This window comes from Pomacea canaliculata, linkage group LG1 (assembly GCF_003073045.1).
Source record: "Pomacea canaliculata isolate SZHN2017 linkage group LG1, ASM307304v1, whole genome shotgun sequence".
NCBI classification, from domain to species: Eukaryota; Metazoa; Mollusca; class Gastropoda; order Architaenioglossa; family Ampullariidae; genus Pomacea; species Pomacea canaliculata.
This window is the reverse complement of record NC_037590.1, coordinates 14988256-15060344: the sequence shown is the minus strand read 5'-3', so window position 1 is coordinate 15060344 and position 72089 is coordinate 14988256. Positions and strand designations below refer to the sequence as shown.

At 41.3% G+C, this 72089-nt stretch overlaps 2 protein-coding genes across 2 annotated transcripts in view; both read left to right on the top strand.

Moving 5' to 3' along the window:
* Window positions 1–19566: 19566 nt before the first annotated feature.
* Window positions 19567–60248, top strand: LOC112576853 (annetocin receptor-like). Its single transcript, XM_025259653.1, is given in 7 exon segments — window positions 19567–19744; window positions 53010–53559; window positions 55705–55896; window positions 57199–57428; window positions 57968–58239; window positions 58927–58953; window positions 58956–60248. Coding segments are annotated over 6 exon segments (1392 nt in total). The 5' UTR covers window positions 19567–19744; window positions 53010–53121; the 3' UTR covers window positions 59189–60248.
* Window positions 60249–68846: 8598 nt separating this feature from the next.
* The window catches only part of LOC112572694 (solute carrier family 46 member 3-like), a 4235-nt gene continuing 992 nt past the window's right edge, over window positions 68847–72089 (top strand). Inside the window, exons 1-4 of the mRNA XM_025252508.1 lie at window positions 68847–69467; window positions 70032–70142; window positions 70531–71520; window positions 71893–71976. Of these exons, the coding sequence (XP_025108293.1) occupies window positions 70821–71520; window positions 71893–71976 (784 nt within the window). The 5' untranslated portion in view covers window positions 68847–69467; window positions 70032–70142; window positions 70531–70820. The remainder of the gene's footprint in view (window positions 69468–70031; window positions 70143–70530; window positions 71521–71892; window positions 71977–72089) is intronic.

Sequence of the window (72089 nt, the reverse complement as noted above, 5' to 3'; positions counted from 1 at the left end):
CTAAAGACACTAAATAATATGCTGGGAAAAGGCCTCTCATACGAGACACACACAAGGTTGTCTAGGGGAAAAAACCTCAATGAAATATATTTTAGATAATTTTTCTCCCAAAGAATACCTGAGCTTAAAAGTATCACTAGATCATTCCACCAAGTTTATTTTGAAGGGAAAGTTGTGCCTCTTTCATGTCACTACGGTAGCACCAAACTCACAGAACCCTTAATACCAGACTGGCCAAGCGAAGTTTGATAAATACATGAAGACGAGGTTGTAGGTTGTAATAATATTTAAAGATAAAATCGACAATTACGATGAGGATGGTGATAAACCGTATCAGTCACAAGATTTACTTCCAACCAAAAAATCTGGTACAAACCCACATCTCCACGCTGTAAATATTTTTTTAATATTTGCAGATTGTGTTTAAGAATCTATATATTATCACAAAATGTTGAATTGAAGCAGGATGCAAACTATTTATAATAATACATGAGTATTTAAAAAAAAAACAGTTCTGAGAATGACGGAAGAACGAACATTAAACCCTGAACACTTTCCCACCGCGGAAGAGAGTTTGTTTTGTTTTAAGATTGTCTTCATGTCAGTTCTACATGCACGGGAACTGCGTGTGAAGTGGTCTGAGAGCTGTCAATCATCGTGAAGATCCATTCCAGCATTGCCACGAAGTGTCTTCTGCTACAAATGAATTCTGTTGAAAGCCAGACATTCTGAAGAAACGGTCCGCGTGACTGCAAATTGTTAAGTGTCACACGTGTCATATTTGGGAAATGGAAAATGTTTTTTTTTTCTCCTAACTACCATTAAAGTGAACCCGACGAGTTTTTTTCATTTGCTGCGTGATATTCCTTCATTGTGGAGTGTGACATGATTATAACCTGGTAGGGACAGTTTCTCCAGCTCTCTAGGACAATTTTATAAATCACAGGTGGTCACAGGTGACCAAAATGCAAAGCTTTTGATTTAATATTGATTAATATTGGAAAGTAATTATTGGTACAACATTGAATGATTTTATATATAAATATCTATATATTTTACTAAATGTATCATATCAATATCCAGTCAAATTCTTTAACTGCGAATAATTACAAATGATAGAAAAATCAAAATACAAAAATTAAAATATGTTATGGGAGTAGAAAGATGAAACAATTTGTCTACTTTAATTTTTTTATTTCTCAGTGTTCCCAGATTATAACCTTGACGTGCATGGGTCATGTCTGGTGTTGTCTCAGGATCCAAACTTAGGAAGAAAAGTAGAGGAAATAGAAATGTTCTGTGTGCCAGACTTTATAGCATCCACCCAGTAACAAAGGTTATTTTGGGCGTTGACCGAAAACTGTGCCCTTCCGACCAAGAAGGAGCTCTGGGTTTCATGTCCAAGCCCATCATCGTTGATGGATTTAGTGATAAAAGCTTTGTTGTTGAGTGTCAAAATCAGAAAGCTTTCTCCTCGACACTTGCTTGCATTACGCATGACCAAAACATTAAAGTATCTTTCATTTTTCTTAGATCCGTTTCTAACTTGAGGATAGTTTTGAAAACTCAAGACATAACACTCAGAATCGAAGAGATAGAAGGAGGTTTTCAATATCATCACAATTCATTCGCGGATGTCAAGGAAGACGAAGTGGTCAAAGAAAAGGGATTTGATTGTTTTGTTCTCAAACATGTCAGGTGAAAAACTTTTATCCCGCAGAGCCCTTGTTTCTTGAATAATAACTAGCTTTGGTGAGTGAGGCATTACTCAGTGAAGGTCTTTATGACAGGCATTTTAACAATTTTGGATTTGTAATCCGACAATTCACATTTCATTAAATAACATCTGAACAAACTGTCTTCCGAGGTTAACAGATGGAACGGTTTTTTTCCTCAATGAAATCGAACTAAACACGAAATCATCTTGTTGGCATGTTTATTGGACGTTAAATGAACCAGGAGGCAAATAGTTCTAACTTGGGATGAAGGGTATCCGCGACCGACCTCTATCATTCTGTCTCGAAAATAAAACAAATTCTATAAAGCTTATCGAGCTAATTTCACGGGCGGACGAGGACTCCTTCATGGATGTTGTACACGACACTCGACTCTCGTCTGCTGGGGAAGGTCGCGTAGAAAGTTCAACTGTCATCGGGATCGTGCGTGGAGGATTCGACAAACACATTCGGCGAGGCGGTGTTTACATCACAAGGATTGCTGGATGTACGACACGAGCGAGAGTTCTCTCAAACATGTCGATCTGTATGATGTGCTGGGCTCGGTTTTTTGCAGCCTCCCTGCTTGTCTCCGAGGATGAGCGCTGGCTGTCGGAAAACCATTGGCGTTGATGTCGCTGTCGCTGTGTCCATCTGAAACGCAAACGATGTTCGATTTTGAAAGGCGGGCCAACGTTAGCCGCCGGAGTGACGGGGAGGCTGACAATGAAGAGACTGGCAAACACGGATGGGAAAGTAAAATAAAAAGCGACAACGCCTGCCAACGAGAACTGTGTTTACCCGGGCTGACAAGGGGAGACCAGCAACCTTCGGTAGGCGCCCTTGGTGGAGTGTGACTTATCAGCAGGCCATCTCCAACCAGACAGAAACTTTGTAGGTAGATGAACTTTTCGCATGATGTGTGTTCCCCTCCTAGATGTTTTTCATTATTGAACATGTTCATGAAAGAAGAACCGGAAGTTGGCGTTGGGAGCGAGATAAATAAACACGAAGCACATCTGGAGACAATGTGTGTCACGTGACAATGTGGGTGTGTGGACCTTCTTAACGAGAGGATAATTCCTCGGTGATGATGGGGAAGGGAATACACAGCAGCCAGGTGCACAGAGGCTACTCGTAATTTAGACATATTCAATATAAGCGACTTTCATAGAAAAGATTTTAGATTTTCTTTCTTGTTTTTTTTTATTTTCTTTTCGTCTTGCACAAACACTGTATCTATTGATACTTCCATACCACAGTAGGCGTAAGTCAAGGGTGTACCTTATCACCGGTGATGTTTAATATCTTCTTGGAGAACATCATGCTCGAAGCTCTTCACGACCATCATACCATCATTCCATCATTTCAATTGCTGGCAATATGCAGCCTACGCTTTGTAGACGACATAGACCTGTTAGCAGGTACCAACATCAACAATAGGCAAGAATGGCGGTCTGTCAGCTGCTGCTTCTGTCCATGTGATCCTCCCAACGACAAGTTCTGGTCAATGGCCGACTGACTGAATGACAAACTGACACTGGCAGCTTGCATTTTCTACATTCTCATTTGCCAACAACACACACACACACGTGATCTTTGCTATTAGCATTGACAATAGTAAGAGACGAAAGTGGTTGCATTTGCATCAGCAAGCTGATGTTTATATTTGCATCATTAGATTGTTATTCATATTCAAGAGAATGCACCCTGTCTTTCTGACCGCCCATCTCCAGTCCGTTTGGTGCAATGAAAGCAGGTAATGTTACGAGTGACACCATCACTCTGGTAATATTCCCATTCCAGGTTGCTATCACCATCAGCATGGCCGGAAAATTCTATAACAACTGCCACAGGTTCAGCAGACTGTCACATGATTTTGCTGTTGTTTTCGTTAGTTGCGAAATGCCTCAAAACGCCTCAAAAAGTACACAAAAAGTTCATCAATAGTCTTTGAATATAATCGGTTGAAAAGCATTAAAAATATCATTCCAAAAAGTTATGGATTCACATATTCACTACCTAAAACTGTTAACATCCAAACACTTTGCTTTTTTTTAAATTCAGAACTGTTCTACTATTCCTGTATGTCGGCATGTTTTTACAATATATAGTTATACTAGGTAAGGTCTTTGAATTTCAGTTTCTTGCCCACGATACGTCCAGGTACTTGGGACAGTAGTGTCTTTGTTCATGTTCCAAGCTGCCTACACAAAACTGATCGAAACATTTTCTTTTTTCTTCTCCCATTACTGAGAACTAAAACTGAAATGTCTCGCTCTGTAAGACAGACATGCAAACTGCATTTTGTTGGCAGTTTATCTAATTACCCAAAACAGATTACTCCATCGCGAAAATTAAAGTGTTTGATTTCGCATAGCATGTTATATTCATCAAGAAACTTCTTTAATCTTTAAGAAAAAAGGGACATAGGATGTCAAGCGAAAGGGTTTGATGGATAGCAAAGACAGTAAAATATTAAGAAATATTGATAGACTGGGTTTCAAAGCACAGCTGCAGGAGGAGCTGCTCCACCCATCATCAGTTGATCAACTTGACTGTGTTTTGCCTAGAGTTGTTGATTACCATGCTAGTGTCTCGACTTCTGATAGACCAATCCTAGTGTGCTTCTTGGTATTCACTGATCCGTGTCGAACCTTGAATTCACAAAGAGACTTCCAACGCGTTGCAAAATGCATATACAAGGCCAAATTATCCTATCTACAGGCACAAATAATTAAATGCACTTTCTCTAAGAAGCTATTTGACATCTGCAATCGAATGACTAGATTCTCAAGGCAATAGCATTGCCCATTGCCTACCATGCTTCACAGCTGCCGCTAAGGTTTAGTGATGATTTCACTAGCAAGATATCAGACATTCAATCATGCCTAGATGTCGGCGTTGACAGCATCTCATGCGATGTTCTTCTGGGATGCTGTCTGACCAAGTTTCGACAAGTCTCTGGGCCAGTTAGACCTAATGCTCGCGAAACTTCTTCTTGAGTGATTAGATATTTTATTTCTTGGCATCACAAATATTTTAAATAGTTTGTCAACAGGTGTGTTCACATCTTTGTTTAAAACGTCCTGGTGAGACCACTACTTAAGATGTCAACGCTGACGTCCGTATGTTGAACAACTACCATTCAGTTTCCAATTTGTCTTTTTTTCTCTAATTTAATGAAGAAAGTAGTTTTGACTCAGTTTTGGGCCTACTAACAAGAACACCAACATACCCCAAGCTCAGTCGGCTTTTGCACCTTTTCACAGTACCAAAACTACTTTAATTAAAGTGACCACCGATATATTTTCTGGCCTTGTCAGTGGTGATGCTTCTTCTTTAACTCTGCTGGACCTGTCTGCTGCATTCAACACTATCGACCTCTCTCTGGTCCTTTCTCACTAATAGGACCCAGACTGTCTTCATTGATGGTAAAACATCTCACCATGCTCCACTTTCCTGTGGGGTTTTCCAAGGCTCAGTAATTTCCTCAGTTCTATTCACTTTGTACACAAAAACACTTTCATCAGGCATCCTGTCTCACCATGTTTCTCATCAATCATGTATTGATGATATACAACTGTACTGCTTCACTCCACCGAGTCTCACTTTGCTACTAGCGCCATAGAAGTCTGTAGTAATGAAAGCCAAGGACTGGATGGCAAATAATAAGCTTAAACTAAACGACGATAACATGGAAGCCCTCCTGTGCTCTAGAAGAAGAAATCAACCTTCAGTCGTCAGTCGGCCCAGTCGCATCAAGATGGGCGAAACCAACATCAACTTTAAGTCATCGGTAATCAGGAATTGATTGTCACTTCTGACATGGCCTTTGATAAACAAGTCACAGTTGTCTGTCAGTCTGCCTATTATGATATATATATATATCGAAAAACAAGCTAGGAAAGACATATCAGTCACAATACGCCCAGTAAATAAATAAAGTTAGATTTATATGTGCTTATAGATAAAACTTTTGTAAAGTAAACACACACATCAGCACGCGCTCACACAGACACACATACACACTAATTTACTTTAAAGAAAAAAAATGTACAGTGTCATCAAACCTTCTCCTGACCTCTTTAAGCTTCAGCTGACATTGCAACTGCTTCCACTTACTTGTCTATCGATGTTGACTTTTGTCTCTGGAGTCAATAGTCCTTCCCATGCATTTCTAGCGCCGACAAGCATCAGAGACAGGCGTGAACACGCCGACAGTTTACTTAACAGCACTCCTCCCAACAACGAGCGATAAAAGCCTTGCTACCTGTCACTATACAGTGTGTGTACACTGGACTTAGGAACTGAGAGAGGGAAGCATCGTACCTATGGACCGGATGTACACATCATTGCCTCCGAGATTTTGCACTTGCTTTCTGTAAATAGCTACCCTGGAGATAGCTGTACCCCCAGGCCGTGGGTGCGACCACAGGTGAACGGTTTCTGCTAGGTCACACCAAGAAAATGAGAGAAGGGGAAGTGACAGTATGTGGTTTGTACAAAACATTGATGTTTTGACATTTTCACTCCTGGTAATCAGGCGAGACACACCTATATAGAGATTTTTCCTTTTGAATAATCATTGCATTAGGAGTTTCCTATCATAAGTCGACTAATATCAGGAAAGTACCCAGAGAAGACATTTCACGCAGTTTTAAAGCCTCTTCTAATCCTTGATTGGTGGAACAGAGGTGTTACAGAGCGCATGATACTTCCCCCAAGGCAGGAAAATCATTCGTCGTAAAAATCTTCTAAGAGAAACATCTGGATGATGTTTTACAAAAATAAAATAAAATAAAATAAAAAAATAGCTTCGGTTTCCGTTGTTCAGATGTAATTTTGACTCACAAACATCAACAACAATCAACAACAATCATCCTCATCATCATCATCCTCATCATCATTCGCGCTTCGCCTTCTCTTCCAACAATAATTAATATACTTTGCGAGTGAACTGTTTCGCCTGAGGCATCAACTGACTTGTGGCTTCAGTTAAACGATTCCAAATCACTCGGTCCAAAGTAAAGTATACTTGACAGTTTCCGGCGTCCACTGGTTGACTAGACAGCTCTCATTGGTCGCGTCTGGCCCCCGGCGATGACCGCTATCCTGCAATGCCAGCCCGTGGGTCCTGCTATCGCCCTTCACATCACACCTGGTCTCGCCTGAAGAACAAACAGAATGAAGACGAACCGAGGTCTTCCGTTCTTCGTTTGATGTGGTTGTCTCCCTCGAGACGCTCTCCTCGGAGCGAGGTGAGCATGCAACAGCTTGGTTTTCGACCGTCTTCCGGTGCTCCAAAGAGGTTAATGCGTTCAGTTCACACGCAAGCAAATCCCTTCACATTGTACTCTTTAGTTACTTGAAAAGACTTCTTGAAAACCATTTTCAAAGTTCTGTTAGCACGGGTTCCCTTAAAGCTGGAGGTCTAAGACAATTGTTCACTTATATATGTCCCAACATCGTTCTGGCTTTTGGCGCTAATAACAAAAACCACAACATCCCAAGCTGCACTTAAGAAAAATAGAGAATGTCATCAAAAATTCATCTCGCCTTCTGCAACAATCAATTTGTTAGCCTCCGGAACTGTACAGTGTGTGCTTCTGAGAATACGCATCTAGAGTTCCCCAGACAAGTTCACGATGACCGATGAGAATGAAGAACTTTCCAGGTTTTCGAGCACAACCTTGGACTAGAACAGGTTTTTATAAAGATTTCTTGAGGGAATGGGAGCTTGCTAGGGTCCTGATAGCAGCACCGTGTGACACTGTGTACACAAGTCCGCGGAGAGACGTGGACTAAATGTTGTCAACTTCTGGATGATTTGAGATAGTGGAATCTGTAAGACTGACAGGCTGTTTGCACTTGTCTGTCTGTCTGTCTGTCTGACAGCTTCTCTTTGCGCTTTCTCTCTCTCTTTCTCCCCAGCTAATGAAATATTTAGCTCATCCATCAGACCTTTCTCTGTCAACCTTGCTTAATGGTATTGTTTTAGCCAGATGTATCCGTTAACAGGGTTGTTAACAACTGAAGTTAATTATCAAAGTACCTAAGTGAGTGCTTGCCTATTATACATTGTCCATTTATGGTTTTGTCCCTGTAGAGAACCTACTTTTATTGACATGTGTGTAGCCTAAACAGCAATCATTTGCAATGTTAAAACTGTTGGCTGTGCTTAATTCAGGCAACACTAGCGACATCCTACAGATAATTACGACTGCTACCCCATCCCCCCTCCCTTCAAAAAAAGTCCCCTCCTGAGTCGTTCATTACCAGCACATCTACCGGTGACGATACAAAGATAAAGCACATGCCTCCATTCACCAGTGAAACAGAGGCCATCAACAGCCAAACAGCTGACATCAGAGAGTTCTCACCCGACAGCAATATTCAAGTTTCGCTTTTGCACTCCGCATCGGTGTCCCCGACTCTCCATGATCCAGAAACCACACAGAGTAGTCGGGTAGGAAGGAGCAAGGAGAGCTGTGGCCGGGTGTGCCGACAAGGTCAAAGGTGGACAGCAGTGGAGACGAGCATTCATCATTTCTGTGCAATGTACATAAACAGCAGACGCCCTCGCTTCAGAGTGTACAAGAGATACTTGACACCCAACAAGGGTCCTTGTGTAAAGTCGAATCAAAACAAAGGGACAGGGGTTAGAAAACATTGTAGTCAATGCGAGAAGGAAAAACAAAAACAATGTATTGCCCTGTGTACTGCATGCAGGAGTCTTAACATCACAAGAGAGAGCAAGTAGGTACAGACGTACAGTAGACCGGTCGTCTGCAGACAAGACTGAGTGTAATGTGGCTGGCTGCCTGTTGAGAATAATCAAACTCGGTAATTCTCCATCAGGAGTCAAGGAAACTATGTGGTCAGTAATGTAACAACCACAGGTGTCGTAGCTGAATGAAGGTAAACGAACTTATTTACAGTAGAATAGAGAGATGGTGTGGGGGATGGAGATAGGGTGAGGGGGAAATGTTCTTCCGGCCAAAGGTCAAAAGTCACATAAAACTATGTACAATGCATGATTACATCCGGCTTTATATTACACGTATTGGTTGAAGGTAGAATGCTTATCTAAGATCATTCAGGGATGTGCACACGAATAATGAAGTCTATTGTATCTGCGAAATTGGCAATACACAAGGAAGTCGGTCCAGCTGGTGTCTGAAGTAATGATACAAAACCAGCATCTGATGTAGCTGGCCATAACATGAACACAGTTTTACTACAAGGTATATTGTCAGGGTATTATCAGGGCACTAACATTTAAGAAAATAAAATTTAGATAGATAGTTACTTATTTGGTGTTTTTTTAAATCTTTGTTCCATAATTGCAGGGCAAGTGGAGCCTCCGGGTTCAGAAATATGGAATGCATACATTCAAGGTGATGTATTGAAAGTGGTCGGCATATTACCTGTTTCTTCGCTTCGAGGCTCAAATTTTGCCTCGCAAATGCGAGCTGCCTATGTCACTGCAACCGGTATTTCTTCTGATCTTTATCATCAAAACGAATTTGTCAGCGGTTTTTCTTTTGATTGTGAACCTAAAGTGACTTTCTGGCTTCCTTTCTTCCCCCCGAGGCTGTATGAGAATCACACAGGTCACAATCGTGCCTGGGGTGGAGAACAAAGTGAAGCCATGGCAGCGGTTTCTACATAACTCATTTCCTGTTCTCATTCTCGTGAAAAAAGACAATAGAAATATCCATAAGTCTGTATATCAACAGACGGTTATATCTGGACTGCTGGCTGTCTACCGAGACCAATTCTTAGCCTCTGTGGTTGGTGTCAATTCATTCTTCAAAAGTTGTTTAATTGTTTGTCGAGGCAATAATTGCATACACGTATTTTTCGTGTGATTGTTTTTGTTCGTCAGGTTTTGAGTTTTGATACTACGAAAAGCAGGTCTCCTCTAGTCTCGCTAAATATCAACAAATGCAAAACGCCATGAGCAGATTCGTCTCTAAAGGCGCCAACATCTGAAACAATTCTTCCTGTCAGCTCCAATCTCATCAGGGTTTAATGTTATGTCTCTCGACACCCAGCAAGTGTACAGAAAATAGTTCCGGCCATAAATAGATCTTGAGGTCAGATGGTCCTGACCCAAGTCATTCGAAAAAGCTATTACCGAATTTCTGTAACTCGCTAACTTTTTACCCTGTTTTAAAATAAACTCATCAATACAACTAATTTTTTAAATATCTTTTGTCGGCATTCTTTCCTTTAAATGTTGAAGTTCGCGGTCCAATGGCAATACCTACAGCTGGCTAAGGAGGCGACAAACGTCCATTAAAGCATATTAGTTCTAACAAATGTTGCATAATTTTATTAAAAGATTCCTCGGAGGCAGACGGTGATTTTTCTGTATTGAATTTCTCTCATTTCCAGATGCACGGAATTCAATGATGCTGTCCACAGTGTACGCCTGATTCTCGTCATCTCGTCACCGGAGAAATAAGTTGCATTCGAAGACTGTGATTGTTATGTATCATTGTGCAGCTACATATTCATCGAGTCCCTCATTTCGTGCCAGTCGCATTGACTCCAGGCCTGAACACAGCAAGAAAGCGAGTATGACGATTATAACAACGATGATGATAACGACGACCATGACGAAGACGAAGATGGCGATGATGATGACAATGATGATAGGATAATGACGATGATGATAATGAAAATGACGATGACAAGGATGTTAAATGTGATCTCTGATGTCAAATATTTGCAAAACGTTAACAAGGTGTTTTACAAGAGGCAGGGTAGATAAAGGTCGTTGCGATAATTTGAAACTTCCTGTTCCAATGCGTGTGCGGGTAGTGTGAGGCAAGATGAGCAATACATACACAGAGAGATTTATATCTACGCTATATATAATATAGAAAGGGTTTCGTAAATGAAATGTCTTGTTCAATTGTCAGTTTTGTACGCTTTCATTTTCTATTTGTCTGTCTTCCTGATTGTCTGTCTACCTAACTTCTCGTCAGTTACACCATCTCCATATAAAACAAACATCTCTTGCACATTTCCCTCCGAAATGACCATGGAGATTTTTCTAATTACTTTTTTCTGCTCCTTCGTCTTCTCTTATTAGCTCCAGATCAGTGCTCTGAAAGAAATTACGATGAACCGAAACTTTTCTCACCTACGCTCCCACGAGGTTCCATTTCTTGAACCTGTTAGCAGAAGTCCACCTTGCCCCGCGGGCGCCACTATTACCTCGAGGGCCGGGCACCTCACGTGACTACACTTTCTCTCCAGGCAGCATCTAGACTCGTCATTGATGTCCTTATCGAACACTTGGCGTTGGCGGCCCATCGTGCAGCACGCGCAAAAGGACAGGCAGGAGTTAGCCGTGCTCGAGAGCTTGGAAGAGCGTGGCCTTATAATCAGCAAGTCACAGGCGCGGGATGCCGACGGCAGTCAGGCTAGGGCTCGTGCTTCTTGCAGACATCTAGATGCAGCTGTTGAAGACTTTGCGTAGATGGCACCTCCAGATGTGCTGGAGAAAGGGATAATGTCCAGCGAGGGTATAGACACGACTGGCGATAGACCTCGTAGTCCTCGAGATAAGATTTCCTTCGTGCTGCTTACTACGTCTGAAGATTGGCACAAAAGAAGCAACGTGTCGAGAGTAACTCATCTTCTCCATGTTTCACCATGTTTCTCCATGAACCATCCATTCTTCTACTTGCTTACAGAAAAAGAAACCTTCTATAACTTCTATTTTGTTACCTTACCTCAGATAGTTACTAGAACACGGAAGACCTTATTCTCAGAACTTTGTGTAATATCATGTCCATCTTCATCTTTTTCTACTAAACCTCTCCCTTCAGCTGGTGACAGAAGTTAAAGCCTGTAGGATGCTGTGTGGTTTTGTTGCAATATATATTATTCATAAATTAATCCTAAATACCGATGAACCCTGCATAAGCACTCCCTATCCTCACTCTATTAGGACATAAACAGCTGAAGGGCGCATCGACATTTTGCAGATGTCTCTCACCGAGCATACTGCGCCTGGCAACAAAAATAACCAAAAACACCTGTACTCTTTCTGCAAATTAAACAAAACAATCATAACAGAAGAAAAAGATCGATGATCTAGACCTACGAACAAGGCAGATGGCAAAAGAGGAGAATTTTTATTTTACTTCCACATCGATCTCTCTCCATCTTCCACCATCCATCAGCTCAAGAAGAGGTGAGGATGGCAGTATTTTGCTAATGATGTTTTAATGTTTCTATCCGCTGTTACAGTTCTTACTACGCTGTTCCAAGACTCACCATCTCCAGCTGGAACCAACAGGTGGCGCTTTGTATTCTTCGTCTTTATGAAGATTTCTTTCAGTAAAGCACATTCATCAACCCCTTGTAGTTCTTGGAGCAGAATTTCTAGATAAATCGTCAACGACAGATGAGATAAACCAAAAAGCTAGTATGTGAAAATAGTTAAACGCCAAGTCACTTGCAGAACGAAGGATGTACAGAAAGAGAAAGTTTTTTTGTACAAAGGAGGAATCGATTACACTATTGGCTGCTTTGTCCTCTAATCTTCGTCAGCCAACTTCGTTTCCACGTGTGTCCACCACTTTCTCACTTCGCAGGTCCAGCATTTTTCTTTCCCTTTCTTCCCTCCCAAGCCTCGAGCATGCAAATGTAATTGCCTCCTCCATTGCGGTGCAGCCGACTTTGAAGGAGTAAACAACGCTTGAAATATTTGACTTTCAAAGCCTCTTCCTGGGCCGACTGCCTGATGAGTCAGTTGTCCAATGCATCTGAATCATTCTTTCTCTATATAATTCTCTGCCGCTCAGATTAAGGTGTGTCTGTGAGATGTTTATTCTCAAAGATACAATTGTAGGAATATGAAATGTATTTTACAGGTCAAATAGTTTGCGGACTTGGTAAAACTTTCTTTCTGTGTGTGTGTGTTGGGGGAGGGTTGTTCCTCGTCTTCGTGGTTCAGGCAACTTGAAAAAATGATGATATACATATACTTTTTCATAAAAATATGTATGTCCAATTGCGTCTGTATTACGCCTTTCGCGAACGGTTGGCATTCCTGAGAGAAATGGCGATACCTCTTCAGACAGTACTCAAAACAACATCAATCTTTATGATTTTTTATTGTTACTTAAAGATACTCGAAACCCACCTGTGACAGCTAAAAACTAGGCAGCTAAAGTAGGATTTGTTTACATTGCACTTGTTCTTGGAAATCAGAAGCAGCATCATGACTAGTGCAAAACCTTTACTACTTCCTGGTGTGTGTGTGTGTGTGTTTGTTTTGTGTGTGTTTGTGTGTGTTTGTGTGTTCCTGTATCATCTTTCTGTTTAAAAACTCACATCAGTCAATTCAACACAGATGCTGGTGTTCCAGATAGTCGTCTGCTAATCTACCAACTAACTACAGTAACAATGCTAGTTTCGTCCTTTTTACTCCTTTTTTTTTGGAAGAACGAGAGGAGAAATCATAAACCATCTCTAAAATCCTCAGTGTTTTTATCAAGTTTAGCCTACAGGTCGTCTGGACATGGATTTCATTGCTAGTGGTTTTAAAAGCTAATGCAGAGCTTTGCTTTTATTCGCTCTTTTATATTCCATGGAACTACTTATTTTTAAGTATACATGTACGGAAATCTACCCTGAGAGTCGAGGAGCAAAAGGCAAATGTCCATATGCACTTGTCGAAAACTATAATAGCTGTGAAAAAATGACTCTTGTGAACACACAGTTTATGTGTTCCGTTAACGACATTCGTGGTCGTCATTCGTGAAAAGTCCACGGCCTACTTTGTCTCGACAGAAAAGCAGAAATTTTGCCGGAAGCTTACATTAAAAAAAATAAGTGGTAGGAGTGGAGAGAGGGAGATCGATATTTTATCTTTTTTTTTCTTTCTTTCTTTTTTTTTTTTTTTTTTTTTTGAATAACATTAACGCGAACACAGACATGAATTCACACCACAACACCAAACACACTGTTAAAAAATGTTTGTACCTAACCATTCATTCGGTAGTTGGAAATGAGGTGAGAGCGACTTTCCTCGTGGTTCACATTTTTTTTAAGGCGGTACCTGTTTCTCTGGCAACCTTACCTTTCCCACCCCTATAAGTCAAAAGGCTTTGAGGCAGGGGGTGGATGGGAGGGGGATGCACCACACGGGTATCGAACCGGATTTTGTTAAGCTCTCTAGCCAGTCAACTACCCGCTTACCCAGAGGTGCACACTGTGCTGACTAAAGATGCTATAACAGGTTGGAGGGTAGGGTAAAGGTTGACATTTGATTATATATTCTTTCTGATGTTATTATATTAGACTTATGCAGCGTCGATTATCTCGAGATAAACATCGCATGTGTTGTGGACACAAGAGTTTTTACAGATCTTTGAACACAGACACAACCAGCGTCCATCATGCACCCTGCTGTCCCAAAGGTACTGCGAAACTGTGTTAGGTAGAGAAAGGTTTAGTAACCCCGTGACCGCAAATAGTCAACGAAGTTTCTGGTTGTCTGCTTCGACTTATAGGTTTATTCTTGCTTCGTTTAAAAGCCTTTTTTATGATGCCATAGGGAAAAATTTTAATGGATTTTGATCGAATTTCTGACAGAAAGTCTCTATTTTTTATGCTTAGGTCAATGGGTTGGAAGATGATGCTCTGGTGGTCAAAAGATACAGTGATATTTGTGACTATTATTGTGCCACTAAGGCTGCCAGATCCTATTGCTGTGGTAGGACTGAAGGATGCAAGATCACAAAAAAATGCATGAAAAATATTGCTGTATGCAATTAAGATTAAACTGACAGTATTATGAAAATAGTTCATGTGGGAAAACAATTATTTGACTCAGGTATATATATATATATAGTCATTTATTTCTAGGTTTTTAGAGGTCCTCTCCAAAACAGTGGAAAACAAAGGGAACACGAAACTCTTAAACGCTTTGTTGACATAGGAAGTATCAAAAAGGAAAAAAAAATATTGTCATAACTTTTTCATGCAGCAATTTCTTCGGGCGAGATAGAAGACACCAACACAAATCTGAATTTCAGAAATAAATATAAAACTTTAACAAACAAAATGAGTAACCTATTGCACCGACATACTGTAAGACACGTTAAGCAGGATTTTAGTATGTCTTTTGTTACAGTTCACTTTTGTAGAAAGTCCAATTTGAAGCTTGAGGTTTGGCGCTCTAACATGAAAGAACCCAGACACTAGTTTTTTTTCGGTTGCCATACCTCTCGAAATTCAGCAAGATTCAACGCACCCATATATGAAGAACGCACAGTTAAAAGAAACAAAAAGAAACTGACAAAAGTACATTCCCTACAATCAGTCATTCAGATTTAAATTCACCACTAATTTAATATTCCCCAATTTCATTCAGTCCAAAACCTCAGAAAATAATAAAAAAAGACTAACGCAGATCCTACTTCAGTATATTTTGGTGTGAATAATTGACACATTTGAACAAGTCTAGTCACGATTTCACAATACAACACAAACCAGGTTTCCCTATCCCGGTCAAGGACAGAAAACCGCATCAAATGATTCTTTCTCAGCCCTGATTTTCTGTATTTAGACCACTGGAGCCTGCCAGTGGAGCCTGCCAGTCGCGCCACTAAATCAGAGGAAAGTGTCCGCCATGACAGGCTCACACCCGCGGTAGTCACACGCCATCCGTCCTGCTTTACGGTTCTCATCCAAGTTTTTTTTTTAATAGCAGATTTGTGACAATTAATGTTTTTCTTTGCCATCTCTGATGCTATTCTGAGCAAACGTAAATTTTAGATGATCCTTGTGTTAATAATTCATGGAGATCCCTTAATCCGTTCTTAAGACAGAAATCCAGCAAATATGAAATTTATTCAAGACTAATAGAAAACAGCAAACTAAAAGGTTACGTCATACGAATGGAGCAATAATCCATGTATGCAACCTCAAAATTAACCAAAAAAAAACTTAAAGACTTTAAAAAGACTCAAAGATTCGTTGACTCAAAACAAAAGCTGACTCAGACTCACCTTAAAAGGTTTTAATTTGAACAGATTAACTCTTCCAACAGGTCTGGTCACGACTTAATGCCATCACAACCCTAAGGAAAGCCTCCATGCTCTCCGATCAATGTTAAAGGGTTAGTTATCAGGTTACTCCAGAAAGAAACACAAACCAGCAGCAAAACACTGTTTCGGCCTCAACCCTGATCTTCACAATGTACACCATGAAGCCTCTTAATGATGCCGCAACATCAAAGAAAAAAAAGTGTCCGCCATCAGACGCTCACACCCTCGCACTCCCATGTGAATTCCACACCATCCGCCCACCTCTTCCTTTTTCCCTTCCCTTCCCATCTAAATGATGAAAAAGCAGGTTTGTGATACAGGTCTAACGGATCTATGCTTGCACACTCCCAGCTTTGTATATCTAAGATCACATGTGCCCAGAGGCATGGGACAGACATGGGCTCAAGATCTGATAAATGTCCGAGGTAAGACCATACTTCCTTCCATTAACTTGCACATGTAGTTGATTACTACAAAGACACCAGTACTATTGTCGTTGGTGACTTCAACATTCACTGGGAGTGTCCTACTAGAGCTAGCATTTAACTGGCCAACTACTCTGGATAGCTACAGTCTCACCCAATTAGTCCTCTCTCCTAAGAACTGCATTACAATCCGGCCTTCTGATAACTTGATCTTTAGTTGCATCCTTAATTGACCATCTCATCAGACCACCTTGATGTCGACTTTATTGTTAACATCTGACATCAGCACCTAGAATGATTGTGCGGTGCTAACTCAAGTCTGTTGAAGGTCTGTTTGGTGATGAAGATACTCTGCTCTGTCTCAGAGGAACCCTTCGTGTAACCCTGTCATGACACGCCTGCACCTTGCTCTGCCTGTCTCCACCTCTGTTCCAAGCAGACCACCGGATCCCTGGGTTTCTGAGGAGATCAGACCACCCAAGAAAAGTGGTATCGAGCGGGTAATGAGAAAGTCTGGTCGAAGTTCATCGCTGCATCTTTAGAGAACAAACAGCTGGTCAAGAGTGCCACCGATGATGCCAAGACTTAACATTTCCAAAAATATATTCTACAGCCTCCTGTGCCAAGAAATTGAATTTACTCGTAAACGCTGCTCAAGCCTCTGCCTATTCTTCCCCTCTTCCACCAATCCTGATCATAAAGTCTCCACCCACCCGCTTAAGATTTTTACTCTGTTTTCTTTTCTGGGGGACAAAATCAACAGCTTGTGGTTTGGGATGGATGCTGCTTCTACCTCTTCTAACCTTCTCTGGATCCCCATTGACAAGCTTTAAGCCAGTGGCCGTCGATCATATTCAGACGATTCATCACTAAAATCACAATCCATTGCCAAAGTTTTATTGCAGGATGTCTTCACCAGTTGTCAGCCTTTAATTCATCATCAACAACTCTTTTTTCTTCTGTAATTGGTATACACTTCTTTAAGACTGCGTTTGTGCGCCTACTTTTAAAGAAGTTTGACCTTAATGGGACTAGGGGTTACCATCCGGTTTCTAATGTTATATTTTTGTTCAAGATCCTAAAGCTTCCACTCCTTGACCATCTTCACGAAGACTTTACTCTCTTCCACCTACCACTCCCATCACACCACAGAAACCTTTCATCCATCTTACTCTTGACCTTCGGGACACTGACAGCGGTCTGGCATTAAGGGTGTCCTCTTTGACTTGTCTACCATGTCTACCACGCTTGATGTGTTAGACCTTGACATTCTGGGTGATCGATGCTATTCAGTTTTCATCATTCAAGACACAACCCTGTACTGGTTTCAAAGCTGTCCCTGCGGCCGGTCTCAGACCATCTTCATTGATCCCCGATTCTTCCAGACTTTCCAGGTCCTCAAGGGCGTCTGTCAGGGTTTCGTCTTGGGCCTGGTCCTCTGTACTCCTTACACCCTGGAGTTGTCATTAGTCATCGAACGCCCTGACTCCACTATCTCATCTTTGTAGACGACACGCATCTGCCAGCTCCCTACTGACAGAAATTAATAGTTTTCTCTTCTTTATCAGACATGGATATTTTGACATTCTAGAACTGATGACTGAACAAAAGAAGTCATGCTTAACCCTGTCATTAATCACTGGCAGAAACAACACCTTGCCACTCTCTCCTCCTCTAGCCTACGATTGTTTGGCACCACAATCCCTACCGTGCAAGCATTAATGGTCTTGTCGCCATTCTCAACTCCTTCCTCTCCTTCCTCACATTTCCCGTTTGATTAAATTTTTTTTTCATCTCCGACGTCTTTCTATCATCGTTGAATACAGATATCATCGTCAAACTTCTTGTCTACTTTTTTTCCCTAAGACCTGGATTACTGCAACATCTTTGCTCGTCTCCCTGTTGCCACACTTCACATCCTTCAACGCATTCAGAACGCTGTTGCCTGTCTGGTTCTCTGGGAGCATAAGACTGATAACTTACTTCCACTGGCTGCTTATCATCGTATCATTTACAGACCAGGCTATCTTCACTCTCAATCTCTCCATCACTGTGTTCTTGGGGCTGTAGCTATGAAGCGAGGGTAAGTCGTCTCCCCAGAGCAAGACGAGAAACGAAAGGACAAGCGTCTTGTTTCCGAAGTTATTAAGCGATGTCCAGACCCCGCGGTCACTACTTCATGTTTCTTTGCCCTAGTACATCCTTAACACTGGTTTATAACTACCACTCCAGGGGTAAAACATCTGAGGACTCACCGATGTATAACTTCGGAAACAATACTCTTGTCCTTCAGTTCCCCATGTAACCCCAGGCAGAGACTTACCCTCGCTTCATATCAAGGCATCTAGTTACTTTTTTTCACGCCTCACTATCCAAACTTCATTCAACACTGTTCGTTTAGAGTTGAAACACTCAACCTCCGCACAATACTCAAATTTGCTGGCCAGCGAGGATTGGTCTACAACGGTTTCTTTTATTTGTCAAATCTCCCCCGCTTTTCCAGGAGGCGGTTTCTCCTTCGAAAACTTCCGAGAGCCTGGAGCTGTTTGAAGGGATCGGTGCTCTCTACTCATCTCCTCCACATAACTGTAACATACTCTGATTTAAACTGACCAGGCAGCCCAGAGGAAGCTCTATAAAAAAGAAGTAGTGACAACCATCGGAGAGGTCTGTGCAGAAGACACCATAATGAAGGAGGAGTCACATGGCAGGTCCGCGTGGGAGTCCCGCACGTCAGTGTACAGCTTCGCAATGTCACGTGACAGGGAGTGCCAAATGTCTTCTAAGCAGGATGAAGAATTATTATGAAAAAGAGAAATAAATTACCTTTCGCAGGATCATTCGATATAATTTGTTACTTTTTTAATATTGTTGTGAGAGAAGGAGATAAGAGCAGAGTGTAATTTGAGGATGATAATAAAAATGATAATGACCCATGAATAATTTACTACCAGTCGCTCGTGTTGCTAATGTCACAGTCACAACATGCTTTCTGTATTATCGAACTTTCTAGTCGCTGGCACCTTTTCTGGAGACTGAACAAGAACGAGGGATGTACTGTGCCTGCGACACGGGGACTCAAGACTCAAACATCTTCAGAACATCCGGTCACCTGGATTCTGGGGATTGTTGGCAAGTCACGAATGTGTCTATGCCACCAAGTTTCACAATGTGTATGCGTGTGCGTGTGCGCGTGCGTGTGCGTGTGTGTGCGGGCGTGAGCGTGTGTGTGTGTGTGCATGAGCGTGCACCGGGCTCGCGCGCAGCAGGCACGTGAAGTGTGGGACATGCACGAGAGAAAAAGGAGGAGGCCAGGGTCCGACCAGGCTAGTTTGCGAGGTTAGCGGAGGATAGAGGAAGTATTTAACGTGTAGTGTCCGACCAGTCGGTGGTCAGTCTGGTCGGGATGCTGGCATCAGACGGAGGAAAAAGGTTATGAAATCTTGTATCTGTGATGATCCTTGTCCAGTGCTGTAATCTCAGTTCCATCACCTGGGCTGTGCTGTTCACTCGACACCTGCAGGTAAGTCAAACCGTTTTAAAACTTTACTTTTTTACTTTTCAGATTTCGGAGTTTTTTAATTGATTAATTTCACTTTCTGTTTTCCAAGCAGAGCACAGTTTATTCACTTTCTCGCTTTCCTTCCTTCCTCTCTCTCTCTCTTTTGCTTTAAAAACACCCTACACGCTCTACACTTTTTCTTTTTATGTTTGTTTCTTGTTTGTTTAGTCGTTCTCCTCTGTATGCTACTTTTCCCATTCATTTTCCCAACATAAAAATTAATGTTTGCATTTTCCCTAATAAAAATGTTTTCTCTAGTTTCTCTGATGGTGCACACTGTGCATGCACGTGTATACTGCTTTCTGCTTTCTTCATAAATGTGTCAGGATGTGGTTTTTCACAGCTTTTAAACCCCTACAAGTATACAACCTGCAGCATCTACGCACTTGCCGGCCACATCAGTTCTGTGTTTGCTGCACGACAGCAGCCCGCCGCACCTCGCAATGCACTTGCAGCATCTGCTGCATCACTTCTTCATAGGCAATCAAATTACAAATTTCTCGCGGCTTACCACCAGGGTCTGCCCTCGGTTGCTCTGGGAAATGTCAATGCTAGCTGGAATCTCAGGAAGTGTTTTTAGACCTTTCTCGGAGAATACTGAGTTTTTGAAGCACATGACATTGCCGTGTGTCGTGACCAAAGCCGGGTGGAAGTCATCGAGTGTTGTGTGCGAGAAACTTCTGCAAAGATGAGTTTACGAATTTACATACATTGTGTGAGCTGTGACATGTCACGTGGAAGGAGGGATGAACATATGAAGGTACGAGAAGGCAGGAAGGCAGTAGAAGTGTTTATCTTATGGTTGGGTGGAGGAAGGAAGAAGCATGATAAAAGTGGGATTGGAGTACAATCAGACGTATCGATGGACAAAGGGCAATGTCTAAAGTCTGTGTCTCACGTACATTTTTAAATCCGTTTCATTCTCATTTTTTTTCAAAAAAAATGATACTTTCTATTTTCTCAAGCGTGTTGGATACACAGACATATATCAGTTAGTGAGTAGAGTATGTATGTGTTTATACTATATGTCAATAGGCATATAGTTAATTATTCGTGAGGATATATATAATATCAGTATATAGTATAAAGGCGTGTTTGTGCGGGTGGATCTGCATCTTCTGACTTCGAACTCCACACCTATGAATTGACTCCGCCGTCAAAAGAGCGGGGACTTCTGAGCACGCGCGTGTGTGTGCATGCGTTGCGCGTGTGTTTTTGTTTGTGTTTGTGTTAGTGGGTGGGTATTGACTCCTGTACCGGGGTAAAGCAATTTCGCAAAACATATTATTTTGAAGATGAACCTCCTCTAAAGGTCAAGGGTCGATTGTCCTCATTGGCAGCTCAAAACAAATCTTGATCCGTTTTCCTTCATGTGCGATGTTTGCACACCAGAAGCAATGTTGATTCGTTCGACATCAGCCATCTACCAGCAAACATTACAAATGCGGATCGTATAAACACCTGTAGAGTAACTAAGACACACAACACCTAGGTGTGCGCAGGTAGCACAAGTGCAAGTTCAAACGAATTGTTCCATCCTTGGAGAGACCTCGCAGCACGGCTATCGCTCGGTTATCAGCATCCACCTTGCTGCCCGACATGTCGCAACAGATGCTCAAACGCATGAACTCAGCAGGTGCTTCAAAGGTCATGCAAAAATGTAATCTTTGAATGTCAATCTTGCTATGTGAATGATAGACCCCTCCCCCGAGCTTGATATAGATAACATTTAGTTTTTCTGACATTATCAACGGAGAGCGAATGAGGTGAGGACCTCGAAGGTTCCTCTGACGGTCGTCAACGAATCAGGTCTGTCATGTTCCTTCCTGTGCCTGTGGACGATCATGGAAGCGTTGGAAAAATATGAATTATTTTATAGTTTATGTTTCTAGTTTGTTTTCATTGCTTATAACCAGATGTCTGGTTTTGTAGACTATTCTTTTCACACGATCCCCACATGAAAAACACTGGTTTAACACTGTCTTCGTGTGAGCACGATAACCAAGTGTTTAGCTAACACATGATAAAGGCATGTTCTGCATGATGGGTTTTTTTCTCTAGGTCGATGGAGGCTACAACACCATCAAGATCATTTCAGTTTCAGAAGCAGCAAGGGAGTCTTCATTGGTACCTGTATTTGTTTCCAGCAAATTGTTTACTTCACCTGAACACTACATTTCTAGCTGTTGAATTCAGAGAAAATAAATGAGCTTAACTATACATCCTTTTCAATTACTCCTTACAGATTAATCATAATAATAAGTAAAGTTAAATTGTGTTAATCCCAACCTATTGACAAGCTCACGATGTTTTACCTCAGGGTAATCTGTGGACTGCTAGGAAATACCGAGCTATATGAGAATTTTGGTCTGTTGCTTCATCAATTGCCAATATCAAAAAATTTCTTTCTTGCAAGAATATCAAATCATTTAAACGGTCCACAATACTCCAAAAATACAATGGTTAACATCCTTTCAAAAAGTAAGATGTGTGGAAGCTACAGTTCTCACAGATCAAAGTTCAGATGTACAAAGTATCATTTGTCTGTAAAAAAAAGCAGATAAGTTAATTTTCGCAATAGTCTTGTCCATAATCAATCATTCATAATTGCTAAGATTTACTTGATAACGAAGCAAAAAGGAATAGACCACATTGCATCAACCGTGCGAATCTTCTAACTGACGAATCGCACACAGAAACCGTTATGGCAGTAGATAAAGGAGGCTGGCAGTCGATGTGACAATAAAAACTGAAGACAAAAACCAAAAGGCTGCAAACAAGCGAAAAGTTCAGCACATTGACAAAACTTGTGTCAAATAATAGACACGAAACAGGTCAAAGCAGAAAACCACAAATAGAAAGCTAGTTCAATAACACTTTTTAAAGCTTATTGCAGCTGATTGCAAAACAAAATTACGAAAGAAAGGATAAAAAGCAATTTTGAATCGCTGCTTGGTGATAATAAAAAAAAACAAACTCGTCAGGTCATTATTGCCCTTTAATTTTATTTGACTTGTTTGGGTGTAACCATAGTGAACGCAAGGCTGAAGGGGATCCATCCATGCTTGTCCTCTCTATTACTGTATCGCCATATAACACAATATGGATTGTGCGCCCTCTTGCAGGTAAGGTAATTAGTAGCTTAATAACTGCTTTATGAGTCCGCTCGAAAGGTTAGGTACATTGCAACTGCGCATGTCACGTCCCCAATTAAGACAATCTTTAGGGCAACTCGTATCGACTGTTACCACGTGGGTTGGTTAATAGCCTGTTATCTGTCTTGTTTTGAATGGTTTCCAAGGAAAATGGGGCATGCACCTTCCTTCTTCATCTCTGTCTAGTTTCCAACCAGAGTCTCTCTTCTTTCTTTTAAAATAAAAGATAAGGGTCACGACAGGAGCAATGAACTCTCGTAGGTTAATTAATGGCCCGACTGAAATACACTCCCTTCATTACCGTACCCTCAGTATGTAAGCAGGTAGGTGGAGAAACTAAACAGCTAGAGAATTATTGTCAAATTGTCTGAGGATGGAATTGTTTGTCTTAGAGTGTTTTTTGTTTATAATTTGTGGTATCAGGTGAATACAAAAACTCGGGGCAAAAACATTAGTACAAGCAGGAGGATAAATAGAAGAAAGAAATAGAGACATGAACACACAACATACGGGGATGACAGGCCCTCAAGTTTAGATGATGATGGTCAAGCACATCAACAGACAAGAAGCCCCTGAATGTTGAATATTTATTTTTCCGATCACGTGGTCCAGCTGAATACACCAACCACCGTCGCATGCCAGTACACAAAGTCCCCCGATATTCGAGCACTTCCATCAACTGCTGCAGCAGCAACACTAGCGCCACGACGCAGGCACGTGCTGCGTGGAGCAGGTTCCCGACAGACCAGTGCGACGACGCACGGCAAACGCTTGCGGCAGATGTCGACAGAGACCCGACAGCAGCTGAGCAAACAGGACACGGGGCGAGACTCTGGGTCCTTGTCGGTTGTATTTGTCCTCCTTCGATCAAGTTCTTTTTCAATGTATAGAAAAATTACTGTTGCTTTCATTAAGCATTTTTAAAGTGATTTTATCAGAATGTGCGAAACCTGTTACCGCCATGGTAGTAAGGTAAAGTTAAAATCCAGCTTTGGTCGATTCTCTACACTGTAGTAGAAGACCGAGTCAGATCATGGATGTGTACAGGTGGACTGCTGTCTGTCTGCCAAGACCAACGCTTAGCCTCTTGCGAAGTTCTTCGCTGTTAGTCTCGGCGAGCCTAAACAAAGAATGTGACTAAACCGGAAGCTTTGTAGTCTATGCCTCGTTTTAGTGGTTAACTAAAAAAAAGTCGTCTGCCAGCAGTCCAGTAATACAAGTTCGTGGTCAGACGAAGCTAGCTTTATGTTGGTATCCTGATGGTTACTCGTGATTCCAGAAAGCCCCTTATTTTTGTTTTGGTTACGTTCATTTTCCAGACACTCTCAGGAATTTTATACTCTCTCGCTGTCCTCACCTAAAGAACCTGTGATAACACCGGCAAGATATATATATATATCTGTCTTCAGAACCTTTAAAATGTTGGATTGGTGGTGGTAGTGTGTGAGTGGGGTGGGTGGGTTATTAATCGTCTGCAACCCGCGTTTACATTTTCTGCGTGGAAACGATAAGAACTGTGTTAAGTGTTTCAAGTGCACTTGAAAGCCAAGTCTGCAAAGTGTCCACATACCATGGCCTGGCATAAACAGCAGTAGATTAATCATGGCGCTAAGACCTAAAAAATGATAAACTATTTACTAACATCAATTACAGAAAGAAAGAGAAATAAACAAAGAAAGTAAACAAGAGAAAAAAGTTCTTCAGTTATTTATTTCGATTATAGGAACACAACAACATTAAATGGAAACAACAAACAGACCACGGTATAGCTCCCATTTGATGTTAAAAATGTCAGCAGCTTTGTGTTTGTGGTGTTCATGTCTCCGGTTAGACCCTTCCCTTGATGCTTTGTTCTTCGCTTTTTTCGACTCTTTGCAAATCACTGAACTGTCACGAGCTCGCCTGGATGGCCAAACATGTCGTGTTGACTGCTAATAATTAAAAACAGGTTTGAGCCAAACAACCCGCTTCCGTTTGTTGGTAGAAATAATAATTATTTCTGTAAATTTTTTTGTTTTCATATTTTCGCTGCTCCATTGAACTGTCAAAGCAACATTGTCATACAAGGATTGTTCTTGCTGATGCGGACAATCCATTACTCAATTCCTTTTCATTTATCCCTCTTTGATTGAAACATAAAAGAACAAGTGATGATCATGTGACTGATCTCGATGCTCAGCAGGGTGTGGAGACAAGGGAGTCTTGCTTCAGTTTAAACGAGCAAACCGTGGACAAAATGTTGCCTTCTCTCTCTCGGTCCAGATAATCCCTCCCAAGCCCCGATACACAAACTCAGATAAATTGTCGTCGGTGCTGACTTCTCAATGCCGCCTGCGGTCTCTTGGCTTGTTTAGTTCGATCGATGCTTGATTGCTAATGGGAATTTTTGGTGGCCGTTGTCAGAGCTGATAAGCTATTGACTGAAAACCTCTCTGACTTAGTGACTCACTCAAGTCCACACACAGTTCATCGGCGATGAAGACAGACTCTTTCCGCCAGAATGCGGGCATCATCGGCATCTGAATGATCGCAATCCCTGTGCAAACATTCGAGTTGTAGTGTTATTCATAAGCAGGGTGGGAGAATGTCCTGATGATGAAATTCAGAAAGCGAAGAAAATTAGTTCCCTACTGTTGAGACAGGGACAGTCACAAGGTTGGTAGTAACCTGCAGGAATTGTTTGAGGGAGAAACAGGACGAGCCCCAGAATTTTGTACACGATGCCGAGAGTAAAGACATCACGTGGTACAAGCACACCATTAAAATCTCATAAAATAAATTCCTGGCAGAAAGATGCAATGAAGCGGCATTATTGGGCAATCATTTTCCTCTTAATGAATATGAGAAATGATGTGCATTAGCCCTAAGAGCTGACAACAATTTATTTATTCTCTAGAGGTAACGAAGTGTAGATTGGAGATTCTGCAGGGATGTTGTATAAACAAATATCACTTCAGGGTACAAAATAGTTGATTTCTCTTAAATAAATCCAGTCAAGAACTGACCTCCTTCCTCGTGTCGAGGGTTAGGGTACGAACTGCAAAACGTAAAACATGAACGGAGCACGAGTACGCATGCGCGTAAAGCAAGCAGAAAAGTCCAAAATTATATGAGATATAGAAATAGATGAAATAGAAAGAAAGGAACAAAGCATCAAAATATCTCGGTTACACCACCAGAGCAGAAGACCATAAAAATCATAATTTATGGACCAGGGTGTTAAAAACCCAGCCGTCACCCGCGGCCTGGAAGAGATGTAAGAGACATAAAAGCAACTCAACTCAAGAGCGGCGAAGAGAGACAGAGACAGAGAGCAGAGTGAGAATTTACGACAACGACCCGACAAATAAAATCTCTGGTCGTGACACTTGCATGCGTGCGGTCAGACGACGAGGGGGGCCGGGCACCGCACATCGCTGCCATCATTCCGTCATTCGTCGGCCTCGGCCCATTCACTCTGTCGGAAGTCACAAACCTTCTTGTGCGAAGCTGACATTTTACAACAGCGTAATTCCATCGGGATGGAATCTCGTCTGGCTGGGTGTGCCGTTAGGAATCCATTATCGGACTCATGCTGGCGACTTTCCCACAAACGCCGGTGCTGCTGGGACGGGTATGCCTATTAGGCAGCTCCAGAAAATGTCCGGCCACGGGGACCCTACATCACGACCGCAGTTTATTTTGCTGACAGAACCTACGGCCAGGTTTCGTTTGAACCGGGGTTTAGGGGTTTAGGGCGAGCTTTTGTTCTTGGAGACGACTGGCGACTCCCTGCATGCTTGCCGTGGCTTGTCTGTCTGTCTGTCTGTCGGTCGGTCGGTCGGTCGGTCTGTAGCAAATTTGTTTATGTATAGGTATTTATATATGTTGGTCAATAGGTCCCTAGTCAGACAGGTTTTAAATTTGCTATATGGTGGGTCATTTTAAAGGAACCTAGGGAGAATATTTTTGTATTGTGGGTAGTTAAACAAAAGGTGAGAAAGACAGTGATAGAAAGAGAGAGAGAGATCATTGAGAAAGACAGAGAAAGATTGAGAGTGACAAACAGAGACAGTGAGAATGAGAATTGAGAGACAGTGAGAAAAATAAGTAAAAGAGATGGTAAGAAATAATGGAAGTGAGAATAAAAGAAAATGTAAGACAATGACAGAGACAATGAGAGACAGCGAAAGGAAGAGAGACTGTGAGAGTGAGAGAGAAGTGAGAGAAAGAAAGATACACAAATAAAGGTGAAAAAAAGATGAAGAGATAGGGAGAGAGGGGTTAGAACGAGAGACAGTAAACAGACAATTAAAAATGTTAGTGAGAACTACAGTTACCGCTGACTCAGACCCTGAAATCCAATTCAGCAAATGTCATCCTCATGTTAATCGATACTCTGAGTTTACTCTCGATGAGCATCTTCCTAATGGCTGAAAGACCAAACTTCCAAAAACCAAAATAACAGCTTCACGAGGGAAAGAGAGATCGAGAGAGACAGCATGAGAGAGAAGAAAAAAAAGGAGGTAAGTAGAGAGAGAGAGTTAAAGGTTGATGGAAGAGAAGGTGAGTCAAACGATTGTCATGTCGAGATCTTTTGTAGACATTTTCCACGAACGTGCAATCTCTTGTTCAAACACCAGGCACCCGTCACATACCGGCAAAATTTTATTTACATTCATTCTCTCGCGCACGATCCCAGGTGGACATTGCCTCACCCCGAACCCACCCACACTGATCCGCACCGCACGTTCACTTGCAGGAGCGCACAGACACAGACTCTGATGTGAACGCACGTGCAACGCGACAGACGCGACCATACGAAACCAAACACGGAACAGAATGCAAGTAAACGAACATAGGGCTACCCATGCAGGCATAAACACCTGAAATCCCATATAGCACCACGCACTGCTTGCACGACATTTCTCGAACGAGACCAAAGCCCACACCCGCTTCTGGTTTAGCCATCGACATCAAGAAGAGCAGACGATGCGAGCTCTCGTTCTGACGGAGGTACATAAGCTCAAGCTTTATCGTCTGTTGTGTTTTCATTTTGCTGGCTCTAGCTCGGAAGTGGAGGTCAAAGACTCTTGTCAAAAGATTAAAAAGTAACTAAGCAACAAATTTATTGCCAGTATGTTGCTGACGTTAAACATTTTATCTTGGTTCCGGTTAAGTAACTGCTCCATGGTTCGCCGAGACCTACAACTTAGAGTGGGTCTCGGCAAACAGAAGTCCAGAGATATACTTCCGTGGTAAGCACACGTTCTGTCACAAACTGTTTAGAATGAGGATGACACGTGATCATTAACTGATATCAGAGAAAATCGCTTCAGGTAACTAGACCTTGTATTCACGAAGCAAGCTTACCCAGCGGGTTAGTCTATTCAGGGTAGGTAAATCTGCTACGGACTACGATAGCATTAATTTTGTCAGGGTAGACCTGTATCGTACACGGGTTTCGGAGCCGGACGTTTTTGCCGACGGACGTTTCGGAAGCCGAACGTTTACTTCATTTCGGCATTTCACGCGGACCTTTAGGCCGAAGTCGTGTGTGACGCCCTTAGCATTTCTTCGCCATTGTATCAATGGTATCAGTGAACTCTCTCTTTCACTATCTTCCTCATGTAAAACGTTAGCTCACACATTTTCTCTCGCATTGTATCATGTTTTTTTCTCAAGCTGTTGCGCATATCTGTGACAATCAAGTGAACTGTCTGTGAAGTCTGTGTAAAATTTGTTTGAATAAAGAATTATTGTGTAATCTAGTAGTTACTTCATTCTTTTAAGTAGCTCTCCTTCTCTCTGACATATGATCCGAAACGTCCAGCGGCGAAACGTCTGGTCGGCAAAACGTCCGCTCGAACGTCCGGCGGTGAAACGTCCGTCGGCAAAACGTCCGCACACGGTATCTAGACGGGTTATTCAGTCGGTAATTTACTGGAGAAGGAAAGAAACTGTCGATAACTTTCTCTTTTCATCAAGTTAGACCCCTGGTTCTCTCCCGAAGCTAAGTAGTATCTTTCTGGATTATTTTAAATTTCTGTTCATCTATTCGTCGGTCAATGACTTTAAAGTAATAAATAGCAATGTCGATTTTGTATCTAGGATGACACCAATCATTTTTATGACTAAAAAATGTAAAGAAATGCTTTCAATCAATGCATTAGCAAGAGAGAGAGAGAGAGCAAAAGAAACTAACACCAGAATTGAGAAAGCAAGTTCAGAAGTTCAGTGAACTTTCCTAAAGCGCAACCAGCTCTGCCTTCTAGAGTCTTGCTAAACCTATTCTCAACGTACAAGAGTTAATTTTCTTATCATCATGTTGTTGTTTTATTGGATCCATTAAGGAAGGGATGTAGACTGGGAATCTTCGCGAAATCTCCTTTATATGCTCTTGTCTGGTTTTTCATGAAAAAGATAAACCATATCCTACGTTTTGTTGGAAACGAAGAAGAAATCCAGAAACGATTTTTTAAATTCTTGTATAGATAGATCGTTAAAGCCAATTGTTTTAGTTCGTGACAAAAACAGACCATTTTGCTGTGAGATTAACAGATGGAATTGTGTCTGACCAGCATTGAACTTTACTCAGCAAGTAGAGACAGTTTTTAACCTGAAGAATTATTACAGGTACAAAAAATACTCACAATGGCATACTTAGATAATTGTATTTGTTTTCTTCTGGTACCTTTTGAGTGTCACAAACCAGAAGCAGATAAAACTAATTGTCTACAAAATCTACGTCATATCCTGTCAGACGGACCAATCGTGGCTGGTCAGTGGGTTTAGTATAAAGAGACTGTGTATGTGTACTTCCAGTTGTCCTTGTTCTTCTGTGTTGTCTCGATCTTATTTTTCCTTCTCCTTCTCTTCCCTTCTCTTTCAGCTAGATTCTTCACCCACTCCTTTGATTCCTTTTCAAAGTTGTTAATTTTCCTTGGTCTCCATTCCATTTCGACATTTTATGAGACGTCTCTCACAGGCAGGCGTGTGCAGACGCTTCTAAGAGGTTTTCCATTTCCTGCGGCTTTCAGCAGGCAGACGGAGGTAGGTTGACAGCCTTCCACAGGCTTCTTTTCATACAAAGAAAGGGCCAATCACAACGCGTGATTATGGTAATAGGAAGGAAAGTAGAGGAAAAATATATCTCTCAACAGGTTCATTTTTTCTTATGAGATTGCGCAGGCACGTGCACCCGCGCACGCTCGCACACGCACGCACGTATGCACGCATGAACTATATATCGTACACAAACATTTTTTTAGTCCTTTGGCTTCTTTCTGATTTTTCTCCTACTGTTTGCTTTCATCTATTTACCATCTCTGATTTTGTGTTATTTTTAAAGGCAGCTGGCTTGACTATTTTAATGACTAATTATTGAGAATTCTGTGCTTCTCTATGGTTTGTGTAATTCCTCCCTCTCTCCCTTCTACAAACTCAAGATGATAGTTTTTTTTATCGAAGTGTCCCAGATGTTAGAAATTGAGACACCGATAACAAGATCAGTGGCGAGACATGATTATTATCTTTTTAAGTAAGGAAGAAGCTGTGGAAGAGATCGTTGGAGCACTGGAGTGGGATGCTTTAGCAGCAGTTGCAGCATTTGTACTTTGTTTTGCTGTTCCTGGTTGACCTACTGTTCAAAGGCCGTTGGCTTCAAATTAAATTTATTTTATGTGCTTTCTCTCAGTACCTCTCTCTCTCTCTCTCTCTCTTCTCTCTCTCTCTCTCTCTCTGTTTTCTACTGGTTCAATCACTAATGTCAAAGTAACTCTTTTGTTGGAGAAGATTGATCGCTTTTTCACACCTAAACAGAAAATCCCGAGAGATTTATAAGGCACGATATTTGACAAAGAGAAGCTTTGTTTGCTGTTTTCAAATTTACAATGAAACCATCAGAAATCGACATTTATATAATAATATTGTTGTTGATAGTTAAACCTCTTTGAAATGAATTAATCTTCGGTGAGAAAAATGGGAAAGACGGCGACAGTTTGAAAGTCAGGTGATCTCAAATTAAGCATAATTATAAAAGTAACTATAAATATTATGACATCATTTTAAATAAACACCAACAAGGATTTAGATAAGTGGTAAATACTTCGCATAACCCACTAGTCTCAGAAAAAAAATGTTGAAAAAGGAAATTATCGAGCTGAGAAAATGAGAGATTATCAGTTTGGTTCCTCAGTTGTTTTACTATAGATGCTTTGGCTCCTTTTTCAAGACCTCTCATGGTCCCTCCAGCTGAACCGCAGGCGAAGCTGTCTAGGTTGCTCAAGTAAAATTGCTGGAATATTCTGGATTCGATTTTCATCGAAAACTTCTGTCTCTAGCAACAACCCCTACCCCACCTCCCTGGAATCAGAAAACAGTGTCTCATCCGAAAATCACGCAACACGACTGCACTCCGTCACCTGGTCGTTAAAATGACACGCGAAGAGCTGCACACTCACACCTTCCCGCCAACGGCAGGTCTCATTAGCAGGGACCAGAGCTTTGCCCTCATGCACTCGAGCACGCGACTACAGTTAGCCGCAGTGCAATCTCGCGCGCGGCAGAAGCTGATATACGGCATCTACTCCTCGCCAAGTGTCGCTGCTGTTATGTTTTTATTTTCTTTCAATTTCCTTCTGAGTAAACAGACAGGAAAAGTCAACAACTCTGTTCTCATTATGAAGTATTGCTCTTGTAGAAGCAATGAGTAAAATTTTAAAAAGTGGAATGTAGAAAAATGAATTGATTGATGAAAATTGGCTGAAAAATATATCTCGTTTCTGTTGTTGACTTTTTGTTTGCTTTTGAATTGCTTCTGGGTAAATAAGGAGGAAAAGTCAAGCGCCCTGTTCTCATTATGGGGTATTCCTCTTGTATTAGCGCTCGTGAGAGATAAACAGGTTAAAGAAAATGTGGAATGTGAAAAAATATATTTCGATTGACACAAATTTCTGGAGAACTGCAAACTTTAACGAATGAAAAAATGTTTTTGGAAAGCCAATTAAAGTTATGAAGTTTTTACTTTTATTTGTTTACTAAATTATGATTTAGAAAGGAAAGGCAAACCGAATGGGTTTTATATGTGTGATTGTTAACTTGTATCTGAGAAGGAGGAAACTTGTTATATCCGCAATATATGTTGACTGTTTTGGCTCTCTTAAATATTTACTACTATTAATAATAATTATAATAATAATACAGCTTATTTATAGGGCTTTATTCCTTGCAATTGAGTACGATCTGAAATCGTTTTACATAAACTGCTGAATCAAGTGGTAGGTGGGTGCATGTTTCACTTAGTCACTCATTGTTTCTCTCTCTCTCTCACACACACACACATGTGGAGGAAATCAGATGACCTGGCAAAAGTCCCTGACAGTCAACTGTCACATCTACAGATGTTTCGGGATCCAACCTGAGCTCCTGACAACCGAATCGAGACGCTTTTAGGGGTTACTATGCCAATCGCCGAAGTTTTATCGAAAAAATCCTTATTAATCAAAGGGTGGGAATTAATGGGGTTCGTGTCTAAATGGCAACACCACAAACAGTCCTCTCCCGGGTAGAGAGGGAGGCAACGTTCAGGTTTCACACGTGCGACTGAAAGGGCGAGCACTTTCATCGTTTCTCACGCCTCTATCGAAATTGAAATCTCCGCTTAGCGTGGACAATGATAAATATTGGCGTGAAGAGGAAACCCTCGCTAAGGTTCAGGTCCTCCCGGTGACGTCATGTAAAATGGCGTCCTCGTGACTAGAGCGACGAGCGCGCGCCTCTGTGCCTGAGGCAAATGTGTTTTATCAGCGTGCACACATCTGTGTGTAGGTCGGTGTGTCTGTGTGCTCTGTGTGTTATGATTTCTTCAGCTGCTTCCAAAATTTTGGGGTCAGCCCACTAGGGACGGTCTGGAGAGGTCTGCGCTTCTCTCCTTGCTATTTCTCAGGAACAAAGTGTGTGTGTGTGTGTGAACGCGCGCTGTATGTGTTTGTATGTGTGCACTTTGTGTTTATGTGTATGAATGGGTGTATGTGGGCGAGAGAGAAACCTCTAAACTAAATCTCGATGTAACAAAAAGCCTGCAAAAGGTGAAGGTCTCACTTTCGAAAGTCTCACCCAGACAACAGACTCAGAAGCCAGACAACCCCCACATACAAACGTGTAAACAATGAAATAATGCCGCTGGGGGTCCGACTATATTTTTAGAAGGTGCTGAGACATTTTCACCCTGATATCCCTCGGGTGCTAAAAAAAGAAGCTAAAAAAGCATCTGAGATGCGTGGCAAAGTCAGGCGAGAGGGAGGAGAACGTACAGATTCCAATAAAACTTTTAAAACAACGTACATTTTCTACTTAGTTGTCAACTTTTGCCTGGAAGTCGCCAGATAACCAAACAGACCATGACAGTAATGCCTTGCGGACAAAGTATATATATGTATATCTCACACTGGGAACATCTGAATTCAAAACTAGAAGCTGATTATTATGGAAGCGACTTGGCGGAGGGATTCGTCAGTATTTTACACCACACGCTAGTGTAATCTTTCTAATGAACCAAGAGCTGGTGTCACCAAGTTCATTGGCATGGACAAGAATCACAAACACAACAACTTTTTGTGTTTGATTCAAGCCTAATCACGAATAGCTTTTTCAAATACATATCATATTTTTACATTTCTGTGTTATCCTGACAACTTTTTCTGCAGAATGAAACTCAATGCGATATTGTCCTAGCAGGAGACTGTATATAGTGGAATACCCGTGTTTTTCCTGAAATAATTACGAGACAGAGAACAACAAGTCTGCATTATTTTTTTTTTCAAAACTATCAAGGGAGACGGCACTCACTTTAACATGAATCCTGTCTTCTGGGAATTGTTATCTGTCACTTATCTAATGTCTGAACTGATGTAGTTGTCCTCGTTAATCTCAGAGTGATGCACGTACTGTTCACTTATCTTCTTATTCTTTTTGTTGTTGTTGTTGTTGTTGTTGTTGTTGTTGGTGGTGGTGGTGGTGTTCTAGTGGTTCTTTTGATGGTTCCTTGTGGTCTTTTTTATTTTTCTTTGTTCGTGTTTGTGTTATTCTTTTTGTTCTCTTTTGATGATCTTGTTCTTGTTCTCATTCAAAAGTTTTTGTTCGTGGTTGTTGTTCTTTTGTTCATTTTTTTCTTGTTCGTATTTTTAAAGTTTTTTCTGTTCTTGTCCTTATCGTGTTTCTTGACATTTTTGTTTGTGTTCGTATGTTTATTACTTTATTGTTCGTGTTCTAGCTAGTTCATCTTCCTACTTTTTGTTCTTGTTCGTGTTCCAGCTCTTTTTTTTTGATAGTCCTCTTCTTTTCCTTCTATTCCTTCTCCTCCTCTTCTTCACCCCACTCCCTTTCATCTCCCTCCAAAACACCACAATCACCACCTTGCAACATAATGAATATTTTTTTTTTTTGGTTGCTTTCTGTGACTTATTGCGAGCCTGGGCCCGTAACATGAACTCAGAAGTGTAAAAATTAGGATGTTATGTCAGTATGGAGTATTTCAGTCTTGTAATAGGAAGGAGGCCAGGAGGTGGTCTCATAATCTAGAAGCTCCGTCTGGTGTAGGTTCACAGCTCTAGCTAGAGAAGAGCTGTAGGTTTTATGCGGAGGCGAACCCTGGAGCACCGAGTATTTCTGATTCATAACCGCGACCCAAAGTGTCGAGTGTAATTCCTAAGACCACCATTATTTTTATAAAGAACTGAGAGAAATGCTTTTTTCCACATCAAGCTGGAATTTGGTTTTTCTAACACCACATTAAACAGAAAAAATGCTCACATTGGTGTTTTTTTTTTTTTCTTCTTCTTTTCGTTGTGCTGTCTCCCGGTGTTAATGTGGGACGACCATTACTGACTCCTATACTGTGATGGAGTGCTGGGGAAGGTGATCGCTCCAACCAACCACCGACTCCCATCTGTAGTACCAAGCAGCATGCGGTATTTTCGGCCTCAAGGGGACGGGGACCGCGCCATCGACGTCTGACCTACATCACATAGAGTGATCACCCCTTCCTGTGGGATGCAGCCTTTCGTCTTCGGTTTCTGCTCCTTAAGGTACAGAAAGTAGTTAAAGCATCAATCCACCTGGCCGGATACCCTTTTCTCAAGCATCCGGATCTGTTAGCCAATCTCCCAGACTTTGGTTAATGCTTTTATTGGGTCTAAAAAGCAATGTACGCATTTCTTTTCTCGAAAGCGGGGTTACCACTTCCTAAGTGAAGAACATTAATTCAATCTCGCAGGCTTCAATCCAGTGCACGACCCACACAGCAGGTTTAAAGAAAGTCTTTGACTCTCCATCCCAATAAAACGTTTTTTCCCTTCAGTTCCCAATCGCCGTACGCCTATTCGTCTTTTAAGGTGACATAATTTACTGTTTGCAATCTGCAAAATTGCTCGCCCATCAATATCTGACGACACCATCAGGCCCTAGCCCATCGGACAGAGAATATTAAGAGGGGCAGCTGACGCTCGTCACCCGATCGTTTAGTGTCACGTGCCACTTCGAGATTTCGTATTCAGAACATAATCGCATGTCAAAATTTGTCAGACGACTTGTCTTCGTGGTGGAAATTGTCCTTCGCCCCCCGTCATCGTTGTGACCTCCACAACGTCTTTATTTACTCAGTCATCCATCACACGCCTTTGGTTCCAACGTTGGCTAGACGTGGCTGTCACGTAAACTCGCAACGTAGTGCAGACACCGCCGTTTGCACGTTCACGCCTCGCTGTTTGCTTTGTAGCGCGTGCGACGTTCATTTGCATAAAGAGGGGCACTTGTCAGACAGCGACATAAAATGGGCCTTCACCTTCAGTTTGCACAAGATAAAACGTTGTACCTGAACTACGGGGGAGTAATTCCTCTGTCTTCCATTTGTTGATGCTAACGGGGGGAAAATGGTCGATGATGAGGTTTTTAGTTATTTGCAGCAGATGGATATTTAACGGGACTGACCACATTGCATAGATTTTATAATTGTGATGTCCCTTAAAGGGTTTGAGTGGTCCTTTAGGTGTTTTCTTAACCGGACCAATATTAAATTTGGTTAGAGGATGACCTCTCGGGATTTGGGGAGATTTGGTAAATATGATGAGCCAAGTTTAAACTTGTTTGTCAATAGTTTGTCAAATTCCACCGCCACAGTCAAACTCTAGGGAACTTTTGAAGCTTGAAGTTTTCGGACCCAATGACTTTTAAACACTTTGCGTCAATGCTGTGAGGGTTGTCTGAACTGGCCTGGTTCAGATCTCGTCTCAGGCAACTGCTCTTTCCTTGCATTTGATGACCATTTTTTGTGGTCGGCTGCTTTGCTAATGCAACTTCAGATACGGGCTCAGAAGAAAACTTCAAACTGTTTACCTCAAATATACCGTTATAACAACTCACAACATGGACACGATTGAGTTTTGCTTGGCTTAAATTAGTGGAACCTGGTCTTTAAGGCTTCTGACATCGAGCAACGGTTCAAACTACACTGTGGCCTTTCCCTAAACATCCAAGAGGAAAGCTAGAAAACGACATAAACATGCAGTCGCACGCTTTGAGCCATCATAACTAACAAACAATGGACAGACAGGTAGCCACAGCTTCATTTGCCTTGCTGTTAGCGCGTGACACGAGCTAAGACTTAATTAGCGGCAGGTTATGTTTATAAGCCCAGCCTCCTACTCACCCCAGGGCTGGGGCTTACACATGCAGTCTGTTGCATCAAAGGATAAACAAATCAAAACAATTTAGATGTGACGTGTTGTTTAATCACACCTGGGACATCGATTCAGTTTAGTCTCGTTTTCGGATATCTTATTATTCTGTTTGATGAAAAAAAAATTGATGTAATAGAGATGTGTTTGTTGTAGTGATGCAAGATAATTTTTTCCCATATCATTGATTTCTTATCACCTTTTTCTTTTCACTTTTCTCTTTTTTCTCCATCCACTTTCTCCCTAACCTTCTACCCTCCCCTTCTCTCATCTCTCCTTCACTCCCTCTCTCCTCACTACTGAATCTTTACGTTATAGGGAAAAAGCACTTACTTTTTTTAAATCTTTGCAATCTTCCCTATCTTCTGCTCTCCCATTATAAATCATTCAACTGGCGTTTCGCTTGGACCACACCAAGGATTATCTCTTTACTATGTAGACAAGCACACTCCCTCAAACTTCAGATTTCCGACATTTTTCTTGATTCCCGCAAACACAGGCCAAAGCGCTGTCTGAAGAAGATGCATGTAAAAGTTTGTAAACACTGATTACTTTACTTAAGTAGACAGCTCTGTTTTTTTGGAATTATTTTTCATGTGCCCACCCTTGACGATCTTGGGGTTTTTTGGTGGCCATTTAAGGGGTGCCAGACCCTACTTTGACACACTTTGTAAGATGCGCGCGCAATGAAGCGCGCGAGGGAAGGCGCTGAGGTGGATGGTGTTATATCTAGCATCACTAAGTTCCGAGAGTTTTAAACTAAATTATCGATAAAAAGTGCCAACTGCACACCAATCCAACCCCTTCGCCAGTCTCTCCCCTTTGACATTGTAACAGCCGCTGGGTGCGAAGTCTACACAAGTGTATATGCAGGGCAGACAAAGGAAGTCTCGACAAGTCTCCCCTCCTCCCTTTCAACCCCTTCCCTTGTCTGAGAGGTAGTTAACCAACCATCCGTGCAACTCATCATCTTCCTGACCTCCACCAACACAGCTGGCAAGATACTACTTTTCTTTTGGATACTGTATACAAAACGGGATGCTCAGGAGACATTCACATGAAGCGGAGGATGGAGCTTCTCTCAGCTCTCAGACCTGCTGCGCCAGCTGCGTTCAGTCGATGGCAGTCGAGATTCTTGCGCAGGGCGGGGATCGCGAGAAAAAAGTCCAGACTCCCTCTATCTAGTATGGCTTCACTTTCGTACGACTTAAGCTTGTCAACAGCAATGACGTCATGATTGTACGTGGATACTTTTTCAGCAGTGAAGGTCTCAGCCAATCAGACAGCTGCGTGCTGTGTGTTAGTGTGAGCGCGTGCGTGCGTGTGTAATGATGATGAGAGAGAAACAGACTTCTGAAACTGCCAGAGTAGAAGACAAAATGGTCGAAACTTGGGGTAAATAGCAAGTGCGACCTTTGTCTCAGGACAAATGTGACCCATGACCTTGTGGCAGGAAACAATCCTGATTACATGTCCCGTAGAACGATCCTTGGAACAATTCCAGCCTCCGTATATTTTAAAGGGAGCTAAAAATCATATTTTCTTTCTTGTTTCGCTTGAAATCGAATTTCGCGAGCCTTCCTGACACCGAAATGTATGGCTGTGAGCTTTAACCTTCTCCTTTCTTCTCGCGTCATTAGCCGAGGGTGAAAAAGCGTTGTAAGGATTTGTGTTTCGAGGGCCTGGTTGATCTAAGCTCGCTTCTTTGCCAGTCGAGGTGTTCCGCACATCCAATCACCAGTGGCAGACGTGAAGGCTGTGTAAAGATTTGTCTTTCCACTGATCCTTGATTAATATATTTTCCTTTTCTTCTGCAACAGCAGCATCAAAGGCAAGGAGGACGATGCGAAATTAAATGACCTGTATTGACCTGTAGAGATCACAACACTGCAAAAATAACGGTAACGCCGTTTGTGACGATGACCTCGTGGCCGTCCATCAAAATTGTTACTTCCCACAACGAGTTGACAGAAAGTCGTTCTTACCCACTAGGTGCAGGGCAGCAGCTGTTTAGTGAGAACTTTACAGCTTTTGCGCACATAAGGTGAAAATATATTTGCTTAAGCAGGTATGTGTTGTCGAGATTGTTTATCTTGAGCGAGATTGCACGAGAAAGCACGAGAGTGATTCGAGAGCTGAGCAGGATCGTGGCTATAGACAAATTTGCGTCCAGAGCAGTGTTCGACCTAGGGGTCAGGGGTTAGACAGCGTAGTAGCAAGTAGCAACTGAACGGTTGTTGCAGATATAAGGTACACAAATTTAACAAAACAACAATAAAAATAGTTAAGAACAGTAACTGTAAGCTGTCAGTGATACCAAGCAATCAGCGTGGAAAAAGTTATCATTAACTAAGTTTCTTCTGTTACACTTGTTAAGGCAGAGCTTCCGGCACATGCAGGTATCGCCATGAGGTTCACCGAGTACAGCTAAGATGCGGTTAGAAGTGTGTGGTATATCTGGAGTCTGAGTATCAAGGAAATGGTGTCTTCATTAGGAGCTACACAGGTTTTTCACTTTAAGTCTGGGCAAATGGTATCACAGAGTACTGGCGGTGGGATGAGTGAGTTGCGTGCAGCATTCGGAAGTAGCGTGGAAGGATGGATCGACTCCCTGGAGAGGTCACGAAAGTGCTTCAGATTAGAACCGGGTGAAAAGGTACACTACATTTAATTTGTAGGATTTATTTAGGTTACGATACACACGCACTGTTTGTTGTAAAATTTTTTGTCATGGGGTCTCTCTCTCTCCCTCACACACACACGTATACAATTTTGAGTCACCGATTCACTTAAATTAAGCCTTAAGCTTCATGATGATTGTTAGTGGAGGGCAGACTGGAGGACCAGCGATCTAAATCTGCTGCACACACCGTAGCTGAAGACATCATCCAGACATCTTAGCACTCGCAATGTCCAAAAAGCCAACCTGAAGCAAACTGTCCTCAGTTTCGAAACAAAAAAAACTAAAGCGGCTTAATTAAATTTAAATAAGCATGAAGGATGACATTTTATGGAAAAAATACAAAATACGCAGTGGCAGGGCACCTGTAATACTGAGACAGTGTTACGAGTAGCAAAATGGCGGCTACTCTGCTTCAAACAAAGCCAGCCAGGGTCTATCCACCTGTTTCAGATCAGTGTGAAGGACAAAAAAGAGGAGCCTGAATCAAACATATTTAACCTGCTGCTTACTATTTGTAACCGCGTGCGGGACTAAAAGAGAACTTAAAATACATTTACAAGAATCAGTTTCTGCTACCTCGCGAAAAAAAAAGAGAAAACCTCCATTCTTTACTGCAAAATCTCACCTGAACAAAAACAATAATAAACTTAGACGTGTCTGGCTTATCCCTTGTGAGCCTCCTGACTAACGACGAGCCCTGAGGCCCGTTGTCAAGTTTTGGAAATGTTTATTTTCTTTCTCTGGCATGGGATATCATCAACAAGATGTAATCTCGTAAGAGCAGATAAAAAAAGGTTTTCCATGTGGGCTCCATTGTGCATTCATTTTCTTTGTCTTTTTTGCGTTAAGTGCCTCTCCTACTTCATCTCTCCGCTCATCTCTTTGCCCCTGTTTTACGCTCTCTCCTTGTCTCTGTCCTCGTTGACAAGTTGGGAACAATTTTACTTCACCGCTCCCTAAACGAAGTTATTATCCTTGTTATATTATCGACTTTTATTTTTAAGTTTTGTGTCATGTGTATGGTAACTTTAAGAGGGCAGAGCCAATGAAAAACCTGCGAATAATTATTAATCAGGCCGATCCGTGGATATTCATAGCGTCACATGTTGGCTCTCTTTTTGTCTGTGATGATTTTAGGATTGGTTCTCAAGAACCGAAGGCATTTATTCACAATTGCAGAAAATACCTTTTTGTACCGACATCAAACCAACGATTTGAAAAAAAAAATCTGCACTCTTATCGACCTTTAAAAGTGCCTACCCTTTACCCAGCCCCCATCTTTCCCTCCACGTAAAAGCGACCTGAAGCCCAGACATTGCAGTAGACACAGACGACAGTAACAAACGACAATAATCTGGTCTCAAACAGCCTCCAGGAAAAGGCTATGTTTGACATTCCTTGATTCCCGGCATTCCCTGCACAGGAAGCCGGCTCTTTCGGCCAAAACGACGTCCACTGGAGAGCAATTGGACCTACCCCCGGCCTCAACACAAGAATTACTTGGATGAGCCATGGTGGTTGACTATAAACTGATCGGCGTTTCCGAACAATCAGACAACTGGTGTTGCAGAGTAAATCATGGGTGGGTGCGGCGTCAGACCCACCCTGGGAATACTTAGGCCCACAAACTGCTGACCTTATTGCTGCTCTTCAAAGCAGCTTCTTTGGTTTCTTTTTCAGCAAGATACTTGAAATCTTTTTTATGGCTTATCCTTTCATGCTGGCTGCTTTCTTTTGTAGATATCTTCTGTTCTTTCACGATCAGTTATGGAGTTAAATCGTTTGCATGCATCTCTTTCAATCCCTCTCTCTATGTGTAATTTTCTCTTCACAATTTTGGATTGCGGCTTTAATATGATTTACTGCCACTACCATTTTTATTATTTAAATATTATTGAGTATTTTCATTGTTAATATTTACTAATATTTTTAATTGACCAAATTGAGAAAACACTCCCAATTTTACTATTTTTCTAGTTTTATTAATCATTTACAAACATAAACATTTTAATAAACCATTTATATTGAAAACAGATGAGGGAGAAAAAAGATGACAAGATAGCGGAGAACTAAGCAAAACGAAGATTCTGTATAATTCTTCGTAAAGTGTAAGCCATTGCTCTTAAAAGACACGCTGGAAACGGTTGTAAACTTTCGTATCATCTGTTTGATATCGTGATTGGTTTTATTTACACATCTTCATAGAAATACGGACATCTTCTGTCAAACGGACCTAACAACAACATTCCCGAGTTGACCCTTTGGGTTCTTTGTTTCACGATGGTTCATTGACAGTCACACCATCTGGCTCTGTCAGAGGGGTCTAGAATCGTCGGCACTTTGGTACAAAAATCTCCATTTTTGTCTGGTGGAAACCACCCCATGGCAAGTCGTCCTGTAGGCGTGTTGGTGGCGCCGCCTGGCGCATGCTAAGACCTTGGCAGTGCCCGGGTGCATGACGCGCGCCTTAAGTTCGCGCCCGTAGAGTTCAGCTGTTAGGTCCAGCTCCAGTGAAATGTAGTGACATGACTAACGAGAACTCCCGAGCCCTGTGGGTGAAAGTGTGACAAGATAGATTACTTGTTTCACTCTCGTTCATTTGTAATTTATCTAGGTGCCAAGAAAGCACTCTTTCTTTCCTTCTCTCTTTTTTATTTTCTTTCTTTCGGTTTTTCCTTTCTTCTTTCTATCTCATTGTCATTCATTCAATTATTCATAAACTCATACGACTTTATTTTTCCTTACTAACTTTTTTTCATTGTCCTCTATCTGTCATTGATCCATTCAAGTTTTTATTTATTTATTATTCTTTCTTTCTTTTTCTGAAATATTTTTTTATGATTTGTTTCAGTACCTTTCTATTTATCTTCTTCACGTCCATTTGTTGTCCTATTTCTTCATTCAGTGGTTAACAAAAATGCTTTCAGTGCTAGCCTATAATATTCGGTGAAAGTGTAAAAAAGTTGAGATTTTCCAACTTTTTTTATTTTTATTTAGTTACTTATCTCTACTTTCATGTCGTACACATTTTGCAAAGTTTATTTCTTGACTTGAAGCCGTTGCCTTTCTTTTGGAAAACCTTTCTTCTTCGCTAATCATATTGAGTCCGCGAAAACAGCAGCCAAGAAAACTGAGAGAGAAAATTAGGTCAGAAACAAAGGAGTCTTGTTTCGTTTTCATTTACTGGTAAGTCCGGTGAAAAAAAAGTATTTCACTTTAGGCCAGTGAAGCGAATTTTGTGTCCACTTTCGACTGTAACTGATGTGGCGTCTAGCCCCGTGCTTTCTTTTTTAGACTGCTTACTAAGCATAAAAATGAGGAACCGTTAGTTTACAGACGATGCTATCGATCTCGAATTACGTGTGTGGCTTCCGTTTGCATTAAGGCTGCAGTGTAATTGGAGGCCACTTGTTACGGACCAGATCCGGTGATGCAGACGAGATGTTCTGAAAACAAACAGGGAGCAAGACACTTGCGAGCACACAAAAATTCTCACGACCCCAGGGCTTGGTTGCCTGAACATTAGGGATTTTTTTATTGTAAAATTATTCATAAATTTGATAGATAATCCCATTTCATGAATACTTTTTTGCATCAAAAGTGTTTTTGTTAAATATTAAGGGAAGTATTATTTTTTTAATTTTTAATTTATTTTATCATTCAAAGTGAGTTTTGAAATGAATGGGCAGCTGGTTCAAGGGATTTTAATTTTGTGGGTGTCAGGGCCAACGAATTACTTACATGGAGCTAACGACGTAGGATCGTTCTTGCAGAAGACTTGATGGGTGGCTGCTCCAGGATGCGCGTGCATGCACGCCATCGCGAAATGTTCGTCTGCAATCAGATAAAGCTGCTGGGAGAATTACTGCTCCCGGTCAGCAGCCTGGTCAGGGTGGGATAACACTAATAGCAACACCAGCAGGAGATTAGTTTTCTCATGCCACCGTCGTTAGCAGGCCGCCCGTCAGACTTGATAAACGCACGGACCACCGTGATGGCGTCTGGTGCCAACGCTGGCCATGTCCTGCCTCGTTTTGCTTCAGTTTTCATTCCGTGCAACGACAACAGGAGACTGTTGATTGACCTCTTGTGGGTGCAGCCCCTACATCCTCCTGCTCTGCTCTACCAGTCGTTTCTTCTACCTATCGAGCTTCCGTTTCGTTGTTTTTGAAGACCAAACCAACCCACTCCCACTTTCACAAATTTTGTAAGAAAGCGTCTCCGTGGAGACTGAGTCGACTTAATGTTAAAATTTATTCGATTCGTTGCCAGTCGTGCATACTAAAGAATCAGGTGCTCACACCAAGAATAGAGGAGATTGTCGTTCTGAAAGCTAATTCTCATTTAGTTCTTTTGTTTACGTGAAATATCTACAAAAAGTTTGTTTACGAAGGGTTTCGGCGTGTCTGCCTAACGATGTTTTTGCCCGTCATCCATGTCTGCACGTGATAAGCGTCCTTGCCCTTTGTGTGGAGGGGAGAGATATTTCGAATAATTACCACGGCAAAGGTTCTCAGTGCATGAGCAAAGCGCAAAATCCACTATTTGACCATGCTGCAGTGTGGTGGACGAAATTTTCTCCTTCCTTAAAAAGGAGAATATGAATAGACACTTGAGACTGCAATAAAATATAATACTGTATTTACTGGTGTTGTGAGTTTAGATGTCTGACTAAGAACAAGAGTCCCACCTCACGATGCGCATGCGTTGGATTTCAGTCACATTTTTTGGTTTAAGTACAATACATGATTAAATCACCTTAATGTGTGGAGTTTTTTAAGCTCTGGACTAGGTGCAAGAATCAGCCACTAAATGCAAAGGATATTACTTAAACTGTTATAGTTTAAAATTCACACGCGCACTGTGGAGGTGTTTGCATGTGCACAATTTCCTAACAGACTCCTTTCCTAGTCCAGATTTAAAAATAACTCTACTCATTACGATTTTTTACACAAGTTTTTATTTAAATCATGAGCTACACACAGCAGACACGCAACGGGTACCGCCTGTCGCTAATACAAAGGGTTGGCTGTCCTGGGTTCGGCTCTCTTCTCCGGCACGCTGTTGTTTCTCTGCATGAGGCATCTGTTTACAGGGTTGTGTGTGTTGTCGTGATGTAGCCTTAGTTGCTGGTTGGTATTAACACCATTTCCCTCACCATCACAGCAGATACGACTTATTCAAATCCCATTCACACGAATGTTAGAGAGAGGGGCAGACACCTGCTCTGCCGGACATCTGATTTTACGACAAGGTAGCTAAGAAAACAGATGATCAGGCAGATCATGAGCCAGTAATTTTATTTTTAACAGATTTAATGAATGCTTTCCCAGTTCGCAGATTATAAACACCAAATGATATTCTCATAAACACAATTATCAAGCGACTTGGAAAAAATTGGGAAAAAGTTAATTTGATGTCTGATGTCGGCGCTTGACGCAAAATGTTTAAATATAAAGATAAACAGTGAGTAGGGGCGTCAAGACTTCAGGAACTCGTGTTAAGAAACAGTCACTCAGCTCAAGCATGGCAGATACAACGGAACACAAAACCTTCGCCATCAATTCTGTCCGCAGCATCAGAGGTTGGAAGAGAAAGTCCAGCCAGAGGGCCGCGAGATGCTGATTGAGTTCCTGTCTGCACGGGCGCACGACTGACCTTTTCTTTCTCCATCCACCCATCTACATTCTATGTATTCCATTGACTTTATTTTATTTTTCTATTTCATTCCCTTTTCCTTTATCCAGATGCCTTGCTTTTCACTAAATGTGATACCTTCTGCCTGTATTCTTTCTGACGATCGGTCTTTCTCTTTGTCTTTCTCTTCAACTAGTGTTCTGCGTTCTTTCCTTCATTTTTGATTATATTCTCTTCAATCTCTCCTTTCTTTGAATTCCTCTTCCCAATTTTTTCTCTAAATATTTCTTTCTATTATTTTATTTCTCTCTTTCCAACTTTTTTTTTATCTAAATTGTTTTCTTCTTTCTTCATTCCTTTTTCGCGTTCTCCTCCTTACACCTGTTTTTCTGTTTCCACACCAGACTGCGTGTCTCACAGTCTGTCATCATGGACTAACCATTTGGTTGTCCATTTACCTGAGCCTCTTTCTGGTCATCGGTGGGCTTATCGATCCAGAAAACTTCCTGAATGAGTGCCGCCTTTAATCTTCTTATTAACCGGAATTTAAAGATGCAGTTACGTGACTGTGGCGGTTGAAGTAAGCGGAGGCCATTTACTGATTTTCTTTTGCCTGGGTGAAAATTTTCTTGACGTTTGAAGCCTGAAATCGTTTCTGCCCCCTTGCTGACTCTCCTTCTGGCTAAGACTGGTTTAGTTATCTTTATTTTTGTGATGTAGCTTGTGTACGTCAGAACTGTTTTGTTTTACTTTCTGTTCTCTTACTTATTCCCTGTAAATGCATAATTTTGTTCTCTTTCCTTGAAGATAAGACACAAGAGCATGAGAAAACATAAAGGTTTGCATAAAAACTCAAAACTCAGAAAAATTAGAATCAAGAATCTTTGTAGGTTTCAGTTAAACAGAAGGCGTTTACGTTCGAATCTTGCTGCTGTGTGGGTTCAAAGGGTTTAAAGTTTAAACTAATACCAACAGTGAGAAAAAGTCATTCATCTGGTGGGTTTACAGTCATCCATCTCAGTAAATGCAGCTATGCGTGCTAAAATATATGTCTGTTACATTTCATAATTTGAGGAGACAAAAATCGAATTCCCATTATCAGATTTGCTCAAACGTCTTAAAGTCATGTGCGTCCACTTGAGGCACATCAATGTCCTCCTTACCTTCTGGCAAAATCCCGTTGTGTGTATGAAAAAAAGTTAATCTCACAGAGACTACTTTCCTGTCTCGTCTCACAGCAATCCTCAGGCTATACACTGTTCTAAACAGTAGAACCATTCAAGACTGAAACGCTTCTCGTATTTCTAAGCATTGCTTGAACCTTGCGAGAATATTAACACATGAAGACATGGGGAGAGTCGTTTCATGTTTAGGTAGACAGGCATTCAAAATGCGACACCAGGTGTACCTGGCTGAAATGGTCAGAAAGGGAATCCTGGGAATGTGTGTCTTGGTGTTGGTTAGTGGGGTAGAGATTCTTGGGGCTAGAGAAGGCTTAAAAGTTGATATTTATGATTAAATACAAATCTACTTCTTATCTTAAGAACGTAAAAATACGCTGTAAATCGTAATAAATTATTAAACTAAATGTTTCTTGGCCGCCTAAGAAAATAATCCATGAGTTTATATCAGAATTTCTTTGAGAACACCCAAAAGTTTTAGTTTAAAGTACGCAAAAAAAAATCCTGTAGAAAAAGAACTTTCTCTTCTCTGTTCACTGTGTGACAGCCATTATCAGCTGTCCAGCTGTTCTCTCTGGTTCAAGCTTTTTAGTCATGGTTAGCTGGTTCGGCGCACATCAGTTCCTCACCCCGTCTGAGCGATTTTTTTTTCCTTTGTGATAAGATGCAGGATGTTGGACTGGACGTCCCTGGCTCACGGAGATCCTTCATTAGGAAGCCACACAGAAAGAGGTTAATCCTTATGTCATGTGATTTATGTTTCATATATGTTATACGACCTTAGAAACGAGTCTGGTGTTCTTCGTGTAGACAAGTAGAGTCTCGCTGGTGAGAAAATGAGGCCTAAATCATCAGTCGAGGGTGTAATGATGTTATCTGGGCAAGAGACCGAGGGAAAATAAAAATCAGGCTCCGGGAGGTGTGTCAGATGGCAACCGGAAGTTTAAGGTGTTTACGTCTGGTAGTTTTCACGAAGTACCCTGATGATCTCGTCATACCTAGGACAACTCAAAGTTTTAAGGTTATGTAACACGCTGCTTCATTCTTTAATCCGTCGTCTTAAAAATCGAATCCAGAAATCCCTCCCTAAAATCGTTTTAAAATAAATAATTGAAATGTTTCGTTGAAAAATTACAAAATAACCATGAAGTCCATGTCAGACCAAGCTGGCCACAGGACAGGGGTGGTGACTGTTAAGAGACTGAGAGTAGGGGGTTAAACGTGACGTCACTGCCATCGACAGAGGGATGATGCGCCGGAGACGACAGAGCGGAAGCACGTCAAGGAATTCAAAGCCTGTAGCCACGTGACTAGCCAGGAAGACATAACGAGAAAATATAAGAATCTAACGTGCGACAGTCTTGTAATGCTTGACTGACCACTGGCGTTGGACTGGAGACGAAATATGCATCGTTCCCTTGGCGACGACTCACAGGATCGTCTTTCATCCTGCGGCGAGCGATGTTAAACCCCTTGATGCCATGAAATAACATATATGTCTTTATCCCGTATACGAGTTTATATTTTCTATACGACCTTATGCCAACATCGTGTTAGAAAATTCGTATTGATGAGGATTTCTTTGTGCGCTATCGTAAGCTTATAAGACATTTTTTTTTTTTGTGTGTAGGAATGTGTGTGGCTGTGCAGTTCTTGACATTCCAGAGCATTCTTTAACATAAATGGGTTTTAAGGAACTGGACAATTTTCCCCCTGGAACTTTATTTATTAATTTCTGAATTAGAGATGCTTGTGATTAGCTAGGAACCACCCGATGGTCAAGGAAGCAATCACTTCGGACAGTCCACGTCTGAAGGTCGCGTTTGAAAGAGAAGCAACATGGGAACTCATCAGTTAGAAACAGTTTAGAATAATCGAATCAACAGGAACACTGTACCAGACCACCGTAGAGCAGCTCTTTACAGCAGGACATGTTCTAACAATCAGTCAGAGGCGCTCGACCCCGATTCGTTCTGGAAGCGGAGATAATGGAGTGCATAATTCATCCAGGAAAGATGGAAAGCGCCGAGACGAGGCTGCTTCCCAGACGTCGGCGGAGCTCGTGCGACACAAACTGAAAGCGAGGCTTCAAAAGAAGCAGCTGGTCAGCGAGCAGACGTCCAGCACACATCACTTCCACCATTTCCGATGTTTTTAGAACAACCCTTCGAAACATCAAAAATAATATTTGCCGATTTCAGTTGAAAACACAGATGTAAACACCATTAGTGTTGAGGAAGGTATGAAGTATGAAATATGCATCGCACGCCAATAACTGTCATATTAACAAATCGTCTTTCCGGTTCGTGAGGCCTAAGGAATATATTGAGGATGATCGAGATCCCTAAGTAGCTAAGGTCAGCGCTAGTGTGTGGACCAACAGGAGTTTGAGAGAGCCTTGACGTTAGGATGAATGGTCACCTTTGACCCCGAGCTCGAGGAGAGGTTGGTAGCGTTTGGACAAAGCTGAAAGTTCGTCAGCTACGACCGTAACTTAAACATTGGTGCAGTTATGAGTACTGGAGACAATGTTGTCTGTAAACCGTTGCCTAACCCTCGGCAGCAGACTGAATCCATTACGAGGTTGAATTTATGTCGTCTGCTCCATGAGGTCACGATTTTCTGTAGCGTGAAACTCGATGACTGAACCCGAAAGACAAATTAAAGAATGGTCTCGGAAAGTCCCAGTTTCTGTCTCCTGAGATAATTCATTAAAATTGTTGCTTTTGAAAGACTAAGTTATTAAAGAAACATTCAAAATGCTTGTGGACAACATTGCAGTTAAATGTTTGCTTAAAAAGTTATTAAAGAGCTTTCTAGTTAATAACACTGTACTTAGTGTCTCGAATCTGTATTAGATAGCTTTACTGAATAATTTTAGAGGAAATAAGTTAATATTATTTGAACCATGTGTCCATGTCATGTTGATTTTCTGCTCAATTTTGAAGAATAGCTGTAAGGAATTACACATTCAGGGATTAGACAACGAAATATCTTTTGAAAACATTGATGACAAGGTATTTTCAAGTCCCAGATATTTGTTAAGGTCATGTCCATAAAATTTCTTCCGAGTATGTTGTAGTGGCTGTTGTTTCTGTTGTTTTTGTTTCTGTCTGTCTTAAAAGTCAAGTAGCGTGAAATATTGTTATAATGACATAATGAAGATCAGTGGGTCTGGGGGAAGTCCCACGTTCCTTTCTCGAGGTACACGCTTACAAACATTACCCTGCATAGAAAGAGGTCGAAACCGTGAGTGTGTGGTAATGTTAATGTTAATTACTCGCTAACGGAAGTAATGAGGATCTGATTAGGGAAACTAACATCTGGGACTGAACTTTACCCAATCATAAAACAATGCACCCCGAGTCCTTTAAGACTACATTGTCCTAAGCCCTCCCTCCAACAGTCCGCTTAAGGCAGTTCCTTTTCATTCAGCCATCTTGTACATACCCAGCCTGCGCAACTCTACATCATTATGGTTTTAAGATAAGGCTGCCACTGATTGACGGGTCCACCACTTAAGGAAGGCTTCTGTGAAATTATCTTGGCACGAGTCATGTCTGCATCTTTTACTAAGCTTTCCGGAGCGTGTAGTAAGATGAGAAGACGGGAGGCAGGTTTCTGTAAGCGAACCACTTTTTTTCTCTAGCGGGTTGGCTGCTGGCTTACTAAGCCTGTCTGTCACCCGGGACCGTCTCTGGGTGAGAGGAACTTGGCACTGATCAGCTTTATGGTCTTCTGACAAGCCTGCTGTTTCGCAGCCTGCAGAGGTCTCTTCACCCGTCGCCCTGAGATTAGGGAGGAGACGCTCCCTGAAGTCGTCCCTCCCTTTGCTGCGCACCTAGACTTTTGACCTTTAGCCTGTCTCCATTTCACGCTCTTTTGGCCAAGGGATTTGATTTATGATTAGCCACCATGCAACTTGGAGTGCAGCAGGAGAGGGTCCAGGCCTTTCCTTGCAGAGGTGATTATGATCTACGGAAATTGATGGCTGCAGAAGCTGGGCCGACAGAACAGGACATGCGCAATAGTTCAGATGGACAACTACACACTCCATGAGGCTATCGTGACTGTCGCGAACTACAAGAGACATTTGCTTAATATCAGGAATGACAACCGGTTTTGTCCTCGTGAATTCAGAGCTGTCTCAATGCTGACCTAAGAATCTCAAGAAATGATTGTGGCTCCTGGGCAAGATTTTCTGCGCATCGCCAATACCGTGCTCTCAAGAAGTGGATCATGATGAAGCAATCTCCAGACCATCGAACTGAGAGTGGGGAAAAAATCAATAAATTAAAAAGTTTCTTCATCTTGATGCCAACCTCTCGATCCGACACCCTGCACGCATCGCCACCTTCTCCATTATGCCAGAAGCGCATGCGCAAAGTCCACGTGGTCTTGGAGATGCAGAAAGTTTGCGAGAGTAAGACAAGGAAGCCATTCATCACTCATTTAACCACAACTTTCTTTTCTTCATTTCGATCGGTGAGCCTTTAATGGCCAATGGAGAGAAGAAGACTACAACCACACAGCCTCGTGCTCATTTGTGACGATCCTCCTACTTTCTGCTCACGAACATCTGATCGAAGAGACCGCCCACCTTAAAATTTTTCGTTCCAAGGAAAAAAGAACAGTTTCGCGCTGCCTGTTGAAATTAATCCTTGCTGGAATGTTATCCGCTTGTTGGTTTATTGTCAGCATGCATCTGACCCTGAGGCACAGACCAGAAGTTTCTTTTTTAAACTCAGTTCTGCGCAGTCTTTCTCCAAAACCTGTACACGAGTCTGGAAAGCCTTCCCTCCGCTTTTCCATTTATCTTCCCTTCAAGTTGCCTCTGGAATGAAAGTTTCTAAGTGACTCCAAGCCCTGAACGTCAGCTGGTCTCGCGCCTGCAGGGAAGTTTCTGCCACTAGGGACTCTTCTCAGATTAGAAGAAGAAATGTAATTAAAGTCTCATTTTTCTCTGGCCCTCCAGTCTTTCTTGCTAACCTCAATTGCATGCTATACTTAGGATACATACATTTTGTCTGTTTCTGATTTATGTGAGTATCTGATAGCTAGAGAAGCTTTGTATACTCATATTTTTTTATTTACACTGTTCACCAAAAGTATCCTGTTCTCGCAGATGCATACTCACCCCTCACCTACATTTCACGCGAAGGTCATTTTAGTTTTAACAAAGAAAACTTTAAATGAAAATATAATTTGCAGCTGCTTTCTTAATGTGAACGATTACTTAAAGTGATTGCAATTGGCAGCTGGATTTTTAATGTAAAAGCTCTCATAACACAAATTATTTCCATGGCAGAATGAAGGAAATATAACTTTACTGACACTTCACATATCAGAAGAGGAAAAAGTGACAGTTGAGAAAAGAAAAGTGAAAAGAAAATAAATCAAGAGTTTGGTAGGCATCGTCGAGCACTGTTATGGTATAACGCAGAGAGAGAAAATAAAGAAATATAAAGAAATGGCTAGCTAATGGAGAAAATAAAAAAATAAAAGAAGTAACGAAAAAAAACCTAGAACGATTAAACGAAGAAATAAAAGAAGATACGAAGTGAAAGAAGCAAGAAATCATGTTAAAAATTGGAGTCCTTTAATTAATTAAATTATTTGTTAAAATAGATTTATTTAATCAATCTTAATTTAACTTAATTTATCAGTTATTTTTCCTGCTGTCCAAAGAAGCCAACAGGTAAGTTCGACCAACCGTAAAAGATTTTTGTACACATTTCTTAGCTGCTCACCCATCACACAGCATGATGTCCACTTTATTGCTCACCAAACATGTTCCTGGCTTCTAACCGTTTGGGACTTTCTCCTGCGGCAATGTTTCCAAGCTTCATATCTGTGCACTTAATGACAGCATATTATCTCTCAGATTTTTGGAAAGATTTGTCGGAATATAACCAGAATTCAAAGGAATTTTTGTTATTTACTCTAATGAAGTCGCCAAAAGGTGGATTCAAGTGGTGAAAGAAGATCGAAGTAAATCTCTGTGGCATGAGAAATGAACATTTCGGAGGACTTAATTTTTTATTTTTAAAAAACGTTTTTGAAACGAATCAGATCCTGATTGAGCCTCCAGGCCTTAAATTCTATGTCCTTGTTGTGAATTTTATTAAGCATTATAAATGAAGCCTATATTTTCAATAACTAACCTAAATGCTGACATTTCCCTCATCCGTGTTAATCAAAATTCTAATCGTCAAGCTTCCAAGAGTTAGCAAACTTGTTTTAGAATGCTGCTTTAGTCCATTAACCATCGAAGACAACTTAAAAAGCTCCGACGCCGATTGTCCAAAGCAAACATGAACCATTCAGTCCTGTCTACTCCTGTCTATGCATCAAAGCGGTTCAAGTGGTCCTCAAGGATGGTCTCCACATCCGTTAAATAACTCAAGTCGGGGTGGACGGGGGAAAAGTAAATGGTCAACTCACTTGCCGAGTGCAGAGTTAGAGATAACTTTAAAGTTAGTCCTTCCGCTGTTCTGAGGGTAACTTGAGCTCCATTGATTTACATAGGCCGTGAATGTTTGTCTTTGGAACCAGCTCGTTTGATTGAATCCTAAAATCGTTCTCGTTTATTTAAACCCGATCTATATTTTATTTATTTTTTAAGTTAATGGCAATATGAGAATATTGGTTGTGAATGGGTGTGCAGTTATGCAAGTGAAGGGCACGTTCGTGACTTTGAGAGACATAATCTTTAAAAAAAAATTGTTACTGAACAAATATTTCACTTTTAAGTTTTATTAGTTTTGTTTTTGAATTTTTATTCGAAGACGATATATATATATATCAAATCCATTTATATACATGGTGTAACTCGAATTTTTGTCTTTCTTTTTTCAGACTTGTTGGAAGTTCTGCAACAGGTTCTAATCAGTAACTTCGCGAAGGCATTGAAGAGGTCAGCTGGCTAGGTCAACGAGCAAACTGCATACACCAGCTGGGGCCCCTAAAAATGGCAGGAGAAGCAGACGACAGCCATGTCCTGGAGGCTGACAGTACCCTCCCTCCTGGGGCTGCTTTGAAGGGGTCCGTTTCGACGGAGAGTGCTCTTTCGTCAGACACCTCGTCGGATGGAGACATGGCTCCGAACTCCTCCATGATTAGCCCATCAACCAACGCCTCGCTCAACTACTTCGAGAGGGACGAGGCCCTGGCCAGGGCTGAGATTGCCGTGCTCGCCACCATCTTGTACCTGGCGCTCTTCGGTAACGTCTTCGTGCTCGTTGTCTTGCGCCTGCGCCGTCAGAAGCTGACGCGCATGCAGTGGTTCATCGTGCACCTCAGTCTTGCGGACATCTTCGTGGGCATCTTTCACGTCCTTCCGCAGATGCTGATGGACATCACCAATCAGTTCTACGGAGATGACTTTCTATGTCGCTTCGTGAGATATGTGAGTAGTGCAAGCGTGTTGCTGTCGTCTCTTGAAAGAAAGACACGATAAATGTACTTGGAACCAATAGTTTGTTGGTTATTTAAATTTTTTTTTATTCCTGCACATTTTGTTTTGATACCAAAATGGAACATCTTATACGCCTCAATGTGTTTAGGGCTTTGAAATTGTTCCTTATAAGGACAAGTAGCGGACCCAAAGTTGGATATTTGTGTATACATGGCAGTACATTCAAATCTGCACCATGCCTGTTTCATGAGGACATATTTCAGTATTTAAAAAAGATTTTTGCATGTGAAAGGAAAGGCCGATTAGGTAACAGAAATGTGTTATGAAATGGAACGCACAGACACTCTGTCTCTCTTTGTACACGCACATACACTAACACAAACATCGCATTCATGAAAAGAGAGACTAGTTTGGAGGGTTAGTGGTTGCCTAGGTTGGTGCGGCAGAGGGTTGGTGGTTGAGGGATTGAGTGTATACATAATATAAACAGGTTTTAGACCAATGAAAAAAAAATAAGAACTATATCAAAACTGTTTCTAAGTTTTATTTTCTATGTGTGAATCGTGCCTCATACAAACTCAATAAATTCAAAAACAAAAACGAAATATAAAGTCTTCAATATTTCTTGCCTCGACGCAGAATGCGGACGGCGACAGCCATGTTGAGAAGGAGGGAGGTAGCAACAAGTTGCATTTAACAGAAAATATGCATTACACATTCTATCCACACACACACACACATCCTTCCTGAATGCGAAGACATCAACGAGAAAAGCAAAGTACGCGAATATGCATTTCTCATATTTGGGGATTTCTTTATCGGAAGCACATGGCTTAGTGGGCAATAAACTCGCGGTTCCAAGCCTCTAAACGTTTAACTTTTTTTCATGGGTCGCTGTGGTGGTCACGATTGGGGTTTCCTAGCATTGCTTTCGTTGATCTTGCAGGTCTTAGATTGCACTCTGCTTTATCTGACAAGGGAAGTCTCTCCAGCTCTCCCTCCCCAAAGGCGCGAGATTCTCGCGATCACCCAAACCTGAGATAAACAGATCGATGAACCACATGACCAGCCGCGTATAGCAAACCTGAGACACACTGCATGCCGAAAGCCTGATTTTCTCACTTAGCTTATATGATTTCTCGTAGGAATGAGATTGCTAACGAAAAACGAGAAGCGAGTAAAGATAAAATGTTGGCCCCTATCTCCACGGGACACAAGTCAACTGCTAAAGTAATAGGTCATTGGGTTTGTAGCTGCTCGGAAGCTCGTGAAGACATCAATGAATGAAGTTTGCCAAATGAATGACTTCCTATCAGTCTGTTGACGTCAACCTTAGATTTTTGCAGAATATTTCTAAGGGGGAAAATGTTTTCTGTAAATATATATTTCCTGCTTAAGGAAGCAATGAAACCTCATCTACTTCAGATGCAAACAAGCTTTGCTTGTCATGACAATTTCCATTTGATCCATTCGGCTGTTATGTTTCTGCTGGAAGCCGTTCTTAAACCCTATCCTGTTTGGCCTCTTCGTGTACTTAACTGGGTATAATCATTATTTGTCAACAAAATGGATAATTTAGTGACATGGGTAACATATTTCAAATGTTCTTTTCTGTTGCTGGCAATAAATTATCACCTATCTAAATAATTGGCAAGATTCGCCGATTTTCACAAGGTACTGACATTTTTCGTCAATTGCGAGACGTTAACCTCGAGAAACTGAGCACATGGGTGGCGGTTAGGACTGAATTCTTACTACCCATGTTAACAGACTGTTGCAGGTGAATATGCACATGTCAATCACGTAAAACTTTCTGTCGGGTCTTTGAATTCCTGGCACAAGTCTCATTCTCGAAAAAACTCCTTTTCCGTTTAAAAAAAAAAACTGAAGACGTGTCGATCTCCACATCAAAGGACTAAGTGCTCTTTTTGCACTAACGGCTTGCCAAGAAGTGTCTGGAAAGTTCTTGTTTAACTTAATATATTGGTAGAAGAGCACTCAGGAAATGAATACTTTTAAGTGCGATTACGGTGTATGTCTGTGCGGGCACGTAGGTGTTTCTATTCGGATGGGAGTGGAGGTGCATTAACAGGTGAGAGAGGTCTTGCCAACGCTTTCATAAACTATTTTCCGCAGGTCAACGTTGTGGCCATGTACGCCTCCTCCTACGTCCTGTTAATGGCTGCCATCGACCGCTACGTTTCCATTTGTCACCCGCTGACAAATCAGACCCTGTCGCCCAAGCGAATTCATCTTATGATCCTCTTGGCCTGGGGTCTGGCCATCGTCTTCTCCATCCCGCAGCTGATCATCTTCCGGCTGCAAGACGTGAGTAATGCATCACAAATAGCCGCTAATTAGAAGTTCGTGACAGTCACAGGCAGTCAGGGGTTTGGTGCGGGTATAGCCACGTATAGCCACGTAAAGACACCTATAGCCACGTATAGCCACGTAAAGACACGTATAGCCACTTGTTTTCAGTACATCTCACATAGTGGTAAGACATGCTTGAGAATCGGTTTTGGATAGAAATCGAGTGTAGACACTGGTTGTACTTTCGAAATACATCATGCGTAGAGTGGTTAGACGTGCGTAAGAATAGGTAGAGACATACATTTGAAGTAATGACGTATGTAGAACATGATGATGGATGATGATGGATGATGAGGAGGAGGAATGAGGAGGACGAGGTATAGTGATTTACCGCTCCACCACAACATTACGGTCATGTTGCGAACGATAATCAAGTAGATAATCAAGTAGATAAAACGGCAGGCATTGCTACAAATGATATGAAACAATAGCCAAACAATAATTTAAGACCTAAAACTCTACAAGTATATGCTGCAGATCCTAAGCTGCTGTTCAAAGGTTGACAGCTAATCTTCCCTTAGAATTAGAAAGACATGCTCGGAATGGATAGCACTTCTGTCAGAAAATGCCGACAACAAAAAATAACAAACACACAAACACACAAACAAACAAACAAACAAACAAAAAGGCAAACAAAAGCAAAGCTAATAAAAGAGTTTGTACTGCAAACCACTTGCTTTCTTCCCCTTCATGCCACCCTCTCTAGAAGCTGTAGAACAAATTGGGATGGTGTAAAACCACTCTCACCCGGTGAGACAACTAGCTTAGCACCTAGGTTCTTTTTAAAGAACCCTGCACCTCTCTTATCTCCAACAGAGGTAAAGCATTTATTGCCAGCATCTGTAGGTCTTTTAGTCTCAGCATCCTCGCTGTGGTATTCTGCTTCGGGGGTGATCCTGATTAACGATGCGCTTGGAAGCAGGGAGTGGCTAAGCTTTATGCACGCAGAAAGGAAAACACAACCACCTTGGATCGATCGTGCAAAGCACGCACCCCTTTCCCCATCCACCCCTAAAAAAAAAAACCCACCCGAGTTTGAAAGACATTGAAAATAATGTCTCTTTGAAGATGTTTACGTGAGCTGAAAAAACAAATTCTTGTCCGTGAACATGAACAACGTTTTTAAACTTTTCTTTAACGACTTGAATTTTATTTGAGACATTTTTGGAAGGTGGGAGAGCAGGAAAAAAATAGCAATCGCCATTGAAAAGTTTTATAAACTGAATGAAGTCTGATCCACTGGATTGTTATTTGCAGATGGGAAACAATGAGTATGAGTGCTTTGCTATTTTTAACCCGGAATGGGGGCTGAGAGCCTACGTCACCTGGGTCTTCATATCCGTGTACCTGGTACCCTTGCTCATCCTGGCCTTTTGCTACAGCCGCATCTGTCACGTGGTGTGGGTCAGCGTAGAGGCCAAGCAGGGCAAGAACTGGTCAGTAACCGATCATGCCGAAAAACGATTCGTCTGGCGTATATCTTTCAGGTAAGAGCTGTTCTGATTTATCCTTTTGATATATTTTACGACAAAGGAATATAATCTCATTTTTAGAGAGTACAAATTGTATTCCTATATCGGTTACAGTGTAGTGGTTGAAGTCGATAATTTTAGTTTAGTTTAAGACAAAAAGTAGTGTTAATGTGTAGAACTAGCATGTCATAAAATGTTAGTATTATAAGTAAAAAGTTCACCATATACAGTTTAATCGAAAGAATCAATAAAAAGTATCTCATACTAAATTACTTCAAGAACTAGTGGATTGCATGATGATTAGGTAAAGCTCAGAGCCAGATACTATTTCACATAAATGATCCCTTTTATTTTTGTACCCTACTAGTCCTTTAATCGTTCGGTCTTTTTATGAATCTCGGAATACAAGCAAATTTATATTCCTGACCTTTGCGAAAACATTATACCATAAAGTTTAATTTAATCAAGAGCTTCTACAAGAAAATTACTGGGTTTTTTGGCCATCTGCACGGAAAACCTTGTTTATGTTTTCTTTCTTTTCCCCTCTTCTAAAGGAATACCAGTGGCAACATGAACAGCGGCATTGGCGGCTCGAGGCGCAGCGGAAGTGACGCAAACGGCTACTCAGCTCGCGAGGACGCCCAATCGTTGCGCTGTCTGATGTCCAACCAAAGCAAACCTCGCGGACACCAGAGGGGCGTGTCCAAGTCGAAGATGAAGACCATCAAGCTGACCCTGGCCGTGGTGCTGTGCTATCTGTTGTGCTGGGCCCCGTGGTTCATCGCCAACATGGCGACGGCGTGGAATGAATCCATTAGGTTTGAAGGTAAAGGATGGTCACATCGTTACTTTGACCGAAACTACAACCGAGGCTCGTTGGGGCTAGCAGACATTCTGTGGGGCAAATAAATAACCTTAATGTGTAACTAAAATAGAAATAAAATAAAAATAAAACAAGTCTGTAACTTTGTTAATAGTTAAGACCAAAACATTCTAGTATCGACTATTGACTCATCCAGCTTATTTGTAGAAAGAAATCGTCAGACAAATTTGTCTGCAGCCCTGATGAGAGAAAGTCTAGGATACATAGACAAAAATCGTGATTAAATAATCAAAGGTCAAAAGTAAACAACCAGTCATCAACAATACGATCAGTAATCTAAACAACTTAAAAAAAAAAAAATTCAGGTCCTTCTACTTTAGATTGATCCTTTCTGCTTCCTTGAGTGAATCTCCTTTCTTTTTTTGGTAATTCGTTAATTTCTAAATGGGTTTAGAATCATGACTGTTTTAACCAAACGTTTGCAGATAATTTTTGTGAAATTTGCAGAAAATTTGTGGGTTTTTTTTCTACTTTTGCTGAAAAAAAGTTCCAGCTCCCGTGTCCGAAATGTAACTGCTTTGTTAGAAATGTGTCTGAAACCTCAGACAGCAACCAAATTTATTGTTCACTTCCGTAAATGAGGTCTGTTAAAAAAAATAATAGTTGAATTTTCTGCTTTTCTGTTTCCAGGTCCTTCTATGACTATCATCGCTCTTCTGGCTCGTTCAACAGCTGCACCAACCCCTGGATCTACCTGGCCTTCTCGGGCCGCATGTGCAACAAGTCCGACCGCCGCATTTCACGGTCGTGGACTCGCTCCACGCACGTTGTCATGACGACCGTGGACTCGGAATCACGCTCGCGCACCTCCATGTATGACCTTTCACGCTGCAGTTCGCGCGAGGCCAGCCCTTGGACCAAAGACCACACGTGCGGCAGCAGCTCGTGCTGATCCATCGACGTCCACGTCTTCACTCGATGGCGTTGGCCGCGGGCCACTACCTTACAGGCTCCCCATCAGGCAATGACGTGCTGGAGGTACCAATCCTGCCAGCTGACCGGACAGCAGGACAAGCGCTGGTTGCTTGTGATCCCTTCCCATCTTGTCGAGGGCACAGGGGTTAGGGTCACGACCTCTCGACCTGCATTGGTCACTTATCACGTCTCGTCTACTACTACTACGGCAGTCCAGATTTATTAAACAAGCAAGACTTAAGTGAATCTGATTTTACTGATCGTTTGTTGATTGTTTACACGGATCTCATGCGTGGTTCTGTGTTTATCCCGTTTCACCGATTGTTCCAAACATGTTGTTCAGAGTTCTGAAGCCACGTCTGCACCAGAGAAATAAACATTTCCAACTTTTGATTATAACAAGTAAAATGATTAAGTTTTTGAGGTTTCAGCGCGAGAGATGTGATAGCAAATACATTAACATGTTACCTGTTGGTAGCCGACCTGATTAAAATTTTTACAGGTGCATGATTAAGGAGAAAATCAACAAAAATTGAATGTCTGTTTTGTATTAATGTCGTTGATAGAACGGGAACTTTACGAAATTGAAAAAAGCAACAGTCAACTTTCAGACACTTCATCACCAGGGTAGATACAGTGTGAGGATGTGACAGGTATCTGTGATGTTACAGATAATACAAGAATATAGAAGGTGTAACATTAAAAGTAAAGGCAACATATGATCTTGCAATAGTGAATGACACTGAGTTTGGAACAAGAAGCATTTGGAAGACCTGATAGAGAGTGAGAGACTATATAAATATGACATCAGCTAAGTAGACCTTTGTTCGGGAAATTGTGTTAATTTTGAGAACAATAAGAAAGTTACAAACTTTCTGTGAACCTGAGACAAGAGGCACTGAAGTATTCAAACACTACAAAACTACAACATGTAGTGACTTGAAGATGAAGTAGACAACACTAGCTACAAGATACTTTATAAACTATGATGATTCTGTGTAACTTTGGATTAGGAATAAAAAAATAAACACTGCAGAAGCTCCATGAAGCAGTATCATTTTTATTTCTTCTCAAACATCTTTATTTGTCAAAAGCTTCATCATAGTATCCTCATGAATATTATTCTATGTAAATGAGAAAAATGTACTGGTTTAACGGTGTTTCTTGCTTCTCTGTCTATGAAAGCATAATGAACCTTGAATATATGTATATATGTGTGTATTAAATGTGTATAAATTTATATACACATTCACATTTACATTTAAAAGAAGTGAGCCTTCGCACACATGAGTGTGGTTAATGTTTTTTAATGTGTTTTCTCGTGTGTTGAGGCTTCTGCTTTTGTAGTTAAACAGTTTCTTGTATAATTGTTACCTCTGCACATATCTGCTGACACATATCGTCTGAGGGAAGGACAGCAGCAGTCTGAAGGACTGAGCTGATGTTGATGGGGTAGAGGATGAGGGTCCCATGTGATTTAGGAAGAATGTGGGGCTTGCATGAGATTTGGAGCTGGTTGCTCGGAGTTGCTTTACGAGGACTGGGGCGTTGAGAGAAGGTTGTGATGGCTGGCATCTGGAGAATTTGGTTCAGGCAGTTGTAAGGCTGCATGCATTGAGCTTTTGATTAAGGTAGGCAAGTTGCTGTCACTGAGGTTAATACTTGCATTCTTTGGCCGGTGTTCTGAAGTCATTCAAGTAAATGTCGCTAAACGGCAGCAGTAATTATTCACCTTTCAATGAAGACCCAATGATTCATCATCTAATTATTAAAGTGAAGAACAGAGTTACAAGGATATGAGTGTCCTACCTACCATCTTGAGAAACCGGTACTAACAGGCTATCGGAGGGAAAAAATGAGAGTTCTTTTACTATTATTCCTGTATCTTTATTATTTCCAGTTAAGGTTTGTACGTCTTCTTCTTCCCCAAGAAACCGTCATGAGGTGTACTTAAGACAAGGACCCCCTCCTAACTCATGGACTACCGTACTAACTCACACCTATTCCTTGGTTAATGTTATCCCTACTTTATGACTACAGCCCCGGCAAAGAATCATCAGCGTGCGAAGATGAACAAAAGTTTCTGTCCCATGTGCCTCTGTTCTGTCAGTTTGTTGGTGAGGTCTTGAACTTCGTTGCTGCTGTCTGCCCTACGACATCTTCTGCGAAGCAAAAGCAGATTATGTCTACACGGATGACGATGGGAATGGGGTTATCACAGAATGGCTTCTTGCGTGATTTTCTCCAACATGTTGTGTAGTACTAGGCTCCCATGATAGCAAAGACTGAGCCATGGACCAAGAAGTTTGTCCAGTTTTTTAATGTCTGCAGGCGGACGCATCTCCTGTTTGAAGGTGGTTGTAGTTTTTATCATATTTCGTCCTCACGAACGTCTTATCTGTTTTCTTATTTTGTTTTTGTGTTTATTTTTGACCGTCTGGAGGTTCTGACCACACAGTGGTGAGATGACCTAGGCAGATGAAGGCAGGGTTGATAGAATGTGTCTGGTCATAATGCACTTTTTGCCAGGGAATGGATGAGGGAGAGAGAGAGAGCGGAGGACAAGTATTAGACTCAATAATATAACATATTCAGGATGTGGATTAGACAATAAATAAATAGGATCAGGATAAAATTAAACAGGAAATTAAGAGGATCAGGATAACATTAGACTCAACAATGTGGGAGACTTTGGATGCGATTGTCAGGGTCGTAAGAGGTTTGTTAGGCGTTTCTTGTCCATCATCAAAAGGTTTCAGGGGAGTAGTTCCATGTGATGTTGTGTAGCCGTACTTTTATATCTAAATTTTGCTTTTCGGCTGTTTTCTTTCGGTATTTATTCTTTTTTTTTGAAGTGTGTACGTTCTTGAGGTATTTATGTGTGTGCGAGATGTGGAAGTGGCAAAAGAGACTAAAGCCGATCGTCATCAACAGTGAGTGGAATGGAAGATGAAAGTGTTGGATTCATTGAATTTGATGATTTTATTTATGTTTATCTCGTGTGTTATGGAGGCAGGGTTGAGACTGGTTTTGGTGATGCCAGATCAAAGGGTGTGTGGGGGGGTAGGGGTGGAGTAGGTGGCGGGGTAGAGGCAAATATGAACCGTCTCGTGTGTTTTCTCATAGGTGGGGGGCAGTGGATGAGATTGGGTGGAGAGTAGAGGTTGTCACAATTCTCTTCAGCCCTGAAATAAATATTTCCTTCGCAACTGCTGGGTATCGCTGTTCAATGACAACAGACCCTTTCATTTTGGGAAGAGTAAATAATGTTTGATTTAACCATCATTAACCATCCGAGACATCTAAAAGCTCCACAAGGAGGCAAGAAAAACTGAATCCACAAATCATCTTTCCGGATCATACTTTTCAATCGGAGAAACTACAGATTAAACCCAAGCTGTGTTGTGTGCCAAAGATGTAGCATAATACTTCCAGTGCCCTGAGAGGTTCACATGTTTCTACTTCATGGACATTCGGCATATCTCCAGTCTTCTACATGCAGCTTCCATGTCGATGCCTCCCTGACCTCTGTTAGTGCAAATGCTAAACTGGACTTTGTCCACTGTGATATTACGTGACCTGTTGTGGTTGTAACAATTATTTAGTGTTCAATCAGTGTGGAAATCAAATACACCAAGCACTTCGTCCCTCACTCTATCGTATCCTGTATTGTATTGTTTCAAGACGCGCGTGGCTCAGACTTAGTCTCATAATTAAAGTATATTTCTGTGGTTATTATTTTCGTGAGAATCGCATCTCTTTACATAAATGGCATAAAGTTTGCTAAATGGCAGACTGTGGCAGGGAGTCGATGCTACATGGGAATGTTTTTTTTTGTAAGAAATGAAAGCTGTAATATGGATGATGTTAACATTGTTAAGGGCAGTTGGAATGATGGATTAAAGACAACAGGAAATGCTATATTTAAAAAATGAAACACAAACTTTTGGATACATTTTGACTGAGGAAAAAATTATTTAAGCATTTACTTTACAATAATATGTTGCTTTACTTGTTGTTGTGGATGTTGAATGTCACATAAAAAGTTGTGAAAGGGGTATTTGATGTCTTTGAGATAACTGTGACACTAGTCATGTTCTCATCTGGGTTTATCATTCAAAATTCGTGATATTAGGACCATCCATGTTGTGAAAACTGTGTTTGTATGTTTTCCTGAAAATGTGCCACTCTGTCTCTACAGCTGGAAACATCTAACTCTAGAAGTTGTGAAATAAAGTGTCGATGCAGGGAAAATTCTTCAAAATTAAAGGAATCAATGGTTTTCTTCTCCTCTGCTTCATGGCTTTTGTCGTTATCATCGCGGTTACCATCATCATCACCGTAACTTTCATCATCGCTGTTGGTCTCATTAGTAACAATTGTTGTTCAAGCCATTTAATGAATAATTCCACTCTTGTGATGCTGTACAAAATAATCTTCATGACCACGATAACAATGATCCTAATCAGCTGTCTAATCAGTCAAGTGGACTGGGACGCTCGTCCTCTCTTATCAGCCAGGTGCACTAGGATGCACATAGTCTCACATCAGCCAGGTATACTAGGAAGCTCGTTGTCGATAGTTAGGGCCAAGGGCAGAGAAGATCAAAAACCTGCACCAAGAACAATCACATCTTGGCGCAAGCAAGGCACGTGATGACCACCCGTGGTGCCATGGGCTCGGTGCTCAGAAGGACGCAGGATGATCACAGATGCTCGTAACCAGTCCTGACAGCTGAAGCACAGAGAGCGGAGGAGGCAGTGACTTTATGGAGCAGCTTCACACTCCGCTCCTCTGGATGTCATTATCCCCCAGTGTTCCATCAGGGACCCTGCATCGTCCTCCCGTGGCCGAGCATTTTGGGTCTTCATAGTTTTTTTTTCTCTCTTTTTTTGTAAATCGGATAGAAGCTTTAAAAATGTGTTTTAAATTGACGATTACTAATGAGAATTTACCGGGAAGTTACGGACGACAGTATGCGTTACCATGTGTCAGCTGTCTGACACTTTAGTTCTACTTTTCTCCAGATGCCATGTTGACGAGCTTTATCAAGCGTTGTCTAACTGCAGGGCAATGCTGAAACGCACCCAGGACTACTACTAAAAAAAACCCACAATTTATTTATTTTTGATTTCTAACAACGTTGATAAACAAAGTGGGCGTAGGCGTGAATTAATAATACACTGCTAACTTAAGAACGGAAGCAAACATAAAAAAGATACTGTTTTAAAATGGAAGCAGCCATTTTTAGAAAGAGAATATTTAGAGCAGAAGCATCCATTAAGAGCGTAGTTCACTTTAGAACGGAAGCAGGCGTTAAGAATTCAGAGTTAAATTTAGAACGGAAGTAGAATGACCTGCACTGGCCTCCGGCGTTTGGTAAAATCAGTCCACAGGTATACAGGCATCACGTGACAAGTCCTGAATATCATTTGGTCAGCCACCTTTCAAGGCAATATCTTCATGCACTCAAAGCAGGTCAGCAACGGCATATGTTAACCTCATTATTCTGTTTCTGACACTAGGGTGTTCGTAAAAATATTTTAATTCCGCATGCTTCTCATTCTTTTGCGTGCATGAGAGTGTGTGCGTGCGTACGCGTATGTGTGTGTCTGTGTGTTTGTGTGTGTGTGCATGCGTCATTGTCCAGCAGTAACACACAGCAAGCTTACAAACACCACTGGCATAAGAGTGATGACAGAACAAACGAACTTTCTCCTACAAGAGCAACTTCAGGCAATCGAACGGACAAAAAAAAATGGATGTCATTTCACGCATGTTGTTTAACATTAGCCTCCATTCCCTTTTTGTTTTCCTTTGTAGGCACTCACGTTTAGAGCAAGCAATACCACTAAAACCATCCATTCACCCCTTATAAATAAAACAAACGTTCGCTACTTTACGCAACAGGAGGGTCGAGGAAAAAAAAGAAAGAAAAAAAAACCCAAGAAATCTCCATTTTCGCCTGCTTTCGTGCAGCCAAATGCCGGTGAGCTTCACACTCGCAATCATGAATCAACCAAACCCTCGGATTCTGCCAGCTCAGCTTTCGATCGGTAATTGAATCCATCAGTCGTTATCTAAGGGGTCCTGTCACATACATTAGGATTTTAGTCAGTGAACGAAGGAAAAGAGAGAGCAAAGTCGTCCATTGTATAGCGAAACATCCATTTTCATGGAGCATTTTATATTTTTTTCTCCTGTGGTTAAAGTGCATACAATAAGGAGTTAAGCCTCAAGTTGCAAAGAAACTATTTTTAATCCCCTTGAGATCTCAATCTTAGAAATATTTTGTTGCATATGTATGCATATGAGTGTAACTGCCTGTGCGTTTGTGTGTGTGTGGTGAAAAGGACCACTCCATTAAGAAAGTGTCTTTGCGTGTTGTGAATTTATTAACTTTCTTTTGGTCCTTGTGCTAATTAACTAAGTTGGTTTCTGCAACTGTTGTCTTTAAGGAACTAATGGGTCGCTTGTAAATAACTTTGTGCAAAACTGACATTAGAGTGATTTGTGAACGCAATTTTTATGTTATCTCCCTTATCACAAAATCAAAAGTACATCTTGAACAACATATCAAGTATCATGTAGACAATAAAGCCATTGAGATTGATAAGATAAAACGGTTTTTTATAAAAGAAAAGACAAAAAAAGACAAAAACTAGTTATAGCACTCTCGTATGTAAAGAGACAGAAACAAAAATCTCTTTCTTTAATCATTTTTATCATTGTCGACATTGCCGTCATCAGTAACAGCTGACCATCATAGGGATGAACAAGATTATCATCATCAAGGCAAATAATTAAGCAAAGCTCTTCTTTTAATTGCAGCATGGTGAGCCCCGACTGGTCCCTTGACTACCCAGCATCAGAACCCGACTGTAAATGGCGCCCACTCCCTTGTTAGCACTTTCTCTTTCGTGGTGGCCTTGCAGACGATGAGGAGCTAAGGGCTTCAACAGATCCGCGCACAAACATCCATTTTATGAGCTGTAAAAAGGTTTTGGCTGCGCAGCAATATCATAGCCTCGCTTTCATCCTCGTTTTTGAACATCTTTGTGCATGTCTTGGAACGGATGCAGCAATTTTCGATCCACTCTGTAGGATGAAGAAGTCTCGCGCACTTGTTCGGTAAAGCGAACGCGATTATCTTTCTTTGCGGCCGAAAACAATAATTAGAAACCTTTTTTATTATCTCTGGTTCCAGTAATAGTAATAATACTATTGAAAGTACTCACAAGGGCAGAGTTAAAACGAAATTTCAACATCCGATCTTATGATTTTAAAGTCCATTCAAAATCTGAAACACTTCCTTGACACTTTAAGGACACGAGCTTATTATCTCCCTTTGGATTTTATTCCATAGACCTTCTCAAGAGATGATGATCCTACCAACAAAAGACCTGTTCAGTGAAAAAATACCCGATGATGTAACTAGCCACGGTAGAGAATAAAGAAGTTGGTCTTCACGATTAAGGTCGAGTGTGGTGTAACTATTGTTTGAAACAACAAAACATGAAACATCATTTATTACTACTTAAAAAATTAATAAATGTAATCGGAAGTGACAAAATAGTCCTTATGGAAAGAAGAGAAAGAGAAGAAAATAACCAATTTAGATAACTCTTTTCTTCTTGGTATTAGAGTTCCATATAATCGAGTTTATTTAGGTGTTACGATTCGAGAACAAACATTTTTTCACACTTTTATTGTTTACAGAAAGTCTACAAAGTTGTAGGAAAGCATCAGTCTTGAAGATCTGTTTATCTGAACTACTGATTGGAATGTTGCACTGATAGGTGTTGTTTGTGCCTTGGCTTAACTCTGTGATAAATACCGGCATGTGGTTTTGCTTCCCAGGATCGTGCTTTCGTGCTGTGACCTCGTCCACAAAAACATCTTCGTGCACTTTCCGTCTGCAGCTGTCAGTTGGCTAATTGGTGAGGGCTGCTGTGTGTTGTGAGCATCGCCAGCTCACTGCTCCACTTGTCGTTGAAACCTTGTTTTGCACATCACAAACTTTGAACCCTGCACCAGTCTTAAGAGATCGATCGTTTCTTGCCCAGGGTCAGTGATTTGATCACCGAGAAGTTCATAGTATCAAGAGATACAACAGAAGGCAAGATGCCTGCAAGCTTCAAGGTCTCGTTCCAAATTATTTTTTTTCTGTGCACGGGGTGTTTCCAAAAGGGGGTGGGTTACATTGAAATCGCTGACACTTTGCTGCTCATAGGCATCGCTTCCATAGGAAAAGCACAAAGATGGGGGTCCTACAGTCTGAGGCCGAATTTCCAACGAAAAGCCAAGAAAAAAGAATGTCTTTTGTAGTCTTTTATTTCCTTATACAAAACCATTTTTCTGTAATTGAAGCTACAATTGCCACCTATTACATAATGTCATTATTTTTTTTTAATGTTTGAGAAATATTTTTGGATCCAACAAAACTCTTCTAGCATCTCAGAGGAACATCTTTATTGCTGTAAAGGTCTAGTGGGGTGCTTTGTAAGTCTCGATAAAACGAGGTGCCGTATATTATTTTCCCTAAATCTGGGTCAATAACCCACTTCTATTCTCGAGATACACTTGTACACACATTACAGTGCACATGAAGAGGTGAACAACACATACGTGCATAATCTACGGTGTAAAGGCTTCGGCCAAGTAGAGAACGTCACGTCACGTGACCAGTTGGACCTCTGTGTGTGGGAATGTTTCCAACCAATTATGGGCTCAAGTCGTTTCTTTCACTGAATTTTGTTTTCTCATTAGAAGAGAAAATGGACACACTAGACCTTTAAAAGTTCACTGCTGTCACGTGGACTGACATTACTTTCAGTCCATCTTTCCTCTCTATATATAAACGTGCATTACTCATATCACACCACACTTTGAAATTTACTCGTTTTATACATCGCAGTTAATAGCTATATAAAACCAGGCTCAGGATAATGTCATCTTAAAAGTACAAATTTATTCGGTCGTAAACTGTCTTGACTTTAAAGGTTTGCCGGCGGCCTGAACTCTGCTTGACTAACACAGCAGCCCCCACTCTCCTCAGTCAGCTTCTTATCTTCTCGGGAACATCATGACTAAATAATGATCTGTCCTGTAGACAATATTAACTCTTTACAGCTTACAATCTCTTCTTCTTATGTCAGGATTAGCTACGTGTTTTCCACTAAATGTTTTTCGAATAATCGGTAAAGGGTGAGGGTCAGTGTCTCAGGACCGAGGCACCCTCAGTGTTTGAGAAGAGTTTTGCACTTTATGGTGGAGCTCTTCAAGGGACTAGTTTATTATTTTGTCACCGAGCTTGTGTTGAGTGTGAATATACAACTCACACATACACAACAAGTTGCGATTATTCTCACATTGAAATAAATCTTGCTTTCAATTACCCTGGTCATCCCTCTCTTTGATTAACTGAAATAAAATTATTGGGACATGGGAACTAAGAAGCTATAATTTTTCGACAACGATTTTGAATAATATATTAAGATCAATATAAACATATATGAGGGCCATGGCATCTGTAGTGCTTCAGAAGTGCCTCTTGCACTTTACGGTAGAGATATTCAGGGTACTTCAACTCTGTTTATTTAGAGTTTTATTTAAAGCTCACACATACTATGTGACGAAGTGCTCATTTCTACATTTAAAAAAGACTTCATGAGATGTCCTCAGTTTCCTGTTCGTTGCTGTGCTTGATTGATAAAACTATTGGCAGTCAGGTAGAACATCATAGACACACGAGGTGTGGGAAGGTTCACTGTCGATGCTGACCAAGACTACTAACATCTCTTGTAACAATTGTGTACATCTGTTTATCTCCAACTCAAGTCTACAAAAATTGTCGACACGACCTGCAAGGTCCTGATTGCTGGCGTCAGGGTATCAGATAATTAATTACATTCTCCTCTATTATTGTCATCAAATTAAGCCATAAATCCCGTGCAGCTTTCAAAGGTGATCGAGATATCTTTCGCAGACACCCGAGGTAGAAAATGGCTTCAGGAAATACCCAGAGTCGCTCCTCCTTGATCAAGAAATTGAAAGATCGAACCTACCTGGTCACGGTCTTCCTAAAAAGTTGTGCTGCTGGACTGATGATGGCCCAGACTCAGTACATCTACAGCAGAGTGACTGAAAGTTATATGGACGACTTGCTGACACTGATGAGGAACAGCACCGAACACCCCACCTGCGGGTCGACCTTTTCAAACACCTCCAGCCCAGCCTTCTACAAGCAGTTGGAGGTTAGACGATGTTTTTCTCACCTCCAAATGTTTCATTGATGTCTGTCGCTATCTTTTCTAGCCACCTGCGTGTTCATTATGGTTACATATAAATTCATCGTCTTAAAAATTATCGCCATCTTCTATTTGTTGTTGCCATCAGCAATTTTATTTGTTCTCACCTCACGTGTGTTATGTGTACATACAGTCAACCTCATTCTTTTAATTTTTTGTTGTTACCGCCTCTGCATTTTTATCATCCGTATTAACTCCTGGTCGTCAAAATAAGTTTTATTTAAATTCTTAAGAAACTTATAAGGAGAACATAACTAGCATAAAATATTTTCCCGTCTGTTTGTTAAGTTTATTTCTGAGAAATTTTCTGACAATGATTCATGTTGTAGGCTAATGATAATGATAATGATAATGATAATGATAGATTAACCGATCAAATAAACAGTGCAAGTTTGCATATAAATTTATATTCTTTAATTTAATAATAATTCTGTAACTTCTCATTATCACGATAACCATGATAACTCCACATTTCTTCATCTTCCTGTAACATTACTCTGTCTTCATCAGATTGAAGCAGAAATTAGCAATGATGCGGCTCAATGGACGATGTACGTGACGATGGGAAGTCTCATTCCACTGATTATAATCATTCTTCTACTGGGGTCTCGCTCTGATCAGGTAGTTGTCTGGCAATTATTCCATGGGACATTTTGCGTTTCAAATATTTATGAAATTGAAAGGAAAAACTAGTTCAAAATATGCAAAGGTTGACGATCTTTTACATAAACTTACATTGATGAGAGTAAAAAGTATTATGTCAAATATATGAAAAGACACGTGACAATTAACCAATGGGGATGAAAAAAAGAGAAAACAAATAGGCAGACACAGACATTCAAAATAAAATGATTTTAGCTCTGTTTATGGTTTTATGGGCCTGTCAGAAGCAAGAAAATAAGAAGCAAGAAAAATTATGGGAAATCAGTTGCAAGGGAAGTGGTTGCCAGCATAATGAATGGAGATATAACTTGTCTACACTGTACACATTTACATTACTTTTGTCCAGGTGGGACGCCGTTTCATTTTTCTGGTGAATCTCATCGGCTCTACTATCGATGGCATCATTTTCAGTCTCGTCGTCTACTACAAGCTTCCCCTCTATGCTCTTGCAATAGGGAGTGCAATCGAAGGTATGACAGGCGGAGCGTTCGGCACGGTGATGGCATCCTTCTCTCACTCCTCCGATCAGCACAACGAAGACGTAAGTGTGGGGATACGATAGGAAGACAAGAAGAAAGTCGCAACAACCCTGAGGAAATAAATGCAGATAATTTCCCAGCTTCTCATAGTCACGCCATGTCTCCCGAAACCAATAATGGAAATGTCGACACGATGGCCCCGGATTGCAAGCCTCAAGGAGCTGATGACATGGAAGGAAAGAATACGAACAAGGACCCCAGGAATGGATTCAAACCAACCGAAACGCATGTGCCGGACGTTAACAGATCTGTACGTCTTCTGGCCATCGAGAGCCTTTCTCTCATGGCTTTCGGTTCCTTGCAGGTGGTCAATGGCTACATCATCAAATATGGAAGTTTCCTCTACCCAGCCATCTTCGCCACTGGAATCCTGGTTGTTGACATCGTCTTTACCTTTTTATTCCTTGCCGACTCGGAGAAGCAAGTCAGAGCCGAGAGGACAAGGAGCGTTTTTGAACCGCTGCGGATTGTTTTTCGAGCAGTACGACAGCCACAGAAGCTTCTGGCTTTCGTCCTGTGTAACCTGGGTTTCATGCTGGTCATCTTTGGTGACGGAGGAATGTGGCGTACTCTAACGATCTACCAGATGAGTCCGCCACTTTGTTGGGGTTCGCTGGAGCTCGGGTGGTTCACTGGTGCAATGTATTTGAGCTCCATTTTGTCTGTTCCTTTTCTCATGCTGCTCAAACGCTTGAAATTCTCGGACCCGGCCATGGCGGGTATTGGGATACTGATTGCAGCTCTCGTTACCGCGATCTACGTAGCAGCTGAGAATAATGGGTGGATATTTTTCTTAGGTATGATTATTTTTATCATTCTGCTTGGATTTAGTACGTTTGTTTATTTCTTGTCTTTGTCACGCAGTATTTGTTTCTGATTTACAGACTGTCTAAAGATGAAATTAATTTATCATCCATTATCTATCACTGGGACTCTTTTGCGTGTGAAAAAGAAATTTGGTGTACGTTAATAAAACGAGTTCTAGTATTTTAGTAGATTAGAATAATATTTAATACTTGTAAAACAGGGAGCTTAGTATCTCACTTTTCATACTGAACGATCTGATTTTGTTTTTTATTTGCTTTGCATGAATTAATTTATATTTTTTATTCGGTGAAACAAATCTTAAGAAAGCTTATGACTTAGCTTTTTCTTGTGGTCACTTCAAGGTGCCGTGCTTAACAGCCCTGCGTTGCTGCCCTACGCTCTGACCAGGACAATAACATCTCGACTGGCAGGTCCTGAAGCCCTCGGTGAGCAGAAATTGTGTCGTAGCCTCGGTTTCTTCTTTTGGATATTTACTACCACATGTTTTTACTACCAAAGTGCTTTAAAGCTATGAAACATTTAAATTTTATTCAATATT